The sequence below is a fragment of the Astatotilapia calliptera genome, chromosome 10 (assembly GCF_900246225.1).
Source record: "Astatotilapia calliptera chromosome 10, fAstCal1.2, whole genome shotgun sequence".
In the NCBI taxonomy this organism is placed as follows: domain Eukaryota; kingdom Metazoa; phylum Chordata; class Actinopteri; order Cichliformes; family Cichlidae; genus Astatotilapia; species Astatotilapia calliptera.
In genome coordinates this window covers 10,679,805-10,738,536 of record NC_039311.1, presented here as the reverse complement: position 1 = coordinate 10,738,536, position 58,732 = coordinate 10,679,805, and the positions used below count along the sequence as shown (strand labels likewise).

General features: G+C 43.3%; 2 protein-coding genes across 4 annotated transcripts; both read left to right on the top strand.

The window, feature by feature from the left end:
* The first annotated feature begins 358 nt into the window (after positions 1–358).
* On the top strand, positions 359–27,915 carry slc8a4a (solute carrier family 8 member 4a). Of its 2 annotated transcripts, none has more exons than XM_026182188.1 (9): positions 359–756; positions 1,128–1,198; positions 3,714–5,129; positions 5,276–5,793; positions 14,504–14,610; positions 16,373–16,491; positions 20,891–20,990; positions 22,380–22,652; positions 26,105–27,915. In XM_026182188.1, exons 3-9 carry the CDS (start codon positions 3,789–3,791, stop codon positions 26,482–26,484), a joined length of 2,838 nt encoding a protein of 945 aa, XP_026037973.1. In that variant the 5' UTR covers positions 359–756; positions 1,128–1,198; positions 3,714–3,788; the 3' UTR covers positions 26,485–27,915. The 2 variants fall into 2 exon arrangements, with proteins under 2 accessions (XP_026037973.1, XP_026037972.1); XM_026182187.1 differs by having other exon boundaries at positions 1,123–1,198.
* Positions 27,916–37,872: 9,957 nt separating this feature from the next.
* Positions 37,873–49,101, top strand: LOC113030103 (uncharacterized). Of its 2 annotated transcripts, XM_026181226.1 has the most exons (3): positions 37,873–37,927; positions 38,490–46,981; positions 49,034–49,092. In XM_026181226.1, the coding sequence occupies exons 2-3, from the start codon at positions 38,498–38,500 to the stop codon at positions 49,052–49,054; spliced, it is 8,505 nt and encodes a 2,834-aa protein (XP_026037011.1). In that variant the 5' UTR covers positions 37,873–37,927; positions 38,490–38,497; the 3' UTR covers positions 49,055–49,092. The 2 variants fall into 2 exon arrangements, with proteins under 2 accessions (XP_026037011.1, XP_026037010.1); XM_026181225.1 differs by having other exon boundaries at positions 38,490–49,101.
* Positions 49,102–58,732: the final 9,631 nt, after the last annotated feature.

Here is a 58,732-nt window from a genome sequence, read left to right as displayed (position 1 = left end):
TCCCCTGTTTCTGCAGTGTTACTGTTTTCCCTTTCTCGCTCGTCGTTTCTTGTGCCAGTGCTGCCCACCGCGAGAGTAAGACAAGACTTCCATTCCACACCACACTCACACTCCTCTTTCTTGTGTGCCACCATCCCTCTGCTTGATATCCATCTTGTCCTGATCCGCGTACTGTGTGGTTTGCGTCCTCTCAATCCTTCACCATTCATTCACGCCCACTCTCATGTGCAGCCCTGTTTGGTTCCTTGCGTTATCCAGCTCAGGCAGAAGAGCGAGGGAATTTTTTGCACTCAGTTTATTTTTCGGAAATAGAAAATACAATTAAATTCTCTCTTTTTTAAATTAATACTTTCTAAGATTTTGTTGTTGTTGTTTTTTGGACTGGTGTAATTTAATTTATTATTTTACGCATCAACACGCAGTCAGGAAAGGATAAAGCTGAAAGCGCCTTGTGGTTTTTGAATAATTTACTTAGCTTTGCGGAGGGTGTCGCGGTGGTGGAACAATGGGAATTTAATGAGGGGAACTATTCCGGCTGTGTTAAGTTTGCTGAGGTAGGGTACTTGTCAAAGAAAAAGGAGAGAGAAAGAAAACAAGCACCGGGGAAAACTACGCGTCATTTCCAAGACACCAGCAACAAGCCAACACCATTACACCAGCCTGCCGTGTGAATGGCACACGGGGTGTCTTCCTCTGTTGAACTGGTGCAGGGTAGCCACGCTGTGACCAGGATCCAACTGAGATTCTGGGCTTTCCGTGAGTATCAGTGGGGCAGCTGTGCGCACCAAATGGACCGGTCTGTTTGTCCCTCATGCTCAGCGTACTAATCATTTAATAGGCTCTATCTTTTTTTCTTTTTCCCTTTTTATTCTACCTCTGTAATATCACTTACCTAGCCGTCTCAGAATCTGTTTCTAACTTAGCGTTTTGAATTGTTTCGAATCTGCAACAGCGGTGTTTTGTGTTTTTGTGCTGCTACTGGCTCACATTTATGGCTTTTTTTTTTCTTTTTTTTTTTAAAGCTTCTCAAAATTCTCCGATGTGGAACACTCGTTACTTTCATGATGGTTTTAAAAACGGACTTTGTGGTATGCTCGTTTAAGATAAGCTGTATTTCCACAGAGCAGCATGAAAGATAAGTTCATCTCCTGAGGCTAGAACTTCCACTCTGGGTTGACTCACTGACAGCTGCATCCAGGTGAGTAATATAGTTTCTCACAATGTTTAAAATAGGAACTATAACTATAAGCTAAACAAAAAAAAAAAAGAAAGAAAGAAAAGAAAGAAAGAAAAGAAACTAAGCAAGCCCCTGCATGAGAATTTTTCTTGCCCCCCATTATACTAGACTCTTAGACTAACAGCTGCATGTAAATCCAGTAACACTTGTCTTAGTGCTTAGACTGATGAGTGTGCTTTGAGCTCAAAACAACATCTCGAGAAACTCCGGTTTCTTTTCATTTTCTTCCATGTTTCTGTTCTGTTTTCCTTTTGTTTATGAATTCTAATGACTTTTCCTTCCCTAAATAGCAGAGATGACATTCATGAGGCGTCTCAATACAAACTGAGTGTGCCACCATTTGAAAAGTGCACACGCTTACACACAAAACAAGTGCAGGCATCAAAGTGTGAGTCATTATGTGTTTACTTGCCAACCCTGGACCTTTGCTTAGCAAACAAGAACATGTTTGAGGATTAATTTAATTTGGGTCTGCTTTTTTTTTAAAGGCTTGGATAATTATGGAATTATTGAAGGTTAGTAACTCTGTTAGATGGAAAGTGGCATCATGCTGGGTTTGCCAGTAGTTGGTAAAGTCTTCATGTTGCACTCGGGCTTTTAATTGCAAACATGTTAGAAATCAGCAGATCAGAGAACTGTAGTTTTGCACTGGATACTTGCACACTTTGAATAGATGTAATGTGACGAAGGTGAGGAGATTTCAGAGTGTGTGCTTGTGTTGACTAAAAAATTAAAACATCTGTATTCTTAAGGGGAAATGAATAATGTGCTTCAGTATCTCATTTACTTGTTGCTGCCTGGCGACTTTAGTGAGGAAAACATATCACTAAATACTGCACAGAACAGAAAGAGACATTTTTTCTCCATAGTTTTTCTGCATTTCCACCAGTCGGAGGTCTTGCTTTTGCCATAGAAACATCACCCACTCAAAATTTGTGCAGGATTGTGTGCCAGATGAAAGCAACGTATTAATTAAATCTGCTTTCGAAAGTGAAGGAATCAGTGATGATATCAATATGTGATTTCACATAACAGTAATGAGGGATATTTCATTCAGTCCGAAAAAAAGACTGTTTCATTGTCCCTGATTGGAGCTGCCTGTTGCAGGAGTCGCTGTCCATGGTGCTGATCTCACTCGCTCAATCTGATCAGCAGACAGGTGTCGGGCTGTTGCTGTTGTTGTTGCACAAATACAATCTGTTAGTCACTTATTTATGAGCTAACAGCAGAAAGAAAGAAAAAAAAACTGACGGCTTAATTCCTGCATCTGTGCTGCACCACTTCACCCTGAAATGTAGCCTTGATCGAAACCGTGCTCTACTGTTATGCAGGTCAGATTGGAGAATGCTGCCTTTCACTGCTGCATGTCAATGAGAGCAGGTGCCAAACATGCAGCTTTGCCAGACTGCTTCTGCTGTAGGTGTGCAACCTATTTCTGAGACAAGGATGGTCTTTAAATTTTCATTAGAAAACACCAGACACATTACTAGACATCTTTCCCTCTCCTCTTTTTTCACAGATGTTAATCCTTTGAAGAGTTTAGCACAGTACTCCCTGAAATGTCTATTCAGGCCATTAAGATACTGCTGGTGGGGGGGGGCACTGGGGAATTGTTTTTACTTGTCCTCTGATGCCGTTTCCATTGCTTATGTAAAATTTTAAACTAAATTAAACTAAGCTAAACGGCAGATTGGCTGATCTCAGTGGTAGCCCGCATCTGTGGATTTCTCAGCTGATACCCATCTAAGCGTCAGTCTGGTTAATTTCATATAACACATGGTATTAAAGCTGCTTCAGCCAGCCCACGAGTTGCTGTGCATATGCATGCTGCTTTGCAACCCCACTCCACCCTGTCATGCTCTGTCTGACTTAATCAGAGAAACTATGTTGGCAAATATAAATTACTGCATGTGGAATGGATTCTTTTAGGTAAGGTGGTGATGATTGAATTGCACTCAGGCATCCAGCTTTATATTTCATACTAGACCTGAGAAGTGTGTTGGACTCTCTAGACACTAGAGCTGTTCCTCCTTTAAATCATCCTATAATATATGTACCAGTAGGGCTACCTAAGAACAACTGCTCCTTTCTTGTTATTCTCGTTGCCAGTGGATATTATTTTTGGACTCCCATCTAACTCGACAGTACCGGGTGGACTGAGTCAGTTTTTCCCTCGATACTACAGGTGCAAAGGGTAACATTTTCACTGCGGTTTAGCACAGAATGACCACATTATATGTGTGGGAGTCGTACAGGGTAGTTCAATACCAGTGACTCAACGATTAGTAGGTGCCAATATTTCTGGCTCTCTAAACTCGGACCAACGAAACTGATGGATCCCACATCATTTGCATACAAAAGAGCACTTTTGTGGTGCCATATTGGGGTTATTTTGAGAATATAACTGAATAATGAACATCTGACATGTGGCTTTCTCATCCACCAGGCAAATTTCTTTTTTTTTCCTGTCTTTCAGAGGTTCATGCGAACCTTCACATGTCACGTGCACTGATCTCTAGCATTAGAAGACTCAAAGCATCACCACACCATCATGTTTCTACACAAGCGTATCTTGAACTGCTCTCCACCTGCCACCCCATGCATGTTCATCTCTCTTCTGCTGGTTCTCCTCCCGGGAGTCACCCGGTTCTCCTACGGCAGCAGGGATGATGACATCGGCAGCAGCCCAGGCAACTGCTCCAGTGATGACAACTGCTCCGAGGGCGTGGTGCTGCCCATGTGGAATCCCCAGAACCCCGCAGTGGGTGACAAGGTGGCACGTGCCATTGTTTACTTTGCCGCTCTCATATACATGTTCCTGGGCATGTCCATCATCGCCGACCGGTTCATGTCTTCTATCGAGGTCATCACCTCTCAAGAAAAGGAGATCACCATCAAGAAGCCTAATGGTGAGACAACAACAACCACTGTGCGCATCTGGAATGAAACGGTCTCCAACCTGACCCTGATGGCCCTGGGCTCCTCGGCACCAGAGATCCTGCTGTCTGTCATCGAAGTGGTCGGCCATAACTTTGAAGCGGGAGCTCTGGGTCCCAGCACCATCGTGGGCAGTGCTGCTTTCAACATGTTCATCATCATTGCTCTCTGTGTCTATGTGGTGCCAGAAAATGAAACCCGCAAGATAAAACACCTGCGGGTGTTTTTTGTCACCGCAGCCTGGAGCATATTCGCCTACATCTGGCTGTATCTTATCCTGTCAGTGTTTTCCCCCGGAGAAGTGCAAGTCTGGGAAGCAGTCCTGACCTTCCTCTTCTTCCCCCTGTGCGTTCTGCAAGCCTGGATCGCAGACCGCCGCCTGCTCTTCTACAAGTACGTCCACAAGCGCTACCGAGCCGACAAGACCCGCGGCATTATCATCGAGTCAGAGGGAGATGCCATGTTCACTAAAATGGACTTGGAGATGGATGGACAGGGTGTGAACTCTCACACTCACCCCAAAGAGGCTCTGGATGGGATGCTGGAGGGCGTGGAGGATAGTGGTGGGATGAGCGCGGAACAAGATCAAGAAGAAGAGGCCCGCAGGGAGATGGCTCGTACTCTAAAAGAGCTAAAACAGAGGCACCCAGATAAGGACATGGAGCAGCTCATCGAGATGGCCAACTATCAAGTGCTGGTCCAGCAGCAGAAGAGCAGGGCCTTTTATCGCATTCAAGCTACGCGCATGATGATCGGAGCGGGGAACATCCTGAAAAAGCATGCAGCTGACCAGGCCAGGAAGGTGGTGAGCTGTCACGAGGCCAGCGGGCAAGAGGAAGATCCTAACACTATCTACCTGCAGTTTGAAGACTCTCATTATCAGTGCTTTGAGAACTGCGGCTCACTAAAGCTGACCGTGAGTCGGCACGGAGGAGAAAGTGGCTGCACTGTCAAGGTGAGGGGGGAAAGCACAGAGATTGCAAATGCTCAAGGTCAATTTTAAATCACCTTTAACTGCCTGAGGCATAAAGTATTAATATTAATATTTTTATTACAACTCCAGCCACTACATATTTGATGAAATTTTTTTTCCCTGCACAGGTGGAATACCGGACGGAGGACGGGACTGCCAATGCAGGTTCAGACTACGAGTTTGCTGAGGGCACGTTGGTCTTCAAGCCTGGCGAGACAACCAAAGAGTTCACTGTTGGCGTGATCGACGATGACATTTTTGAAGAGGACGAGCACTTCTACGTACGCCTCAGCAACCCGCGCATCGTGCACAGAGCCGAGGTCTCAGTCCTGGAGCCGAGCTCCATCACCTCCAGCAACAGCATGGTGGGCCTTCCCTCCCATGTTCCTCCAAAGGCGGCACTGGGCAATCCTCACATCGCCACCGTCACCATCTATGACGACGACCACGCTGGCATCTTTACGTTTGAGAGCAACTCCACAAGGGTCAGCGAGAGCGTTGGCAACATGCAGGTGAAGGTTCACAGGACATCCGGGGCACGGGGAAAAGTGGCTGTGCCCTACCACACTGTCGAGGGGACCGCCAAAGCAGGGGAGGACTACGAAGAGGTGTCCGGCAAGCTGGAGTTTCAGAACGATGAGACCATGTGAGTGCCAGTTCCTCTTGTTCATCACTTGATTAAACATCACCGCCCACACATTGGTACATTAAACTGTCCTGCTAGATTACTGTAAGTTATCTATTCTGGTAACGAATGAAAGGCCTATTTTTATGACTCACAGATACGTTTGCTCGGCGAAGTTTAGCTCTTTTCGCAGGGACGATGTGGGAGGATAAGAGGATATAATTGTGCGGCAGATAATGAAAGATCGTGGAGATTTAAAAGAACAAGAAAAAGGAGGAGAAGAGGAAGATGAAACCCAGAAACAGTTTCCTGTGAATGAATTAAATGCAGCCTGTTGGGATTTCTGTGGAAGTTCTGTTGAAGCTCATTGTAATGCACAACACTAAAGACTTCCCTGTGGAAAACAAAGGAAGCCCACACGAGCAACAGAGTAGAAGAGGGGGGAAAAATCAGACAGGTGACTTGCACGGCAGCTACTAAAACAGGTGCATGCACTGGAGCCCGTGTGGTTATTTTAGTTAAAGCATTCGTGGATGCACCAGCAGAGATGAGGAGAGAAAAAGATGAGGGAGGCAGAGTGCAGAGAGCGAGGGAGTGAGAGAGCGCTGGAAGAGTGATGTTTTTCCAGCTTTTCTTTCTTTCTTTTTTTTTTCACTTGAACGCTGTTTGAAAGGGCTGGCTGAATGATGAGTACACTTGTAGTGTTTGCTTTATGACGAGATGAGCAAAAGACCTGGCAGTTACACAGAACGGTTATGTTTTTTTTTTTTTAATTTCTTACTTTAAAAAAAGAAAGAAAATGCCCTCAACCGTACCGAGCTCATTACAAAATGATTTACTGCACGGCAAAGGACGAAACAAAGGAATCAAATGTGTCAGATGCATCCGTCTGCGCGAGGCTCGTGCGTAGGTGTATTGTGTAGGTTGGCCGAGTGGGAGGAAAGGCAGGTGAATACATGGTGTCAAAGAAAACGCAGATCTCCCTATTTGTCTTTCTTCTTTTTTTTGCCTCGCAGCGCAGGTGAAATTTGAATATACTGCTCTGTTTTTAGCAGTTTCCTCGTGCACAATCTATGCTTTTTCTCCTTTTTATGCATTAGTCTATGTGTATAATTAAGGCCGTATTAGAGTGCTGAATCTGCTTTAAACCCACATCAAGCAACATGTCGCTCCAAAGGGGAACTAAAAAGAGCTTCTTGAGCATCCAAAGCAATTAAAGAGAGTGAAGAGGGGTTAAAGGGGTCCCAAAAGTTCCCCTCATAGCGCAGTCAGCTACAGAGGCTGCAGTTAATGAGTCAATAGTGTATAACAATGTGAAATGAGAGGCAGGCAGCTGGCATCTGCATTCAAATAGAGACCGAGCAGTAGATACAGTCCTCACCTACTGAGCTAAGACTGTGCTCATTCGACTGTAGAAAGCTGACAGTGAAAGTACACTTCATAATATCTGGAGTCATGCTTCCCTTAACAGTCGATGTGCAGCAGTGGAGAGGACTGGGGGTGTGACTGTGGAGAGTGGGATCCAGTGGGGCAGGACAGTTTGTTATCAGAAAACAGATGAAAAGAAAACCCAGACCCAGCAGAAAAAAAATGCCAAAGCAGTGTTCAGCTACTCCTGTCCTCCTCGGAATAGCAAGCGAGGACTTAAAGGGGAATGCGGGAGTACTTTGATCATAGGTGGGAAAGGTTTGACTCAGATCTTGAATCGAAATTGCCAGGTCGAGCAGCTGACTTATCTTTTAAGCTGAATCTAAATGAGTTTTCTAATATTGCTGCTGGAAATGCGCTCATCTCTGCGTGCCACCCGAAGGTGTTAATGTTTGACTCTGATGCCGAGCCAAAAGTTCACCACTTTTGGAGAGCTTAAGTCGAAGACTGCCAGGCCAGATTGTGCTCCTCTTTACGCAGCGTGTGAATTCTTTATGCCAGTCAGTCCTGTTAAAAGATGTAGGTGAAATGGCATCATCTTGAAGCGTCGCCGTCGTTGTATGCGTCTATTTGTTTCTCCGAGACTATAAACTCACACCCTCTCTGTGTTAAATGCACGTCTGCGCTCATTACTGCTCAGCAGGCTGCCAAAGTTCATCGTTCAAAACCGAGCTGGCTTTTCATACCCGAGTGTTTCCCCGCTTGTTCGCGACAAAGAGATGACACTCGGCGACGGTCCTCTGGGCACCTCTGTGTTTGCGTGTTTGTTACAGGGTCTCAAGCTTTGTGTGTCTTTGTGCTCACGTACATCTGTCTTCCCCCGTCAATATTTGAGCATGCAGAGGAGCAAAAGAGGAAGCCAAGTTTTTAAGCTTTTGATGCGGAGCCAGGAGGAGCAGTTTAAAATCTAGGCATGAATATAAATAATAATTTACCATTGAAATTCTGCTCTGCAGTAAATAAATTATGATGTACAGACACAAACCTGAGCCAAAATAAACAAGCTGACATCAAGCGCCATTTTACATTCTGTGTTTATGGATTAGAGGAAGATCTGCAATAGACCCTTTGATGCTCGTATGTAGCATAATCTCATATCTGTTCTCGTTAGTGCCTCAAATATGCGCCTCTATGCACTAGTTGAGTCTGAAGTGGATAATGGGGGCAGTTACATAAGCTAAGATAAAACAGATAGAAGGGGATCACTTTTGAAAAGAAAATCAATACACTGATATTCTTTATCGCTCACGCCTGAGGTGCTCGAGCTCGATGACATACAGAACTTCCTGAAAGACAAACAGATTCAGGGCTTGGTAACATTAACACAAAACATTTGCAGACCAATGTTTACATATTATAGCTGTTTAATGTAACTTGGAGGTAGTCTCAAAAATATGTGGAAAAACCAGCAATGTAGGCTACTCTTGTTTATGTTTGGGCTGTTAGCCTTTAGCTTAGCAACTGCTGCAAAGAAGACAGAAGCTATAACTAAATAACTTTTTTATGGCATTTTTCCTTTATTGATAAGAAAGTGTAGACAGCATACAGGAAAACAGGAATTGCTTTGGGCAGACTCAGACCCCTGGCATAACCTCTGGCATGCAGCTTCTTTATAAATCCTCATTAAAAAGAATGAAAACATCCAACTGCAGTTATTGCGTATCCTGTCCCTTCAAATCAACTTTTCAAGTAGCCACAGAGCTAATCACATATTAGCCTTCCTGCTTCCATGTCACAAAGGACGGCACTGTTTGTCAATCAGTGCACCACCATAATTCACTGTGAAATTTCTTGACTTTTAATGGATAATAGACATTTGTGATCCCCAGTGGATGAAACATCTCAATGTGTTTTGTACTGGGGTCAAATATTGTACAGACAAACAGTCATGGTTCTCGGAGGATGGATCCTAATGTCTTTGATGGCCTAACGTTTTCTCTTGTGCTGATATGAGGTTAACATTTGTATCTCTGAGCGTAATATCTCTGCAATTAGTGCTACGAAATTAGGTCCACCAGTTAATGCTCACCTCTAGAGGAACAGTAATGAAGTGATAGCATCCCTCTGGTCAAAATCCTTCCCAAAGCCAACCGTGCTTTACATTTATTGCAAATTAGCAAGTGAACATACTAAATTGAGATAGTGAACATGTTACACAGTACACCTGAGGAGAATCAGCGTGTTGTCCTGCTGACATTAAAATTTACCACTGAGCTTAAATTCAGGGGAGCAGCTAACACGGCTGCAGGGTAGAAATGAATTTCAAATTCTCCTCGTCCCACTTGTCTCTCCCTGTGCTTATTAGTTCAGACCATTCTCCATTATGTTGCCACACATTTTTGCAAGTACAAGTTATCAGTGGTGGAATAATTTGTTATTATCAATGTCAAAACGGGTTTCTTTCTGTAGAAATTTTCTCTACATAATAACCCAACAACACAGTGGAGACACAGTAATGTAATGTAATGCAGCTGCTTTCTGTTTATAATAAGCTACACTGCAGCCTCTCTGGAGCTGGCTGAGATTCAATATCTTGCTCAAGGACACTTCAGCACTGTAGGCAGATGCTGACATGCCACTTTGATTCATGGCTCTTTAAATGAACGGAGGTGCTAGGTCCAGCTGTGGATTTTGACACACTGTCATGCATTCACTCGGTCTCCCTGCCGGCTTAATTTTTGTCAGGGTCTCGGGAGGGCAGAAGCTTTCTTTTTTTTTTCTTTGCAGCAGGCAGAGGGTAGAAATTAGAGACACTCTCTCTGGCTACAGAGTGAACACAGTCATACCTGTGGGCAGTTTGGAGTCTCCGGGCCTCATGCCTTACTGTATATGCCTCTGGATTGTGGGAGGAAACTGGAGCATCCTTAAGGAACCGACAAAAAATGTGGAGGAGAGGGAACCTCCAAATAAAAACAGAACTACTTTAAGAGTCACAGACGATATGTATGACGCTTTCTTTCTGTAGGTGACAATTATGACCAACCTCCTTTTTCTCATTTCTCTGGTTAAGTCAAACTAATCCTGATAATTAATTTACAAACAAGGCATACTTTTTTTAGCATTCAACATACTCTCAGTAAATGTAAGACAACTGCAAAAAGAGCCAGGCAGATGGAGAACAGATTACGGTTGTTGCAGATAGAGCAGAGATCAATCTTTAGAATGCATGCAATATTGTCTGTGTGACAGATGCAATTGGAGGTTTATACCACTGCGGCTACTCAGAAACTTTCCCAGGAATTGAGCCAACCGGGCAGCAGAGATGGCTGATGGCTCCGCAGTGTAATGTGATATGGAGCAAGCCAAGGATTTACAGTGTTGATAAAATCCAATTGTGTCTGTAATAATCAGAGTTTACATTGACTTGCAGCGACAGGGCTCATAAAGCAGGACTGTGTGCTGTTTAGAAAATGTATTTTTAAACTGAACATTTTAAACCCAAGCGTACGAAGGAAATTATAAAGGACCACAAATTTTAAAAGATAACTTTACATTTTGGGAAATGTGCTAAAATAAAAAAGAACAACTATGATTTTGCAGGGAGTTCTATTCGTTGTAAATAACTGGCTCAGCATGAATATTGTACAGCTGTGGTCAAAGGTTTACATACTTACCATGACAAAAATGAGGACTATGATTAAAAGCCCAGACAAACATCAGACAGAATTATGTCAGAATTAGGCCAGAAGCTTGTTAATGGTTACCAAAAAAAATCTTGTTGATGTGCAACTTGCTAAGGGACATTTAACCAAATGTTAACGGGGGATATGATGCTTTTGACACTGTGTGGTTTAAAAAATATCTAATACTAATATAAATTCAAACTTGTGGACCCAATTCTTTTTTCTTTTGTTTTTTCAAACTCATTATAGATGTGTGCTGTATAATCATTTCACTATGAACAAAGAACAGTTTAAAAAAATCATCAAAAGCCCAAAAGTATAATGAAGTTCATATAAAATGATGAGTATCTGTAACTTTAAGATGAAATCCACAAACTTACATTTTTACATCATCTAAACTGACCTGCGAGAGCTGTGTTGTTAGCTGTAGACTGGGCTCAGCTAGGCTAGCTGTTTCCCTCCATCCAGACTACATGCTAAGCTAAGTCGACTGCTTGCTATTCTACTTTAATAATTTGAGTGCAGACATTAAACTGTCATCAATTTTCATTTTCAGCAAGAACACAAAATTGCGTATTTTTTTAAAATGTGAGACTATTCCTTTAACGTATTTAGCTAGTTAGCAGGTGTCTGACTTAGTTTACTTTAGCTAACTTTTTTAGCTAAATCAGCTAAATTGTGATTATTTTTACTTACAGTGAAGATGAAGGCAGAACTTCATTGATTTCATATTTTGATTAGTTTACATGCTTTCATTGGTAGTCATTTACGTGCTGGAAACATTTAAAATTAAAAATGCATCACTTCATCATCTGAACTGCTTTTGGGTGGTGATGAGAGACAAAACCACTCACACTCTCAACCATAGACAGTTTAGAACCAGTCAGTCTAACAAGCGTGTCTTTGGATTGAGGGAGAAAACTGCATCACCAGGACTTAAAACTCAGTAGGCACAGGGGGGAAAAACGCAAATTCTACGCAGAAATGTGGCAGCATACATTCTTGCTGCAGGTCAGAGTCTCTAACGACAGAACCACTGTGCGCATGAAAATTAAAAATGTGAAATATGTTCTTAAGCTTTGGGCTTTTAAGGCGTTTGAAAAGAATCTGCAACTTTCAAACTCTGGTGGTACGATTTTCTTTGAAGAATTGAAGCATAAATTCAGCTTGAATAGATTTTATTTTGTGTGTGAGTATTGCAAGCTGCCCTGTTGTCATCCGTTCTCGTAAAGTATAACCAAACTTTTGAGCGTTTGAGCCGCTTACGTGCCGTGTTTCCTGCCAGGTAAATGACGCTCCGCAACGTGGTGACGTCATTCGGGGCGACTGGAATCGATAAGAGAATCGTTTGCAAAAATGGCAAAGGATTCCAAGGAATTGAAACAGTGGGAACCGGTTCTCAACAAGAACCGGTTTTCGATACCCATCCCTAGTTAAGAATGACAAGAGTGACATCCTGTTCATCAGAGGCTTCACATTATAAGCAAGCTGCATAGAAAAAAAGATCTGGAAAGTGAAATCTCAGCAGAGAATGTTAAGTGACGGCTGTGTGCAGACAGGAATAGGACCCAAGGTGCAGACTCCAGAGACAAACTTAAACCGAAACAGCTTTAATGCTGAACTCAAACATAACATAACTGGAAAAAATCAAAATAAACTAACACCGGTGGACTGACAAAACACACAGCAAAATAAACGGTAGATTGCAACACGGACACAGAGAAACACAGGGCTTAAATACACAGAGGGAGCAATCAGGGAAAGGGCAACAGGAGTGAGACACAGCTGGGGCAAATCAGGCCTAACGAGACAAAGGAAGCAAAACTAGACACATTAACATGAGACATGGACTTTCAAAGTAAAACAGGAAACATAACAGAGACTGAACAAAAGACACAGACTCACATGCAGTCACTACAACAGAGGTAGCTTTTATATCAGAACATTCTCCTCATCTCTGCCTCCAGTGGCTTTTGAGATTGCTGTGTGTTAGGCCTCAGTTACACCAACCTAATACAGACTGTGAAGCAGCACTTTGCCACCAGTTTCTCCTAGCGACAGCAAACAACCTACCACACGCACCAACCAGCCAGGGGAATACACATTTTTCTCTGGTGACCAGTGGTTTCCAGATGGTTGCAGACTAGTGTGCAGGACTGGAGTGTAGCAATAATTAAATCATCCGTTCTTCCATTCGTAACTGTCTTTTCTTTAGCAAGCACTGCTTGTCTTTAGCCACTCAGTTTTGCTTGGTTTATTTGCGCTGCTAATGCTTTTGAAATACTAACAAAGGTATTACTGATTCAAGTAAAATATATTTTTTTAAAAAGAGGGATGGAACTACTTTACGTGAAGGACCAACTCACCGAAACTAAGAAAGCAGGAGAACTAATCTCACCACAGCTGTTTTTTAGTCTGTTTTGAAAAGTCACTTTTGATTTTCTCGCGTTTTGCATTATCACCCACCTCTTTTTGTCTGAAATCAGTGCAAATGAGCTTCAAACTGTGGCAGCAGTTTAGAGTTAGACTGCCAGCTAATCAGCCCGATGCATTAAATGAACCCAGGCCCCTGCTGCTTCTCGACAGCCTTTAATTTCTCGTTTGGATTTTAGTGGAAAATGTAAATGTTCGTCTGTATATTCTGCTTATCTAGGTACGCTACGGCAAGACAAACAGTGTCTGCCTAAAATGTGATGTAATGTCAAAATGGCTGCTACATTAGCACAATCCACAGCAGCAGAGCCTTCACATTTTATTTCAAGGCCCCGGCACGGCGATTCAAAGCAAATATACCATGCACACAAACTCTTTTGTTCCTGTTGCGAGGTCTCCAGGCTGCGCTTCACGTTGCTCCCACTGGCATGACTTAGCCTGACATTAGACAGCCAGTGACGTATCGTTGCTGTTTAAAATAAACTTCTTCTTCCTCAGCAAGCAAAAGCTCTTCATGCGTGTTGTCAAACCCTGAGTGTATATGTGTAGACAGAAATAGACAGCCACCCACATATCATTAGGGAGATGGAGGGAGAGGGAGAGAGAGAGACTGGCTGTGACAGTGTGGGCGAACGAAGAGGGCTGAAGAAAATATGTCGGTCACAGTTTGACAAAGCAGCCTCACGTTTTTGAGCTCTCGGATTTAAGAGCACAAACTATATATATATGTCTTATCATGAGTCCCTGTGTAGATAGGTGACATAATTTCCACAGAGACAAAGGTAATAATTCAATTCCTCATGACTTCTAACTTGAGTGTGTGGGAGGGGTGTGGGCTATTTCGCTTTAGTTGTGCTCTAATGGAATTAATGGTGCAGAAGGAGTCCGCCCTCTTGTGGGGTGTTAGGAAAATTTATATTTTAGTCTTTTTTTTCTTCGTAGTGTTCGGCAGCGCATGATATTTGTCAATTTGGGGGAAATGTTGAGCTTCCACCTTCTTATCTAACAGATCTGTTTCATGATTCACTGTGTAGGCAGTCTACCTCTTAGCTACTCTGGTTTTATTTGAATGTGTACGAAAGCATAGTCTCAGCATTGGAAGCTGCTCTTACCTGCCTGGGATCTATTTTGAGCGTGTTTAGATAACAGAGGGTTACTGCAGGTTGACTCATACGGGCAGCTACTTTTATTTCCCCTAAACAAAGCTAATCCGCTTCTCCTTGTTCCCCTGACCCCTCGACCTTTAGGAAATTGCTGAATGTGAAGATCATTGATGATGAGGAGTACGAGAAAAACAAGACATTCACAATTGTGTTGGAGGAGCCCATACTGCTGGAGGTGGGACAGAGACACGGTGAGTGGATGACATCACTGTGTGCTACATGTGCAGAGTGATATGTCACTCTATTTGGTGGCTTGAGATAAATGTGTGCACTAAATGCTTGGATTAATGCAGATTAAACCTTACAGCACAACTAATCTCAAACTTCCTCATCAGGCCTTATTCATGAAGACTGAAAGTCTAATTGATGTACTTAAAATTGCTCAGGGTTAGAGTAAAAATGTCATTGTATTTCATCAATGTTATTTTTGAGAGCTTTTACAGTCAACCGTGGCTCAGGGGGTTGGGAAGCGTATCTGTAACCGGAAGGTCGCCGGTTCGATCCCTGGGTTCTCTGTCCTGGTCGTTGTGTCCTTGGGCAAGACACTTTACCCTACTGCCTACTGGTGTTGGCCAGAGGGGCCGATGGCGCGAAATGGCATCCTCGCTTCTGTCAGTCTGCCCCAGGGCAGCTGTGGCTACAACCGTAGCTTGCCTCCACCAGTGTATGAATGCGAGAGTGAATGAATAGTGGCATTGTAAAGCGCTTTGGGTGCCTTGAAAAGCGCTATATAAATCCAATCCATTATTATTATTAATCATTCAATTCAGTTCAATTTTATTTATATAGTGCAACAACGGCTGCTTCAAGGAGCTTTATACTGTAATAATACAGAAAAAAACAATCAGATGACCCCTATAAGCAAGCACTTGGCGACAGTAATGGTAAATGGCCTGCATTTGTATAGCGCTTTTCTAGCCCCTAAGGACCCCAAAGCGCTTCACACTACATTCAGTCATTCACCCATTCACACACACATTCACGCACTGGCGATGGCAAGCTACATTGTAGCCACAGCTGCCCTGGGGCACTGACAGAGGCGAGGCTGCCGGACACTGGCGCCACCAGGCCCTCTGACCACCACCAGTAGGCAAACATGGGGTTAGTATCTTGCCCAAGGATATTTGGCATGCAGCCAGGGTGCAGCCTGGGATCGAACCACCGACCTTCTGATTAGTGGCTGACCTGCTCTGCCACCTGAGCTACAGCCACCCCAGGAAAAGCTCCCTTTTAACAGGAAGGAGAAAAGACACACTGTGGAAGAGAGCTGTAATTACTGTGCAATAGCTGCTTTTGCAATTGCATGTTAAATTAAACTAACATCAAAAAAGTACTTGTAATACAACTGTGCTCATATCAATACTCACTCAGACTCTTTGCTAAATGTGATCATATTTTAATGACTGATGATTTGCAACCTAAAAGTACTGTGGATATATTAAAAATGTGACGTGTAGTCAGAAAATGTTTGGGAAAGTCCTGTTTATGAGACCTATTTATATTAATAACATACGATTCTGCTTATTATTTATTAAACATAATGACAATAAACACATACAAGAAATGATAAGCCAGTAATGAATGCAGAAAGAATATATCCCTGAAGTAAATTACTAAGTAGAGAATTCAAAACATAAATAACAGAATACATATTCACATAATCCACTATTATAAATAAAACCACTGACATAAATAAACCTAAATCCTCTATTCCAAGTACTTTTTATGCTCTTGATTAAATTTTGAGTATCAATATGCAGACTGCCGTGTTTTATTTATTTCAATACGTGTCTCCCCAACATCTCTCGCGTTGGGTTTACCAATTATGATTGGCTGATCTGTCACTCAGAGTCACTGTAATGGACCGTAGCACACACAGAGGACTGACTTTCATTATCATCCAAGCACCATGTAGGAAATCCTGGATGATAGTTTATTCTTGTGCTGCCCTAGGTGACACTAATGACAACAAGACAGCAGTGGGTCCGGAGGACGTGTCAAAGATGGGCTGCCCATGTCTGGGAGAGCACACCAGGCTGGAGGTGGTCATTGAGGAGTCTTATGAATTCAAGGTAACACAAAATCAGCAGCTTCGTAACTCAGAGCCGACATGGACTGACTTTACAACATTAACCTGGAAAAATGCAGCAATTTCACTAATGTCACAGTATTTTGGGTTAATATATATTTTACTTTTGATGTGTGATAAATTATGCAACTCATTAATCTTCCAGTAGATGTGTTCACGCATCATTCAGCTTGAATAGTCAGAGTTAAAGAATTTGTATCATTTGCCATAATGCAGAATTTATAGCAGTACTCCATCTGTTTTGTATTGATAAGTTGGGTGTTTTACAAGAGACAATAAATGGTAAATGAACCGGTACTTAAATAGCACCTTTCTACTCGGTTTGAGCACTCAGAGCACTTTTTATTACAAGTTTTATTCACCCAGTTCCACACATATTCATACAACACTTTCATCTAAGCACTTTATCTAACGTCCACAGACACACTCACATGCCGATGGATGTGTTGAGAGCAACTCAGGGTTTAGTATCTTGCTGAAGGATACTTTGACATTTGGACTGGATGAGCAGTGGATCGATCTCAACTCGGGAAAAAGTACAAATTTTTAAAAAAGAAAGAAACTTCAGTTACCTTAACACAACATGATATTAGGCCCAAGTGGCAACCTCAGAAGCTGGACAAGGAAGCAAGCCAAAAACGTAGTGGAAAAAAAATGCTGCTAATTCTGAAAACAAGCTCATTTCCAGAAACTCTCTTTAGAACAGAATTAAACAAATTTGCAGCCCGGTAAGAAAAGGCACTGGGATTGCTACTGCTAATTTTGGTATTCATGAAAAATGTGCTGAGGATGACTATTTATTTAATTCACTTTAAGTTATATCCAGACTTTAAGTTATGTTTTATTAGAGGCACGGTGTCTTCTGTGACGGGTAGGTGCTGACACATAGGAAAAGTCACTGAACTCTGCCTGTGAGCTAAATTTGTGGTGCCAGTGCCATTTGGAGCTGAAAATCTGATTGATGAGAGAGTGGTGTGCTAACGTACTAGCTAACGCTAGCAACCTTGGTTAGCAAGTAGCATCCATAGATTATATGGCAGCAACAAAATGACCTGCTGATTATTTGTCCTGCTAATAAAATACTAATACGTCACTCACCAAATCTGGAGTTCTTGGATGAGCTGTAATAAACAACAGACCATATTCTTTATCACATAGTTGTACACAAACATCAATATCGGCACAACTGTCAATCAACAAATGTTTGTGCTCCGCTGTAAGCCCTGCAGGTAGAATAATGCTCTTTTTACCTTGAAGGTCGAAGCTAGGCATGGCTAGCCGAATGCATTTCAGTAGTAGTCAAAAAAGCAGGTGCTTCCTAACACAGAGAGAAGATTCATCCATCAATAGACTCTGTTCATGAATAGAGCCTAATCAGTGCTTATCTAGTGAGTCATAAATGCACAACAGTAGTGGTATAGATTACATGTTCCATCATTTACTACTATTTAGTAAGTAAGTACTGCCTATTTACAAGATGCCATGTTGGTGTTTTGAAACCACAAGTGGTGAGGAAGGGGCATATCTGACTAGGGTTGCCAACTCCCTGAAAAATAAATAAGGGACACCTCGTGGCCAGTTCACCCTTCCCAGTGTGGTGAATTTTGTAGCTCTTTTTTTTTTGTGTGAAATTATTTTTTAACCATTTGACTTGAATTTGATTTAAGCAGATGCATATTCTTTGTGATATGACCATATGGGAAACAAATGATCATTTAGGCATTTGTTTTTAGCTCAAAATGACAACATTAACACAGTAAAACAGGTCTCTTTCTTAAACAGAAGCCTGTCATGCTTAACTTTTGAGAATGTAAGTAAATCTTTCTTTAAAAGAACTCTGTCCTGCTTAACTTAAAATTATATAAATTAATAGAAAACAATAGAACGAAAAATATTCTTGTAACAGTGCACATATAGTGCATTTAGTACAATTGGCTTCAGCTGAGGTATTATTTCAGCTTTTCTAATGCTAATCAGCTGCTCCTGTTTGTAAACCGGCTTGTTCCCATGATTACGCATCTTAACTCATCATCATTATTAATCTATGTATTACTTTTATGTATTAGTCATCTATTTGTTGTAATCATCTATCCTTGCAGTTGTTTATTACACAAAATAAATTATATTATCACACTTCTGGCCACATAGCGCTGATATTCACTGCACATGCCCATATTAACCTTAACCAGAGGGTTTAAAAAAAACAAACCAGTGTTTACATACCATATCTGCTTCTGCCGTGGCCTGGTGGACAAAAAATTGGTTAAGGGTTCCCCGAGCTTTCACGCCCCTCATGTTCTTCATGTGCCCACCACTAGAAGCATGCCTATGGAAAAAGTGCGCCGGCACACAGTGCAGTGCGCTTTAAAGGTGTTATCGTGCATTTTCCCAGCCAGGTGTTTTCCTTTTCCCATTCCTCCCTGTACTTTTGCAGCCTTTTTTTTCTTTCTCTGAGCAACAAACATTGCTGCTCTAATGCTGGGTTCACACTGTGCGATTTTTGGCCCATTTTGAGACGATTTTTGAGTCGTGCGACCGATTTGGTGATCGGCCCGATTTTGGCCTTCATCGTGCATCGTGTAGTATACGTGGGGTAACGAGAAGCGATTAACACCTCACGACCAGCTCCCGATCATCAATCGCTCGTGAGGGTGTCACCACAGCCGCTCACACTGCTCACGTGCAAACACGTAAACGTCGGTGAAAAAGATGGAGCAGCACGGCTGTGCAGCGTGTGATCTGGACACAAGCGATGGAGGCACAACTTGTAGAACTTTGGAAAGCTCATCCGAGCCTTTTCGATGTGGCATCACAAAATTATCACGACCACAACAACCGTGAAAATAGTTGGATTTACATTGCTGCTCAATCACAGCTGCCTGATCAATGTTTTTCATTAGCAGTTTAGCAAAGTTGATGGTGGTGGTGGTGTGTGTGTGTGTGTGTGTGAGTGAGTGAAAGACAGAGAGAGAGAGCGAGCGACAGATTTTCTGTTATAACCTTCATGTTATGGAGGCACAGTGTGAGCTCTCAGGTCGCATCAGAGCATCGGGCGGTATAGTGTGAGACCCTGCATCGTGACCTACCAACTTTTAACCCCTGCGAGTCAATCGTGCAGTTTGAGCAGGAGCTGAATAACGTGACTGAAAAAATCGCAGTGTCTGCCCAGCTTTAGGTGTACTGTCGTCCGAGACTTGCACCGCAGTGTCGGCGTTTGTTTCCTTGTTGGCCATGCTTGTTGTTGTGGATCTGTTGTCTTCCGGTAATCTGAATTGTCATACTCGAATTGTCATAAGTGTGCTGTCAGCTCATTGGTCACAAAGCAGGAGAGGGGCTGGGAATTATGTTTTCAAACAAAGCGTTAATTCCATAAACATTTATAGACTACTTTTGATTCTCACTGTATTACGGGACAAAGTGCGTCCCTTATTAGCTCAATACGGGACGTGTACTTTTGTTTCTAAATACGAGACCATTCCGTTTTTTAAAGGACGGTTGGCAAACCTATATCTGACTGCGCCTTCACATGCTCATTAGCTAACAGCTATGAGCTGTATACAAGTGGCTAATCACTTTTTTTCAGTCCTGGAAAAGAAGTCTGTGTTAGCATTTTGTTTTTGTTTTTTTCATTACGGGAAATAATATTATGGTTCTAGGAACCTGTGGCTGTGCAATACACCTGTACAGCTAATAAATGTGTCATGCTAACAAAGCTAGCTAGCATCGGGTCTCCACTTTAAGGTCACCTCTGGCAAATATAATTAAATAAATAAAGAATGTGACCTGTCCACTCAACTTAAGGCTTTAAAACAATAATCCAAAAAAACAATGACTGACATGTAGTGATGGCATTTTATTTTTGTGATCATGAAATAAATAACCCCCTGTTTGATGTGTAGTCTCCAGTCACAATCTGAGCTAACCCTTATCAGATAACTATGACATCATCGCCATTACTTGTGCTGGAGCTACACAGATGCCACAAATTCATACTGCAATCCTCTGCGCAAGTAAACTGATCCTTCAGCTTAAAATGGGTGGTGCAGCACTCTGAGACAATTTAGGAACATTTAAGCTGTAACATGATACTGCAGTGATATTAACAGCTGCAGTTTTATGAGTTGGCTTGTGTTTCTTCACTGCTTTAAAGCAGCTTTATGCTCGCACACTCCCTTGCACACTCCCTTTCTCCTGGGGGCTACTGGGATTTTGTGCTCGCATCTGTTTTGGTGACTCACCATTGCTTCACACCGGGAGGACAGAAGCTGGTAATTGTATCTTGATTCACCACATCAGTGTCCCCAGTGTCATACAGCACTAAGATTGTACTGAGTATGTTATTCAGTGTGTGTTAATGCACCTTTCTTCTGCTTTCCTTGCAGAGCACAGTGGACAAGCTGATCAAGAAAACGAACCTGGCTCTTGTTGTAGGGAGCAGCAGCTGGAGAGAGCAGTTTGTTAGTGCCGTCACTGTCAGTGCAGGTAAGTCGCGGCGTCCTGAAATGTCTCATCTGTTCATCCCTCTGAAGGCAGTCCTGAAGAAGATTGAGCCTGCAGGCTGGATCCGGTCCACCCGGTCCGCCTGTTGTGCAGCGCTCACTTAGATATGTCTTTAAAATAAAATTTAAAATGCTCCGTTTAAGATTGCATAAAGAAAAAAACATCCCCAGTTTAACGGAAAGGGTTGAAAGAGCGTACAAAAACAAATGCTATTTTAATTCATTTTTGATCATTCTGAGCTTATTTGCTTCATCCATTTAAATCCAGACAGTTTATTAAAAATGCATGATGAGGCTCATCATAAAAACTAAAAGGGCCGGCTCTTCCTCAACAATTAATGGTTCTGAAGAATTTATGACGATGTTTGTGGTATGGTGAATCTTTTTTGGGGGGTCTTTCCAAAGCTGTCTGTGAACCTTTTAGATCTGCACTAGTGCACAAATCATTGGGCTAAAAGCTCACTTAGACTCCCGTGATGTGTCATTTGGTTAACGTACTCTTTTCTTTATTTTCTCTCTCTTGCTGGATGGAGAAACTCAGATTTGCATTTGTAATGTGCATATTTAAGATAGAAAGTACACTTCCAGCATGTCTCTGATTTGAAAAGGATTGCTCAAAGATGCTGAAGGTTTTACTGATCTAAAATATGAAGATGAATATGATGACAAATTGGCACAAAATTTCTGAAAAGTCAGGATTTTTTAGTGCTCATTCACTTCCACAGTTTGGGTCTGAGCTGTATTATGAAAAATATGATGATATTATAAATTATAATGTAATCTCCTGCCCTCAGCGATGGCTGTCACTGGAATGGTAGCTCTACTAATTGCTGTGCTTTGGTCGCACGATGACACATTTGTTTTTAAATGGTGTGACACTAACTACGAGCCCCCCGCATGTGTGTAGTGCACTGAATTGTGACAACTGCGATGACTGCTGTATTGAAGCCACTGTATTCCTGTCCTCCTGTGGTGTATTTGTTGCACGTCTTTCTTATCTAAGCACAACTGGTCCAAATCCCATTTGGCTTTAACAATGATTTCTTGGCTGTAGATAACAGGAGCAGTATAGAGCAGTCACAGAATGACTATGATAACAACGTGAATGGCCACATACCACAAAAGCAGCCATTGTCCAAACAATATCCACATTCACAGTTTCATCCAACAGCAGTGCATATTAAATCTTCTCTCCATTTTACAGTATCTGTAGAACATTTCCCAAAACTGCCAGTGTCTGAACAAACACAGTAACTGAAACTAAAATTATATCAATTTCATGGTGGCTTTACGGTGCTCTGTAAAGCCAAACAGTGGTCTAAATGAAGGTTGTGTTTCGCAGGCTTTCATGCATCTTTTCTGTCTTTGGTAGGTGACGACGATGAGGAGGAGAGCGGGGAGGAACGCTTGCCGTCCTGCTTTGATTACATTATGCACTTCCTGACAGTTTTCTGGAAGGTCCTCTTTGCTTTCGTCCCACCGACTGAATACTGGAACGGCTGGGCCTGCTTCTTTGTCTCTATTTCCCTCATTGGCGTTCTGACAGCTGTGACCGGGGACCTGGCCTCACATTTCGGCTGCACAGTCGGTCTCAAAGACTCGGTCACCGCAGTGGTGTTTGTGGCCCTCGGCACTTCTGTTCCAGGTGGGCATCTGTGCTTGTCGTTCAGTCCTACCAGCGGCCTTGTCCTGTGTCTCCTCTGGGCTTTTCCCCTGTGGCAGAAGCAGCTGCTTGCGTAACCTTTTCCCCCACCTGTGCTGTCAGAGGGATTCTCTCCAAAGCTCATGTCTTGGATATTAACAAGTTGTAAACAGAAAAAAAAAACCTTGTTTCGCTTGTTAGTTTCGCCCTAATTATAGTCCCATTTTGCTATTTCCTAAACACTAACACTGAACACAAAAAATGACTATGAAAATTAGGTTTTGGTTTAATAAACAAGGGTTGCCAACTCTCACGCTTTGAGACTCCTTCTTATCCTCTCATGCTTCCCTAAAAAATCCCGTGCCAAATAAGAGAAAGCCATGAAGCCCCCCTTTTTGAAAAAGTCACCATTAATGAATGTAAACTAGGTCTTAATATAAGAGTCAAATTCTCGTGTTTTCAGTTGTTCAATGATCCCTGAACTTGACTTCAGTAATTAGCCAGCTTAAAAATAATTATTCTTGACAGTCAGAAAACAACATTGTGCTTTTTTACACTGCAGACAAGTGATCTGTCACATACAGAGTCACAGTTTATTAGCTACACATATATTATTTGATACATAACGGCATTTCTCTTGAGTCCTGAACTCCTTGACAGCTGGGGGCCCATTTTTATTTTACTGTGAGTAAAAGTCAGATCTGTTTACGAGCCAAACAATGTTTCATCAATGAGAGAAAGTTTTCTATTTTGCAGTTTCACAGTAGGCTATTGGCTGTATTCCCATAACCACATATAGGATGTGGTCCTTCTAATCATTAATGCAGGGCCACAAGACTACAACAGCCTAATAACAATTAACGTACACACAGAGCACCATGGGTGGCTATTGTTTTATGAGAACAATATTACACAAAAACTGTGTTATTTTCAGCTTTAAATAACTGAGTTTCACAAAAATCTGGGTTGATTCTGTTCATCTGGACGCAGCATTTTCAGTGGGAGAAACGTTTCGTCACTCATCCAAGTGACTTCTTCAGTCTCAGCTGACTGCAGGTTTCCCCAGCTTTATAAACAGTACATCGCACAATGACTGAAATTAGCCCACTGGACAAGGGGCTGTGAGGTTGCTAATCATTAATATGCAAATTGTCATGACCACTGATCAACAAACAGTGTTGGGAAGGTTACTTTTAAAATATTTTCCACTACAGATTACAGGATACATGGCCCAAAATGTAGTTTGTAATGAATTCCATTAAGTTATTCAATGTGAGTAACGTATTCTGAATACTTTGGATTACCTAATATATTGTCTTGCTTTTTACAACTACATGAATGTAATATTGCTGTGTGATTTATTACTGAAGGCTACTCGCCACCGAGCTAACATTGTTAGCTAGCATTAGCTGAGGTTAGACTTGATGGATAGCATTAACAACCTGCTGGCTGCAAATAATCATGTGCAGTTCTGAAAGCAATACCAACTAGATTTTAAAATCTTAATATAAAATGAGTAACAGTAGGGTGGACATTAGGTAAGGCTGCAGTTTTTGCAGTGATCTCGTGTAGAAAACTATTTCTGTATCAGTAATATGTTTTCTTTCTGTCTGCTTTCAAAACTGCACGTGATTATTTGCAGCTAGCAGGTTGTAATGCAGCCTTCATTAATAGTAATAAATCACACAGCAATAGTACATCAAAGATACTGAAGTGGCACATAGCCCAGGTAGCTACCACAACTAATTTCGACGAATTTCCAAGTAAGAAATGAATTCTTGCCCGTGCACCGCTGGCTCTGTTGTGCTGGCTTTCGGTCCATTGTGTAACTGACGCCCCACCAACATTAACAGGACGCTTAGATAAAGCCTCTTATTGCGTGTGCTGTTTGGGTTTTCGGCAATGTGTGGAATTATGAACATTAGACCAAAATTAAACCATTGATCAAAGCCCACTGATCAATGGCCAGGAGTACCATTCACAGAGAGTTGGGGAATGGCTGCAATCACGGCATTTTAAGATGGTGAAAGATGTACCCTTAGCCCCCCCCCCCCCCCCTTCAATTCAGAGATGGTCTTTCCTTTTTTCACGTAAATGGCCTCCTTGACTCCGCGCTCAAACTAGCGTTCCTCCCTGTCCAGGATATGTACATCCTCATCATTAAAAGAGTGTCCACTGGCCTCTAGGTGTAAATAGACTGCGGAGTCCTGGCTTGACGAGGTTGTGCCATCCACTTCCCCAGAGGTTGTTTGCCATGTATAAATCATGGCAATCCTCCAGGTACTTAACAGAGTACACTACACTACTCTGCTTGTGTCAGGGGACCCAATCCTTGAGGTGGACCAGTTTTTGGCGCAACATGTTTAAAAGCCAAGGAGATGTGGTGTTTAGAAAAAATGTGTCTCAACCCTTTGGGATTTACTTACCTGGATGATTGAGCATGCATCAAGACAATAACTGTTTACGACAATTTTGAAACACAACTAACATCACTTTAAATGTAAGTGTTGTTTTTAATACTTGAATGAAAACCCTTTTTAGTCAACGACTGGAAACATGGACATCACCTAATCCTGTGTTTCTTCCTTTGCATTATTCTGGCAGGCCTTTACTCCAGCCATCTCCAGCTGCTGCTTGTTTTTGAGTCTCTCTTTTTGAGGGAGTTTGTATCAGTAGTGATTCAAATGACTATCTTAATACAATGTTAATTTTATTATCTATTTATATATTTATATCTGAGTATGATTTTTGTTTTCTTTGACAACCCTTTTTTCCAGGAAAGCCTAATCAGACTTTCATGTTTTTAAGTGTAACCAGAGGTTTGCACCTTGTTATTCTTGTCTTTGTATTTCCATTCCAAAAAGCATGTCTTGATTGTAGATTCATAAAATAATCCAGTTTTATACCTCCTATTGAGTGTTCTTGACAGAATCGATGAAACCAACCAAGAAATAACTTCTGCAATCATACACTTTAGTCTTCTGTAGTCTTTTGGGATGTGTGGTATTGCTGAGCTGAACAGTCCATTTATTCGTTGTAACCATGATCTAGTTTGTTGATTTGGCCACTCTTACAGCTTAGGCTGTGTTCCTAAGTTTTTCCTTTGAACTTTCAGCCTAATCATGGCCTCGTTGCACTTGCACGGACACTTTGGACTTACATGCTAAGAGTTCCAGTCACAACTACTAAATCAACTCCAGATCTTTAATGGCTTAATTTGGTAAATATGCCTCATCTGGCCATGAAATTACTTGTAAGTCAATTATTTTTGAGCCTTTGAAATTGGGAAACTATATACAGTATAATAATGGCGGTACTTCCTAAATTAAGGCTTGAATTTCCTTAAATACATGTAGTGCTTATTGTACAGTCCCTGGTGTTTGTGGCACCTGTACTCAGTCTGTGCACATTACTGATTACTTATATATATTTGCCTATTTCTCTCTCTTTTACAGACACTTTTGCAAGTAAGGTGGCTGCCATCCAGGATCAATATGCTGACGCCTCTATTGGAAATGTGACGGGCAGCAATGCGGTCAACGTGTTCTTAGGCATCGGAGTGGCGTGGACCATTGCAGCAGTTTACTGGTACACCAAAGGCAAGGTGTTCAAAGTGAACCCGGGGTCCCTGGCCTTCTCTGTCACCCTCTTCACCATCATGGCGCTGGTGTGCGTGCTGGTGCTGCTCTACCGCCGACGTCCCACCGTGTCTGGAGGAGAGCTCGGTGGCCCACGGACAGCCAAGCTTCTCACCTTCTTCCTCTTCCTCTCTCTCTGGTTCATCTACATCCTGTTGTCCTCCTTGGAGGCGTACTGCCACGTGCCTGGCTTCTGAGACAGAGGGAAAGGCACAGACACAAGCCCTTTCCTTGTTTTTACAATTTACTGAACGTGTTTTCTCTCCGTTTTTGTCTATTTTCACAAAGGTTTATAACTATTTGTATCATTAGTTATTATTAATACGGCACAGTATCTGACTGACTCTGATTCTTTGGACTTTGGTACTTTGCTCCCACCTATGCTGTGAAGGATAGCTTTAGCCACTGAAAATGAAGCTCTCTTGACTTTATTCCTTTTTTGAAATATTATATCACATGACACATTTATCTAATCATTTCTATCACCATAAATTATATTCTGCCACTTGATGCATACAGACAGCTTTTGGCATTGGATCCTTTCTCTCTCTGTTTGTAGATGTTAAGAAAGCACAAGATTGAAGAAAACGTCTAGAAGAATTCTCCTTTTTGGCCTTTGTTATATAGCGGAAACTTAAAGATGGTGCATGGGACGGCATTACATAGTACTTGGCATTTACATTAAGTGGAAGACAGAAGTGACCAGTAAAACATATTTGTGAGATGATATTTATTACTTAGTCTGTACAATTATTCATTGTATATCATGTAAAAGATGAACATTGTGCGTGAGAGTGTTGTGAAAGGTGTGCTTAGTTTTGCACGTTATCAGATAACAACAGTTTCTTAGTAATATATTTTAAAGTACCGTATGTAATATTTTGACATGGGTGTTGATGTGTTGATGTGTTTGTGTACATGTGAATCACAGCTGTATCATACTCTATTCACTGCCTGGTGCACTGTCATGTTTGACATAGCCAAGATTTTTTTGGAAAAATAGCCTTTTTTTTAAGCCAACCTGGAGCAGAGTGCCTGCTTTTAATTGTACAAATACTTTAAGCACATTTATGATTTTTGTGTATGCGTGTGTGTAGGTGGTGAGTGTGTGCTCCTTTGCACTCCAGCACAAATTGTCAAAAAGCATGGCACTGTCTCCATTTTGACTCCACAAAATGGTACGGGGTGGTTTGTTGGTAACAGAAGAGAAACAGAATTTGAATATGGATATTAAAAGGACTGCAGTTTTCTTATCTGTCATGCTGACACTGTGAACATTATTCAACAATATCTCTTTTAGGAAAAGCACAGCAGAGAGCAAACGGGCTCTTTTAAATGAGAGTGGAGTACACTGTATCATATCGCAATCACCAAACAAGTCCATCATTTGACATGGAAAATGTGCTAAAAGAGAAGACATGTACAGTGTGTCCCGAGAGTGTCTCCTTGTGTTGCACCGCAGTTGATACTGAAATCTGTTTTTTATTTAACCTAGAATCTGTAGAGCCATATTTATTGTAACACTATAATAGTAGAGGTATTTATATGATCGATTTTAGTTTTATTGATATGCACGTTTAATGTATAAAAAAAGTGGAAATAAATGTTGCTCATTTATTATGCCGTTAGACGCCTTGTCATCTTAATTTAACTTTTTGAACGATGGTTTAGATTATACAAACCAGGTCGTCAATGACTCTCACAAACTACTCTTAATAAAGTTAAAAGTACAGTCAGCTAGAGACTAGCCAAAGAGTTAGCATGCTAAAGTAAAGGCATTCATGTGCTGTGGAGAGAAATTTTAATTCATGTCTGTACAGTCAGGCTCCAATTATGAGGGATGACACCTGTGTTTTATCATCGGAGAAGTGGAGTCTATCACCATTTAAAGCAAAAATGCAAATAAGAAAGACAAGACAGCTAGCATCTGGAAAAAATAATCATTCCTGACTTCTAGCTTCATCTCCTGAACTAAAGTGAGGGCTTTAAAACATGAAACCATGCACAAACATGCTTATTTATTCCTGATATTGTCAACAGATTAAACATATAACCATCCTTTCTCTGGACAGCTGACAACAAGAACAAACCAAACAACAACAAATGGTTATAAGCTAACATGATGCCAGCTAATGTTAGGTTCCTAAAAATCACGCTTTGAATCTGATAAACAGTATAATTATATTCTTACATTGTATGACAGTTTATTCACTAAGTGTCCAAGTCCAACAATGTTTGGTGTTTTACTGTGTTTTACAATGTTTTACTGATGCCAACTAACAGCAGCTAACAGCGGCATAAACAACAGTGTTTACCAACAGAAAAGCACAGAATATCTTCAACTCACCTTAGTGTGGTTGTTATTGGTCAGTTTCATTGACTCATCAACTCATATTGAAACTTTTTTTTCCAGATTTTTGCAGCTTCCTCCAGAGTAAATACATGTGGACACCCAGCATATTGAGAAGCTACACTCACTACAGAGGAATTGTTTGTCCTACAGAGGCCGCCAACAGAACTCAGTTGACAGCAATCTACAATTGACTAAAATATGGTGGTGAGATTTTACACACTATAACTTTAAGACATTACCTTTAGACAATGAGCGTAGATGTATTCAGAACTTTCCAGTTAGCATCAATTTTAAAAAGGCCCCTGCATGTTTTTCATATGTGCTAAACTACATGTCGGGACACAGTCTGCAAGTACATGACTGGCCTGTTTGGCATTGTTGACGTCCTACTGTGCATGTCTAACTACTTTTTCACTGCAATTCCTGAATTTATCAATGAGAGAATAACTATTATAGCCTCAGTATAACAGTAAAAATCAAAGCATCAATATAAAGACTCACAAATGTCGGCAGATTCCTGGAAGGTGGCAAATAAATATGACAGAATGTAGTGTCTGACAGGTTAGGCGCATTTTAAAAGTGATTTAGGTTTCATCATGTTGATAATTGCCTGATAAATAGCAGCAGCAAAAACAGAAAATCATTTCAAAGAGAGGAAAAATGGAGAATAATTTCATCATTTTCCCTCGCTGCAGCATATGCTGTGTCTTAATAACTGTTTTTTTATTGCAGGCAGAAGAATGTACTAATTGCAAACACATTAACTGGGAAACGAGCCCCTGCTGAGGTAAAAGGAGAATATTATCATTTCTTGTAGGCGCATACATTCCACTTTTCACACTTTTGTGACTGTAAAATGTGAGTGCTAGTGCTCTGCTTTATAACTTAAGGAATGAATTTTTCATTTTCTGTAAAAATTCATTCCTTTGAATTATAGAAAAGGAGTCCCACGCACTGTCAACTCTCTGGCACGTTCTGCATTGAAGGTCCAATATGCCGTATCTGTTGAAGGGCTGCGGTCTGAAACAGTTTTGAATGGGAATGCTTGGGAGCTGATGAGACATGCAGAACATCACGTTCTTTTGATCCAGGTTGTTCACCAGGATCAGCCCTGCAACAGCGCTGAGAACAATTTTGAAAGAAGACCTTAAACAGGAATGTCAGATGGGAAACATTGCAGAATGTCATTCATTTTATTTATATTGGATGTCTCCACAATTATTGAAGAGAAAATTAGTAACCGACTTAATATGCATGCATACATACATGTGCATGCATGCATCATACGCTTGATGCTAAAAGCATGCTGGATATGTGCTAGCTAAATAATCAGGTACAAGAAAAGGTTTTTAAAAAGTGTGCAGTACTAGCAGCAGCACAACATTACAGACGGAAATATATGAACATCACAAAGCATTCAACAGCTAAAGAGACAGATGGTTCCCTCAGGAGTTTGAGGAGCCTAAACCCAGGAGTAACACAGGGGCGGATCTAGAACGGTGGCAATGGGTGACAAGTGCCACCCTAAAATGATGTCTTGCCACCCTAGTTTTGCTTATGACAGAATTGTTTAATAAAATAAGATACTTTGAGGGTAGTTACTGTTAGCAGTGAATATAAATTCTAAAACTGAATATATTGCATAGTGTTACCTGCCTCCACCATTAACAAATGGTTCAGCCCATAGCACAGACTGTTCAGTAGCAACAATGCCTAGGATTGTGCCAGAGCACATTTTGAACAACACCATAGGGGGAATTTCAGGTTTCACGTAGGTGGCTGGTTGTTACATGCTGGAAATGGAATGAAGGTGAGTGTTAGTAACCCTCTGGGGTCCACGGAAACGCTGCACCTCCGAATCACATGAGTGATTTAAGCTGACATAGCAACAAGTCTCTATTTCAGCCCTTGTTGAAAGTTCGGACTTCAAAGTATACACCGGTTTTTAAATTTTAATTACAGCCCAGTAAATCCAGAGTTATGATAAAAAAATATATATATATATTAGGGGTGCAACGATATTCGTATCGATATTGAACCGTTCGATACAGTGCTTTCGGTTCGGTACGCATATGTATCGAACAATACAACATTTGTAATTTATTTTATCAACTTTCCTTCTGACGATGCTGTCTGTGTTGAGCGCTCAGTGAATCTGCGTTCGACTGCTCCGCCTAGGGTCGACAGTGCAGCCTAGGCGGAGTAGTCGAACGCAGATTCACTGAGCGCTCAACACAGACAGCATCGTCAGAAGGAAGAGTGCAGGGCAAGCTAGCAAGACAGAAGTTAAGCTCTCCTTACAACATGGACCTCCCCCACTCTCATTCAGATCTGGCGTTTGGAATTATTTTGGTTTTCATGTGACGTATGACCCTGAAGGTAAGCGAGTCATGGACTAAAGTAAAACAGTATTGTAACATTCACAAGAACCAGACGGTTGGGTCTCAGTTTGTCCGTTTATTCGGCACATAAGCAAGCGGGTTGCTAACTCCGGGGAGAGCGCCCTCGTACAACTCCTCTCTCCAGCCTGGCACACACACACAAAAACAACCAGGTCCCCCCTCCCCTTCCTGTACCACAACCAAACATGAATCTTAAAGGAACAACAACAGTGTGCAGAGATCACCAACATGTCACTGTACAATAACACTTAACCATCGTTACAGTATGTTGGATGTGCCATGCAATGCTCAATTACATGGGTGGGAACTAGTGTGTTAGCGCAGTTAGCTCGTTAACGTGTTGGCCGTCTAGCCCCGTGCACGGGGCAATCGGCGGTAGCTCGTTAACGGAGATTTGCCGTGTTGTGGCGTTAAGGTCATTTCAACGAGATTAACCTGAAAGCACTAGTGGGAACACAACGAATATGACTGCACATTTACGCCGACATCATCCTAGTGCAAAGACAAGTGGAAGCAGAAAAAAAACAAACAAGCAAGCATGCTACTAACTTTAGCCGAGTCATTTAGACAGCTGTTTAATATGCTGCTGAGAATATAGCCCAGAAGAAGCGGATAGAATAGCTTTTATTTTGGAAAGAGACATTTCTCTGTAATAAACTCTCTTTTCCAAAGATGAGTGATTCCTCGATACAGGGCTTGCAATATCGCTAGCCCGACGTCCCGGGGCTCGCGATTTTTTCAGTCGGGCTACCAAAATCTATCTCTACCCTGCCCGTCGGGCTTTTGTAGGAAGGAAAAATATATGTCAATGCTTTTGCATTCTTTCGGAAATGTAGCTGGGTAATTATGTCATTGGCATCGGTGAGCCACTGTCAATATGTGACATATTGAAATCGCGTTTGAATTTGCGCTTGTTTTTTTGCTTTCACTTTGCAATCGCGCGAACTGTGTATAGAGAGCGACAGCACTGATCTGTGAGTGATGATAATTTGTGCACCAATTCCTCTGACATCGTCTTATTAATTGTTAGCTTACTATGCAAAAATGACAAGTGAAATCTCCCGCAGCTTAAACATGTGAGAGGTTGATCGCGCAGAGAATCGCTGAGCTTATGTGAGTGCCTGTGTAAAAGCAGCAGGATATATATTTGACTACAATGACCTGGATGACTGAGAACCTTCACAGACAGATATATATTTTAGTTCTGCTGAGCCAAATAAGACAGGTCAGGGTGAAGAAGTGACAGCCAAAGAAAAGCTTACCACAAAACGGAGAAGTTATGACAAATCAGACTATAAGGCAAAAAGAAAGTGCAGCTTTATGGTTTCATGGACAAAAGAATTTCTGTGGCTGCAATATGACGAGCTAAATAACCAGGGCTGCACATAAGTGGTCCGCAGGTGCGTATTCGCTGTCAAAATAAAAAAAACATGCACAAGGGTTAGGGTTAAATTTAAAAACTGTACTTTTGAGTTAAAATATATATTTATAATTTTAATAAATGACAAATTAAAAAGGCATGAACATTTTTTTTGTATCGAAAAAATATCGAACCGTGACACCAAAGTATCGAACCGAACCAAACCGAACCGTGAATTTTGTGTATCGTTGCACCCCTAATATATATATATATATATATGTATAAGCCATGATTTTTTTTTTTTTTATTTATTTTTTTTTTTTTGCCTGTCCCGTTTGGCTCTTTTACCATCAGAATTGTTGTCTAAAGGCAAAGAAAGATGCCCAACGGATTTACTTTACCAAATTGACCATCCCAGCCTTGCCGTAATGGTCCATTTGATTCACCTTTTATTGTTTATTTTATTTTCACTTACTGAATACGGGACAGACTTGACTGGGGGAAAGAAGGGGAGAAAGAAAGAGGGAAAGAGAAACAGCTGAGAAGAGGGGCGGGGGAGAAGGGCAAAAAACAAAAACCAACAGAATGAGCAGAAAAAAAAAAGAAATAAAAAATGCATATATCGATCACCTGGATCACCTGCTGAGAAAGAAAAAAGAAAACAAGCAGAAGAGAACAAGAGTAATAGAATAAACAGCATCACAATGATATATGGGAATATGACAGTAAATACTAAATATTAAACATTATTGTGCAGCACATAAGATCAACAGAACACAGTGCGCTTTGAGGTAGGAGCCAAAAAGGGTGTAGTTTGTGGGTGTGATCACCCGTGTGTACACCTGTGAGCATGGACACGCTTGTTTTTTTGTTTTTTTTAAAAGGTTCCTTCATATAATAATCTGCTAGAGGGTGTGGGGGGGGCCACAGCCCCGTCCTCCAGGGCATGAAGCAGGTATGGAGGAGATCAAAACTCCAGACATCCAGAGGCCCCCAGAACAGGGTTTTTTTCTAAATACTATCGTCACTTTTTTTTTTGTTGGTTTGTCTTTTGAAAGCATTTTCTAAGGACAGTGCAAATACAATTATTATTATTTTTTACTTACAAGAAAGTCTCATTTCTGCTGTTCAGTACTGAACAAATGTAAACTCTTTAAAATTATGCAAAATTGCAAAACACTTGCAAGACACTAGCTGTGTCTCTAATAAAACCTCTGTAACTTTGTTCTGCTTCACTTCCGCAGCATCAGGCAATGTTTATATGTTGATTCATGGTTTTCTTCAATTTTTGTTCTACTGCAGAATATTTTTAAGGCTATCTGCTATTAAAAGCCAACCCAGGAAAATCTCCTTCATGTTTTTCTGTTTTATCCTCAGTTACTTTGACACAAAGGCATCTGCTGTGATGCTCACACCATTGATAAAGTCTTGCGAGCATCAGCTTTCTTTTTATAGATATAAAAATATGGATATGTGCTGATAAGTGATCAGAATTATAATATTTCTGACTGTCTGTGGTGGGCTCCTTTGTCTTGTGGTGGAAAACCAATTTTTTAAAACTGGCACAAATATTTTGTGGGGCATCCTTTTGTGATACCTGGTTGTTCTCTCATTTTAGTTATAGTAATATTTTTAAGTTGTTGTACAAAATTAAAAAACAAAAAAACGGCAGGTGTATTGGCTACATTTTTAGATAACTAGTTATATATGTTTACAAAATGTGTGCATAAGTTTTCCAAATGTAAAATTTATATTTGCATTTCAAGTTATAAAAATTATTTACTCAATATTTCTGTGGTTTTTTACAGTAAAAAAAAATCCTACTAGGATTTTTATGTTTTTTGTGTGATTTCAGATTAGTTGTGTTAGTACAGTAAGTCAATGAAAAAACAACTAAATTTAGACACATGAGGTTGAGCTAAAAAAGAATGATACCAAGCAAGGCAAGGGGAAAAAATAAAATGAAAGATGTCCTAAAAACTCCCTGAAAAGCCTTCAATTAATCCATAATGCTACAGCAAGAGTACTGACAGGGAGTAGAAAGACAGGGCATATTTCTCCTATATTGGCTTTCCTTCATTGGCTCCCTGTTAAATCCAGAATTGAATTCAAAATCCTCATATACAAGGTGTGGCCTGAGTGTGGTCTCTAGCCGGCTGCAGAGGCTCAGCAATCTCCAGGGGCGGCGCAGAGGCGGGGTGAACAGGTGTGCTGGGATGCAGATTTGATTGTGACTCTTTATGTTCACAGTGACAGTCGGAGAGAGGAGGGAGAGCGAGGTGACAGTGGAGCGGGAGTGTCTGTGTCCTATAAACCACGGTGAAAGATTATTTCAATAAAAGTACTGTCACCACGTCAGTGTCTTAGTGTGTCAGGGTCCGACTTCACACAAGATCTTAAATAATCAGGCCCCATCTTATCTTAATGACCTTGTAGTACCATATCACCCTATTAGAGCACTTTGCTTCCGCACGTCTGGCTTACTTGTTGTTCTTAGAGTATTTAAAAGTAGAATGGGAGGCAGAGGCTTCAGTTTTCAGGCCCCTCTTCTGTGGAACCAGCTTCTAGTTTGGATTCAGGATTGAGCAAAAGCTTTCCTTTTTGCTAAAGCATGTAGTTGGGGCTGGATCAGGTGACTCTGAATCCTTCCTTATGTAGCAGGATGAACATTATATTTACTGGTTGTTGATCCCACTATTAGTAAGGCACATAAGGGGGCGTTGCTATAAATAGTAGCGGCTATCTGAGCGCCCCGAATTGCGTACCTGTTGTCATCCCCATCCAGCTTTTTGGTCACCTGACCTCCCCCAGTGTTGCAGCCAAGCCTGACTTGGTGATACGTGTGTTGATTAGTGTTACTCATGTTACTAATATCACCTGTGGATACCTTCTTGAAGCCTCCATTACAGCTGGTAGGTGTTCATTTGGTGCCATGTGTACACCATAGTGTACACATGCTAAACCACCGAGCGTTTACCAACCACCGAGCGGAATAGTGTAGCTGCCGGAGCCTCTTACAAGCCACCTCGTTAGTAAATTTGAATCACCTCAGCCCTGCTGTGACGCAGCTTGTTGGGTCTGTGCAGCAGCACGCCCGCTGGTTCAGAAACTTATTCCTGTGAACAAATCAAGGCAAACAGCGATCGATCGGTTTTAACTTGCGCAAGGGAAGCCCCGGTCGGTGTCTCAGAAAAGCACTCTGAACCCAACCTCAGACGACTCCGGCCTCCGCTTGCCGCCTTTTATTGAAAACAGTTACAGTACACACAAGCACCACCCATTGTAAAAAAAACCCTATGGCTATAAAAGATAAGGCACTGTTTGTGTGTGTGTGTGTGTGTGTGTGTGTGTGTGTGTGTGTGTGTGTGTGTGTGTGTGTGTGTGTGTGTGTGTGTGTGTGTTTGCCCTCTGCACTGTGGTTGCTGGGTGACGACCAGGGATGGCATATATGTTAATGGACATAATAATTTAATTAGAGTAGTTGGGCGGACGACAATTTGGAGTGACACGGTGACCGTGTCTGCACCAGATTCAAGGTTTAATTTAGTTTGTTGTATGCCTGGCTCTCTATTGTCTTGATTTGTAATTTTGTTTTTTGGTACACCACTGGAAGGAGGCCCTTTTTCTAGCTGCAGATCACAAGTGTTTTTCTGAAGCTGGGTCAACCCCAGCATGTGCATATTAGTTTTTCTTTTAACACATCCTAACTTTCTTTGTTTCTTTTACTCAGATGCAGAGGGCCTAAAGTGGAGGTGACTGGAGTGCCTCGGTGGTGGGATACTTTGTGTATTGCACAACTGCGTTTTTAGCTGTGTTAGAGTGTGAGTGTGTGATAGTGTGCTGCACTTATGTATTGGTGAGTTTGTCTTTTTTTTTTTCTTTTTTTTTTTTTTGAGTTGTTTCTGGATGTGGCATCCCTGTCCCCCCACTGGTAGGCTTCGGCTCTTAATCTTTTAGAATACCTGTATATTAATATCCCTGTTTGTGCTTTTATATGCTGTTTTAAATAGTTGCTAATAAATTGTCAATTTGCCTCATCATTGAACCACGTCTCTGTATTGAGTATAATGGAACTGAGTGTCTTCCTGGTAATTAGCATTACTTTGATCCCAGGGTAAAATTCCCAGGGCTGTCTTTTATTACAATGGTGAAGAGTGTTCATTCTGTCTTTTTTCAGGCTGCCATGGTGTGCCATCACACTCAGCTGCTGTGGCTTTGTTATCTCTACATCACGTTCTCATGCTACATGTTCATAAACACATTCCAAGTACATATTTCATTTGAATCAGGGCTCTCAGAGCTGCATTACAGCCAAACTCCCAAAAATAGAAACCCACAAGGCCCCATCTGAGCCCAAGCTGATTTAGTTTACGGTGCTACATTTATTATTGGTGGGGGATAAAAGTGGGCACTGATCACTAATTACAGTCCTGGAACTAAACTTTACAAGCCAAAAAAATATAAAAATGAGATGCTCAGTGTGTCTAAGCAGATATATCACTCAATGACCTGCAGTCATTCCCTACAATCTTCAATCTGACTTTACCTTGTTGGAATTTTCTAGTCTCAACTGGGTGTTGACAACATGCTTAACCTAACCTAGTTCAACTCGTCTTTCATGATGTTGCTCAAGGAAACAAAATAAAGAGATGTCATATTACCTAAGGGACTTACAAAGTGGAGAAGCATTACATTGAAGGTGTTAGAACTGTTCAGTTCAAGCCACAAAGATAACAATATGTCTGTGAGGCCTGAATAACTTTAGCATACTCTAAGATGAAACTAAATCATTGTGTTCAGCAATGTAATGTAGTACTCCTCATACAGATTTATCTTAGCTCAAGTCTCCATTCCAGTCTGTGTACATGCTTCATGAGACTAAAGAGAAACATACCAGTCATGCTTTTACTTTATAATAACTTTCACACCCATATTTTCACTGATAAGAACTAGATTCAAATAAACCAAGTTAGAATAAGCTACTTAATTACACAGTTACACAGTAACAGATCCCTTTAAGATAACTTTATCATAACTTAACTAATAAGATAACTAATCATAACTTTATCATGAAACTTTACTTACTGTAACACAACAACCAATCGCTGATCAAACAAACAACTGTGTCATCCAATCAGAAGCTCAGGGAAGATTCTTGCTGTGCTGGTTCGAGCAAGTTCCTGAGTGCACACGTCAGTCTTGGCATCATGAAAAAGCGTAGTGCATAGATGATATCATTCCGCGGGGGAGGATTTTTGAGTACATTGTTGCAAACATAATAGCTTTGACTTTGAAATAATTATATTTATTATATTTATTATATTATAATAATTCATTATTGAAGAACTAAGTAACAAAAATTGAAGCAGTGGCTTTTGGAAGGGTCAGAACTACTTATGTATGCGGATGGACATTTACAGATGACCTATAAATAACTGCCAGCCAGAAAGACTCCCACAGTCCTGCTTGAAACTACAAAGGACAAGCTACGGAGCAGATTTGACATCAATTATCAATTATCAATCGTAAGGGTTTTTCTATTTTTTATTTCTTATTTACTTTTTATTTTGTTGGATGAACTATTGATTGTTTTTACAAATGTGTTGCTGTATCACTGTATTGCTGTATCAATGATGTTGTATCACTGTGTTGAACGTTATTAGGGTTTCGCTAACAAGTGCTAACAAAGGTCTACAAAATACAGTAGTTTTTCAGAATTATATTTTTCTCTTGTATAAAGTTTTTAACTATTTAATTGTCATTTCATCATCGATTTTCCTTTATTTACCACCGTTTTGTTACACAGCATTGTTTAGGTAACGTTCGCTTACAGTAACCTCCATTACCGGCTGCTGAACAAAAGGAATGTCACTCACTCAAAATGATGCTTGGGCTGAGATGGCTCCTGCAGTTCTCATTCTTAGGCGGGTCAGAGTAATATTATTTTATAGATTTTTAAAGCTTTTTAGTCCCTAGCTTGGACATTTATATTGTTTTTTGGTAAAGAGAATTTTAATCAGTAGTTTATTAATATCTGGGGCTTTTTGTATTAATTCTTAATAAGAATATACCTCAAATTTTATACAGGCGCAAACATGCAGATCTTTGTCAAGACCCTCACTGGCAAGACCATCACCCTGGAGGTTGAGCCCAGTGACACCATCGAGAACGTCAAGGCCAAAATCCAGGACAAGGAAGGCATTCCCCCCGACCTGCAGAGGCTGATCTTTGCTGGCAAGCAGTTGGAAGATGGCCACACCCTCTCTGACTACAACATCCAGAAGGACTCCACCCTCCACCTTCTCCTGCGTTTCAGGGATGGCATGCAGATCTTTGTTAAGACACTCACTGGCAAGACCATCACTCTGGAGGTTGAGCCCAGTGACACCATTGAGAACTTGAAGGCCAAGATCCACGATAAGGAAGGCATCCCTCCCAACCTGCAGAGGCTGATCTTTGCTGGCAAGCAGCTGGAAGATGACCACACCCTCTCTGACTACAACATCCGGAAGAGGTCCACCCTCCACCTTGTCCTGTGTCTCAGGGATGGCATGCAGATCTTTGTTAAGACCCTCACTGGCAAGACCATCACTCTGGAGGTTGAGCCCAGTGACACCATTGAGAACTTGAAGGCCAAGATCCAGGATAAGGAAGGCATCCCCCCCAACCTGCAGAGGCTGATCTTTGCTGGCAAGCAGCTGGAAGATGGCCACACCCTCTCTGACTGCAACATCCGGAAGAGGTCCACCCTCCACCTTGTCCTGTGTCTCAGGGATGGCATGCAGATCTTTGTTAAGACACTCATTGGCAAGACCATCACTCTGGAGGTTGAGCCCAGTGACACCATTGAGAACTTGAAGGCCAAGATCCAGGATAAGGAAGGCATCTCCCCCGACCTGCAGAGGCTGATCTTTGCTGGCAAGCAGCTGGAAGATGGCCACACCCTCTCTGACTGCAACATCCGGAAGAGGTCCACCCTCCACCTTGTCCTGTGTCTCAGGGATGGCATGCAGATCTTTGTTAAGACCCTCACTGGCAAGACCATCACTCTGGAGGTTGAGCCCAGTGACACCATTGAGAACTTGAAGGCCAAGATCCAGGATAAGGAAGGCATCCCTCCCAACCTGCAGAGGCTGATCTTCGCTGGCAAGCAGCTGGAAGATGGCCACACCCTCTCTGACTACAACATCCGGAAGAGGTCCACCCTCCACCTTGTCCTGTGTCTCAGGGATGGCATGCAGATCTTTGTTAAGACCCTCACTGGCAAGACCATCACTCTGGAGGTTGAGCCCAGTGACACCATTGAGAACTTGAAGGCCAAGATCCAGGATAAGGAAGGCATCCCTCCCAACCTGCAGAGGCTGATCTTTGCTGGCAAGCAGCTGGAAGATGACCACACCCTCTCTGACTACAACATCCGGAAGAGGTCCACCCTCCACCTTGTCCTGTGTCTCAGGGATGGCATGCAGATCTTTGTTAAGACACTCACTGGCAAGACCATCACTCTGGAGGTTGAGCCCAGTGACACCATTGAGAACTTGAAGGCCAAGATCCACGATAAGGAAGGCATTCCCCCCGACCTGCAGAGGCTGATCTTTGCTGGCAAGCAGCTGGAAGATGGCCACACCCTCTCTGACTATAACATCTGGAAGAGGTCCACCCTCCACCTTGTCCTGCGTCTCAGGGGTGGCATGCAGATCTCTGTTAAGACACTCACTGGCAAGACCATCACCCTGGAGGTTGAGCCCAGTGACACCATTGAGAACTTGAAGGCCAAGATCCAGGATAAGGAAGGCATCCCCCCCGACCTGCAGAGGCTGATCTTTGCTGGCAAGCAGCTGGAAGATGGCCACACCCTCTCTGACTACAACATCCGGAAGAGGTCCACCCTCTACCTTGTCCTGCGTTTCAGAGATGGCATGCAGATCTCTGTCAAGACCCTCACTGGCAAGACCATCACCCTAGAGGTTGAGCCCAGTGACACCATTGAGAACTTGAAGGCCAAGATCCAGGATAAGGAAGGCATCCCCCCCGACCTGCAGAGGCTGATCTTTGCTGGCAAGCAGCTGGAAGATGGCCACACCCTCTCTGACTACAACATCCAGAAGAGGTCCACCCTCCACCTTGTCCTGCGTCTCAGGGATGGCATGCAGATCTTTGTTAAGACACTCACTGGCAAGACCATCACTCTGGAGGTTGAGCCCAGTGACACCATTGAGAACTTGAAGGCCAAGATCCAGGATAAGGAAGGCATCCCCCCCAACCTGCAGAGGCTGATCTTTGCTGGCAAGCAGCTGGAAGATGACCACACCCTCTCTGACTACAACATCCGGAAGAGGTCCACCCTCCACCTTGTCCTGTGTCTCAGGGATGGCATGCAGATCTTTGTTAAGACCCTCATTGGCAAGACCATCACTCTGGAGGTTGAGCCCAGTGACACCATTGAGAACTTGAAGGCCAAGATCCAGGATAAGGAAGGCATCTCCCCCGACCAGCAGAGGCTGATCTTTGCTGGCAAGCAGCTGGAAGATGGCCACACCCTCTCTGACTATAACATCTGGAAGAGGTCCACCCTCCACCTTGTCCTGCGTCTCAGGGGTGGCATGCAGATCTCTGTTAAGACACTCACTGGCAAGACCATCACCCTGGAGGTTGAGCCCAGTGACACCATTGAGAACTTGAAGGCCAAGATCCAGGATAAGGAAGGCATCCCCCCCGACCTGCAGAGGCTGATCTTTGCTGGCAAGCAGCTGGAAGATGGCCACACCCTCTCTGACTACAACATCCGGAAGAGGTCCACCCTCTACCTTGTCCTGCGTTTCAGAGATGGCATGCAGATCTCTGTCAAGACCCTCACTGGCAAGACCATCACCCTAGAGGTTGAGCCCAGTGACACCATTGAGAACTTGAAGGCCAAGATCCAGGATAAGGAAGGCATCCCCCCCAACCTGCAGAGGCTGATCTTTGCTGGCAAGCAGCTGGAAGATGGCCACACCCTCTCTGACTGCAACATCCGGAAGAGGTCCACCCTCCACCTTGTCCTGTGTCTCAGGGATGGCATGCAGATCTTTGTTAAGACACTCATTGGCAAGACCATCACTCTGGAGGTTGAGCCCAGTGACACCATTGAGAACTTGAAGGCCAAGATCCAGGATAAGGAAGGCATCTCCCCCGACCTGCAGAGGCTGATCTTTGCTGGCAAGCAGCTGGAAGATGGCCACACCCTCTCTGACTGCAACATCCGGAAGAGGTCCACCCTCCACCTTGTCCTGTGTCTCAGGGATGGCATGCAGATCTTTGTTAAGACCCTCACTGGCAAGACCATCACTCTGGAGGTTGAGCCCAGTGACACCATTGAGAACTTGAAGGCCAAGATCCAGGATAAGGAAGGCATCCCTCCCAACCTGCAGAGGCTGATCTTCGCTGGCAAGCAGCTGGAAGATGGCCACACCCTCTCTGACTACAACATCCGGAAGAGGTCCACCCTCCACCTTGTCCTGTGTCTCAGGGATGGCATGCAGATCTTTGTTAAGACCCTCACTGGCAAGACCATCACTCTGGAGGTTGAGCCCAGTGACACCATTGAGAACTTGAAGGCCAAGATCCAGGATAAGGAAGGCATCCCTCCCAACCTGCAGAGGCTGATCTTTGCTGGCAAGCAGCTGGAAGATGACCACACCCTCTCTGACTACAACATCCGGAAGAGGTCCACCCTCCACCTTGTCCTGTGTCTCAGGGATGGCATGCAGATCTTTGTTAAGACACTCACTGGCAAGACCATCACTCTGGAGGTTGAGCCCAGTGACACCATTGAGAACTTGAAGGCCAAGATCCACGATAAGGAAGGCATTCCCCCCGACCTGCAGAGGCTGATCTTTGCTGGCAAGCAGCTGGAAGATGGCCACACCCTCTCTGACTATAACATCTGGAAGAGGTCCACCCTCCACCTTGTCCTGCGTCTCAGGGGTGGCATGCAGATCTCTGTTAAGACACTCACTGGCAAGACCATCACCCTGGAGGTTGAGCCCAGTGACACCATTGAGAACTTGAAGGCCAAGATCCAGGATAAGGAAGGCATCCCCCCCGACCTGCAGAGGCTGATCTTTGCTGGCAAGCAGCTGGAAGATGGCCACACCCTCTCTGACTACAACATCCGGAAGAGGTCCACCCTCTACCTTGTCCTGCGTTTCAGAGATGGCATGCAGATCTCTGTCAAGACCCTCACTGGCAAGACCATCACCCTAGAGGTTGAGCCCAGTGACACCATTGAGAACTTGAAGGCCAAGATCCAGGATAAGGAAGGCATCCCCCCCGACCTGCAGAGGCTGATCTTTGCTGGCAAGCAGCTGGAAGATGGCCACACCCTCTCTGACTACAACATCCAGAAGAGGTCCACCCTCCACCTTGTCCTGCGTCTCAGGGATGGCATGCAGATCTTTGTTAAGACACTCACTGGCAAGACCATCACTCTGGAGGTTGAGCCCAGTGACACCATTGAGAACTTGAAGGCCAAGATCCAGGATAAGGAAGGCATCCCCCCCAACCTGCAGAGGCTGATCTTTGCTGGCAAGCAGCTGGAAGATGACCACACCCTCTCTGACTACAACATCCGGAAGAGGTCCACCCTCCACCTTGTCCTGTGTCTCAGGGATGGCATGCAGATCTTTGTTAAGACCCTCATTGGCAAGACCATCACTCTGGAGGTTGAGCCCAGTGACACCATTGAGAACTTGAAGGCCAAGATCCAGGATAAGGAAGGCATCTCCCCCGACCAGCAGAGGCTGATCTTTGCTGGCAAGCAGCTGGAAGATGGCCACACCCTCTCTGACTATAACATCTGGAAGAGGTCCACCCTCCACCTTGTCCTGCGTCTCAGGGGTGGCATGCAGATCTCTGTTAAGACACTCACTGGCAAGACCATCACCCTGGAGGTTGAGCCCAGTGACACCATTGAGAACTTGAAGGCCAAGATCCAGGATAAGGAAGGCATCCCCCCCGACCTGCAGAGGCTGATCTTTGCTGGCAAGCAGCTGGAAGATGGCCACACCCTCTCTGACTACAACATCCGGAAGAGGTCCACCCTCTACCTTGTCCTGCGTTTCAGAGATGGCATGCAGATCTCTGTCAAGACCCTCACTGGCAAGACCATCACCCTAGAGGTTGAGCCCAGTGACACCATTGAGAACTTGAAGGCCAAGATCCAGGATAAGGAAGGCATCCCCCCCGACCTGCAGAGGCTGATCTTTGCTGGCAAGCAGCTGGAAGATGGCCACACCCTCTCTGACTACAACATCCAGAAGAGGTCCACCCTCCACCTTGTCCTGTGTCTCAGGGATGGCATGCAGATCTTTGTTAAGACACTCACTGGCAAGACCATCACTCTGGAGGTTGAGCCCAGTGACACCATTGAGAACTTGAAGGCCAAGATCCAGGATAAGGAAGGCATCCCCCCCGACCTGCAGAGGCTGATCTTTGCTGGCAAGCAGCTGGAAGATGGCCACACCCTCTCTGACTGCAACATCCGGAAGAGGTCCACCCTCCACCTTGTCCTGTGTCTCAGGGATGGCATGCAGATCTTTGTTAAGACCCTCACTGGCAAGACCATCACTCTGGAGGTTGAGCCCAGTGACACCATTGAGAACTTGAAGGCCAAGATCCAGGATAAGGAAGGCATCCCTCCCAACCTGCAGAGGCTGATCTTCGCTGGCAAGCAGCTGGAAGATGGCCACACCCTCTCTGACTACAACATCCGGAAGAGGTCCACCCTCCACCTTGTCCTGTGTCTCAGGGATGGCATGCAGATCTTTGTTAAGACCCTCACTGGCAAGACCATCACTCTGGAGGTTGAGCCCAGTGACACCATTGAGAACTTGAAGGCCAAGATCCAGGATAAGGAAGGCATCCCCCCCAACCTGCAGAGGCTGATCTTTGCTGGCAAGCAGCTGGAAGATGACCACACCCTCTCTGACTACAACATCCGGAAGAGGTCCACCCTCCACCTTGTCCTGTGTCTCAGGGATGGCATGCAGATCTTTGTTAAGACCCTCATTGGCAAGACCATCACTCTGGAGGTTGAGCCCAGTGACACCATTGAGAACTTGAAGGCCAAGATCCAGGATAAGGAAGGCATCTCCCCCGACCAGCAGAGGCTGATCTTTGCTGGCAAGCAGCTGGAAGATGGCCACACCCTCTCTGACTATAACATCTGGAAGAGGTCCACCCTCCACCTTGTCCTGCGTCTCAGGGGTGGCATGCAGATCTCTGTTAAGACACTCACTGGCAAGACCATCACCCTGGAGGTTGAGCCCAGTGACACCATTGAGAACTTGAAGGCCAAGATCCAGGATAAGGAAGGCATCCCCCCCGACCTGCAGAGGCTGATCTTTGCTGGCAAGCAGCTGGAAGATGGCCACACCCTCTCTGACTACAACATCCGGAAGAGGTCCACCCTCTACCTTGTCCTGCGTTTCAGAGATGGCATGCAGATCTCTGTCAAGACCCTCACTGGCAAGACCATCACCCTAGAGGTTGAGCCCAGTGACACCATTGAGAACTTGAAGGCCAAGATCCAGGATAAGGAAGGCATCCCCCCCGACCTGCAGAGGCTGATCTTTGCTGGCAAGCAGCTGGAAGATGGCCACACCCTCTCTGACTACAACATCCAGAAGAGGTCCACCCTCCACCTTGTCCTGTGTCTCAGGGATGGCATGCAGATCTTTGTTAAGACACTCACTGGCAAGACCATCACTCTGGAGGTTGAGCCCAGTGACACCATTGAGAACTTGAAGGCCAAGATCCAGGATAAGGAAGGCATCTCCCCCAACCTGCAGAGGCTGATCTTTGCTGGCAAGCAGCTGGAAGATGGCCACACCCTCTCTGACTGCAACATCCGGAAGAGGTCCACCCTCCACCTTGTCCTGTGTCTCAGGGATGGCATGCAGATCTTTGTTAAGACCCTCACTGGCAAGACCATCACTCTGGAGGTTGAGCCCAGTGACACCATTGAGAACTTGAAGGCCAAGATCCAGGATAAGGAAGGCATCCCTCCCAACCTGCAGAGGCTGATCTTTGCTGGCAAGCAGCTGGAAGATGGCCACACCCTCTCTGACTACAACATCCGGAAGAGGTCCACCCTCCACCTTGTCCTGTGTCTCAGGGATGGCATGCAGATCTTTGTTAAGACCCTCACTGGCAAGACCATCACTCTGGAGGTTGAGCCCAGTGACACCATTGAGAACTTGAAGGCCAAGATCCAGGATAAGGAAGGCATCCCCCCCAACCTGCAGAGGCTGATCTTTGCTTGCAAGCAGCTGGAAGATGACCACACCCTCTCTGACTACAACATCCGGAAGAGGTCCACCCTCCACCTTGTCCTGTGTCTCAGGGATGGCATGCAGATCTTTGTTAAGACCCTCATTGGCAAGACCATCACTCTGGAGGTTGAGCCCAGTGACACCATTGAGAACTTGAAGGCCAAGATCCAGGATAAGGAAGGCATCTCCCCCGACCAGCAGAGGCTGATCTTTGCTGGCAAGCAGCTGGAAGATGGCCACACCCTCTCTGACTATAACATCTGGAAGAGGTCCACCCTCCACCTTGTCCTGCGTCTCAGGGGTGGCATGCAGATCTCTGTTAAGACACTCACTGGCAAGACCATCACCCTGGAGGTTGAGCCCAGTGACACCATTGAGAACTTGAAGGCCAAGATCCAGGATAAGGAAGGCATCCCCCCCGACCTGCAGAGGCTGATCTTTGCTGGCAAGCAGCTGGAAGATGACCACACCCTCTCTGACTACAACATCCGGAAGAGGTCCACCCTCCACCTTGTCCTGTGTCTCAGGGATGGCATGCAGATCTTTGTTAAGACCCTCATTGGCAAGACCATCACTCTGGAGGTTGAGCCCAGTGACACCATTGAGAACTTGAAGGCCAAGATCCAGGATAAGGAAGGCATCTCCCCCGACCAGCAGAGGCTGATCTTTGCTGGCAAGCAGCTGGAAGATGGCCACACCCTCTCTGACTATAACATCTGGAAGAGGTCCACCCTCCACCTTGTCCTGCGTCTCAGGGGTGGCATGCAGATCTCTGTTAAGACACTCACTGGCAAGACCATCACCCTAGAGGTTGAGCCCAGTGACACCATTGAGAACTTGAAGGCCAAGATCCAGGATAAGGAAGGCATCCCCCCCAACCTGCAGAGGCTGATCTTTGCTGGCAAGCAGCTGGAAGATGACCACACCCTCTCTGACTACAACATCCGGAAGAGGTCCACCCTCCACCTTGTCCTGTGTCTCAGGGATGGCATGCAGATCTTTCTTAAGACCCTCATTGGCAAGACCATCACTCTGGAGGTTGAGCCCAGTGACACCATTGAGAACTTGAAGGCCAAGATCCAGGATAAGGAAGGCATCTCCCCCGACCAGCAGAGGCTGATCTTTGCTGGCAAGCAGCTGGAAGATGGCCACACCCTCTCTGACTATAACATCTGGAAGAGGTCCACCCTCCACCTTGTCCTGCGTCTCAGGGGTGGCATGCAGATCTCTGTTAAGACACTCACTGGCAAGACCATCACCCTGGAGGTTGAGCCCAGTGACACCATTGAGAACTTGAAGGCCAAGATCCAGGATAAGGAAGGCATCCCCCCCGACCTGCAGAGGCTGATCTTTGCTGGCAAGCAGCTGGAAGATGGCCACACCCTCTCTGACTACAACATCCGGAAGAGGTCCACCCTCTACCTTGTCCTGCGTTTCAGAGATGGCATGCAGATCTCTGTCAAGACCCTCACTGGCAAGACCATCACCCTAGAGGTTGAGCCCAGTGACACCATTGAGAACTTGAAGGCCAAGATCCAGGATAAGGAAGGCATCCCCCCCGACCTGCAGAGGCTGATCTTTGCTGGCAAGCAGCTGGAAGATGGCCACACCCTCTCTGACTACAACATCTGGAAGAGGTCCACCCTCCACCTTGTCCTGTGTCTCAGGGATGGCATGCAGATCTTTGTTAAGACACTCACTGGCAAGACCATCACTCTGGAGGTTGAGCCCAGTGACACCATTGAGAACTTGAAGGCCAAGATCCAGGATAAGGAAGGCATCTCCCCCGACCTGCAGAGGCTGATCTTTGCTGGCAAGCAGCTGGAAGATGGCCACACCCTCTCTGACTGCAACATCCGGAAGAGGTCCACCCTCCACCTTGTCCTGTGTCTCAGGGATGGCATGCAGATCTTTGTTAAGACCCTCACTGGCAAGACCATCACTCTGGAGGTTGAGCCCAGTGACACCATTGAGAACTTGAAGGCCAAGATCCAGGATAAGGAAGGCATCCCCCCCAACCTGCAGAGGCTGATCTTTGCTGGCAAGCAGCTGGAAGATGGCCACACCCTCTCTGACTACAACATCCGGAAGAGGTCCACCCTCCACCTTGTCCTGTGTCTCAGGGATGGCATGCAGATCTTTGTTAAGACACTCACTGGCAAGACCATCACTCTGGAGGTTGAGCCCAGTGACACCATTGAGAACTTGAAGGCCAAGATCCACGATAAGGAAGGCATTCCCCCCGACCTGCAGAGGCTGATCTTTGCTGGCAAGCAGCTGGAAGATGGCCACACCCTCTCTGACTACAACATCCGGAAGAGGTCCACCCTCTACCTTGTCCTGCGTTTCAGAGATGGCATGCAGATCTCTGTCAAGACCCTCACTGGCAAGACCATCACCCTAGAGGTTGAGCCCAGTGACACCATTGAGAACTTGAAGGCCAAGATCCAGGATAAGGAAGGCATCCCCCCCGACCTGCAGAGGCTGATCTTTGCTGGCAAGCAGGTGGAAGATGGCCACACCCTCTCTGACTACAACATCCAGAAGAGGTCCACCCTCCACCTTGTCCTGTGTCTCAGGGATGGCATGCAGATCTTTGTTAAGACACTCACTGGCAAGACCATCACTCTGGAGGTTGAGCCCAGTGACACCATTGAGAATGTGAATGCCAAGATCCAGGATAAGGAAGGCATTCCCCCAAGCCTGCAGAGGCTGATCTTTGCTGGCAAGCAGCTGGAAGATGGCCACACCCTCTCTGACTGCAACATCCGGAAGAGGTCCACCCTCCACCTTGTCCTGTGTCTCAGGGATGGCATGCAGATCTTTGTTAAGACCCTCACTGGCAAGACCATCACCCTAGAGGTTGAGCCCAGTGACACCATTGAGAACTTGAAGGCCAAGATCCAGGATAAGGAAGGCATCCCCCCCAACCTGCAGAGGCTGATCTTTGCTGGCAAGCAGCTGGAAGATGGCCACACCCTCTCTGACTGCAACATCCGGAAGAGGTCCACCCTCCACCTTGTCCTGTGTCTCAGGGATGGCATGCAGATCTTTGTTAAGACACTCACTGGCAAGACCATCACTCTGGAGGTTGAGCCCAGTGACACCATTGAGAACTTGAAGGCCAAGATCCACGATAAGGAAGGCATTCCCCCCGACCTGCAGAGGCTGATCTTTGCTGGCAAGCAGCTGGAAGATGGCCACACCCTCTCTGACTGCAACATCCGGAAGAGGTCCACCCTCCACCTTGTCCTGCGTCTCAGGGGTGGCATGCAGATCTCTGTTAAGACACTCACTGGCAAGACCATCACCCTGGAGGTTGAGCCACACCCTCTCTGACTACAACACTCCAACTCCACCCTCCACCTTGTCTTACGTCTCAGAGGTGGCATTAAATCAATTATTGAACACAGTTCCATTAATATTGCTTTCTTAAAATAAACAGATGATGGTATTAATGCCTTGTAACAAAAAAATTTTTTTTGTACATTTTTGATATCAATAAAGGATTGAACTCCACTTAAGTGTTGCAGCTTTTTCTATAACAACTTTCACATGACAGACAACAAGAGGGTAAAATAGACTTAATTTTTAGGGATGCCTTTTGCTGGAAAAGAATAGGCCTGTAAACTTTTCTCCTGAATAAAATATAAAACTAAACATGAATCATGGTTCAAGGCAGACATGATAAAACCATAAAATAAATTCTAACCAGTGCATTAAAAAACAAACAAAAAACAGGCCATAGTTTAAAATTATGATTTCCCAAAGCAATGACTTCTGCTGGTTCCATCCGATGTCTATGTATAAACAGCTAGATGTGACATATGCAAGAGAAATATAATGCCATCATTTCATATATGAAAGTGAAGATATGTTAGGAATAAGTAGATGTGCTGGAAATTAATTAAATACTGCCTTGAATTCTTAACATCTTGATATGGTGTATGTTGTAGTATACTACTGGCTAAAATGAAGCTTCATGATAGGAGTCCTTAATTAAAGGATGCTATATTACTATACCAAGGCTGGACTCAATGCTGAGTCATTGCAGTCAATGCTTTCTACAATTAATAAGTCGTAGATTGAATTTTATTTTTCAGCAAATGTGGTTGGACTGGCTCACAAAACATCTCTTAGCGTGTGAACATTTAAATATTGGAATCCTCTTTGTGTAAGACATAGCTCTTGAGAAATGCTTAATAAGTGGTAGATCGATGAATGTTTTTTTCCATACAGTTGTTGGGCTGAAGTAGGGCTGGGCTATATGGCCTAAAATCCACATTGCGGTATAATTTGAAGCATGTGCGGTAACGATATATATATTGCATTATATTCTTTTCTTCAGTATACCATATTTTCCGTACTGTAAGGCGCACTTAAAATCCTTTAATTTTCTCAAAAAACGACAGTGCGCCTTATAATCCGGTGATCCTTATGTATGAATTCTGGTTGTGCTTACTGACCTCGAACATTTTATGTGGTACAGGGCACTCAAAAATCTGTCAAAAAATGTTTTAGTACGACTTTGGTAAGCTACAAAGCCACACCGCTTGATGGATTGTCGGAGCATTACAGCTACCATAATCAGGAGCCTCGCAGAGTAATCTGGGTCCAAAACTCTGTTCGCTTCAGGTCCCAAAGTCAAACAAACACTGTGGCATCACTGAGAGTTAAAAACCGTCTAAATTCTTTCATCTTTAATAAAATGGTCAGTGTTGCTGCTTTACCAGGTGTAACAATTAAGTTTAACAACCAGGCATCCATGAAAACAGAACTTGTTAAATTTTATGGAGTTAGAAGTTAGCAGGAAGTTAGCTCGCTAGTTTCAACCTAAACATGATATACCATGTTCTGACTAAGAGATGGGAACAACAACATGGGAATAGAGCAGCTGCGAGAGAATTCAACATTAATGACTCAATGGTACGGAAGTGGAGGAAATGCAGTTTTTGGATGGCCAGTTGAAAGTCTAACCCAGGGATCGGCAACCTTTCTGATGATGAGTGCCATCTAAAATTTCCTCAGAAGTCAATGTGCCATATGACTGCATTAGCAATAAATCTAATAATGCTGTATATTAACAGTTACACACTATATAGAACAACTTTATAGAATTATATTTGTTCGCAGATGTTTGCAGCTATCAGCAAATAGTTATCAGCTATTTAGAAAAAAAAAAGACACTTTTTATCCATAACAAGAATTCCAGAACAGCAAAAGAACTGTACAACAGAAAATGCAAATGCTATTTATGGTCTCCTCACAAGAATGATAAGAAAAATAAACTGAGCCAATATGGCATGTTTGTTAATACACATGTTAATGTGATCTCTGGTCTCCCACTCAGAGACACAGGACGGCTACCTGAGGACACTCTTCATGTGAGAGAAAATCTGCTCACACAGATATGTAGAGCCAAATACTGTCAATAATGCCTCTGCAAAGTTCTGAAGACAGTTAACCATGTCAGGTAGTGATGTCCAGCTGGTGAAAATGCAAGCTCCATTAACACGCACAGCTGTGGATTCCAGCTGCGTTCGTAGTTCTGCAAACTTTGACCCCCACAGAGTCGAGGTTTTCTGTTCAATCAGCTGCATTTCGATGTCGCATTAACTGGTATTAACTCAGCCAGTTAATGCAAGACAAATCCAGCTGTTCATTAAAGCTTTCTGGTTTGGTCTGTCTTGAGTCTTTGGGTGTATCCGTGGATTTCCGCGGTGCTTATGCTGCACTGAGCAGAAAGCTCCTGAAGTGTCGGAATGTGGAAATTTCAACATTGCTTGAAAAAACTGCCAGCTAGCAACGTCTCTCTCATTGGTAGGCTAAGTTATGTTTAGCCAATTACAAGGTGAATCTGGTAGTTGGGGTTGTAAGCTAAGATACCCTCATTAAGAAGCGGCACAACTAATGTGTCTATGCGAGCTAATTTGCGATGTGCACCGCTGGCCCAGCCATTTATTTTTTAATGCACCTTCTCAGATTAATTCCAAATGCCCGGTGGGCCGATGGCCAGTCCAGCCATCAGTTAATCCAGCTGTGGCATGCATGCCCGGGGTTGCCGACCCCTGGGCTATACACTACATAAAATCAAAATTCACATGTTTTATGTAACTAAGTGTTTAATTACATGGGCTACAGAAAATAAGTTATATTCAATTTAGTTCAATTTTATTTATACAGTGCCAAATCACAACAACAGTGCCTCAAGGCGCTTTTTAATGTAAGGTAGACCCTGCAATAATACATACAGAGGAAAAACCCAATAATCAAATGACCCCCTATGAGCAAGCACTTTGGGGACAGTGGGAAGGAAAAACTCCCTTTTAATAGGAAGAAACCTCTGGCAGAACCAGGCTCAGGCTCAAGGAAAGTTTTAAGCCTAATCTTAAAAGTAGAGATAGTGTCTGTCTCCCAAATCCAAACTGGAAGCTGGTTCCATTGAAGAGGGGCCCATTCTACTTTTAAATACTCTAGGAACAACAAGTAAGCCTGCAGTGTGAGAGCGAAGTGCTCTAATAGGGTGATATGGTGCTACAAGGTCATTAAGATAAGATGGGCCCTGATTATTTAAGACCTTGTATGTAAGGAGCAGGATTTTGAATTCAATTCTGGATTTAACATGATCCAATGAAGGGAAGCCAATACAGGAGAAATATGTTCTCAGAGAGACTATATTTACAGACTATATTGATATGTAAAACGTGTATACTTACTGCATTTGAATCATTATAACCATATGTAACCACCTCCATATGTATTTAAAAAAATGCTTTGATTTTGCCACCCCATTTGACTTCTTTGCCACCCTCATGCCACCCCAAGAACATTTCTCTAGATCTGCCCCAGGAGTAACAGGACACCAGGTGGCAAATAACATGCAAGTAATGATGCTAATAATTTTCTGTCCTCTGGTTGTGTGAGTAGGAAGCTGTTTGCTAACAAGTTTATCCTAAATAAAAAATCAGTGGGAGACAGTGTTTGTGTTACAACTACCCTGTGGCCAAAAAATACATTCTGCTTATTCAATTCTGGTCCCAACTGTCATAGAGCAAGAGGCAGGGTACACCATGGACAGGCTGTCTTGTTGCAGGGCTAACACAGAGAAACAGACAGTCATTCACACCTACAAAGAATTTAAAATGGCCAGTGAACCTAACCAGACTAACTGCATGTCTTTGGACTGTGGGAAGAACATGGAAACTCCACACAGAAACGCTCCGGTTTGATGGTGGATTCAGACCCAGGACTTTCTTCCTGTGAGGCAACAGAATCACTCTCCTCAAATGTTCTCAATAGTTAAAAAAAAATATTCCTCATATCACCCCCTCTCTTTTATTCCTGCACTTTCCATACCTTAAGGCTGTCCCGTTGTCAACAAATGAAGTGAACGATGACTCTCAGACCCTTTTATCCCTTTAAAGCCTGAACCCTGAATTAATTGCCAGAAAATTCAAATCTTTTGAAAATGGAATGTTTATTGAATCTTCTGACATTTTTTTCAAAAAGACAACGAAATATAAATTGGCAGATATGAGTTTAATTTGTATCATATTTGCTACATCTCGCTTTTTTGGGCAATTTATTGCTTAAAAATGCTATGCAATTTATTTCGATTTTACAGGAGGGAAACACTCTGATGATATAAGCCTCAAAAACTCACACAAAGTGTGTCAAATACATACATGGCCCATTAGGGGCTTATTTTAACCCTTTCATATAAATTTTAGCTACTTCAATTATATTTTGCAGCAAGCAACGGGAAGCAGTGTGTGCTTTATTACTCTGCAGTTTGGGTTTTTTTGATGATCCTTTTTTATTACATTTCTGTGTTTTGACAAAATTGAGAAAATTTCCTGTCTTTAAAGGAAAGAACGTGGGAGAAGATCAGACTCTTGGTCCCTCAAGTTCCTTTGGCTGTGCAGAAAGTAAAAAATGCAAAATAAATAGTCCCGAACTGACGACAGCTAGACGCATTTTTTAATGCTGTCAAGGTAGCATCACAAAGCACTGTCCCGTTTCTATTCACACCATTTTGAACCTGTATAAACCCAAATTCTTAAACACTGCTGCTAAAAACACAAATTTTATAGCAGTCTTTGGAGGGTTTGGTGCGTAAGCCTTTCGGTGGACTGGGCCGAGACACACCTTATTAAAAGAACAGTTTGCCATTTTTGCTTTCTGGCCAAGACTTTAACAAGAACAGGTAGGAAGATTTTGTTTCCTCTGGATGGAGCGAAACCCACATATTTCCAGTGTCTGTGCTAAACTAAGCCAACGAGCTGCCGGCAGGAACTAATTATGCCATCAATCTTCACATCAGACTCTCAGCAAGAGCGTATAAACATGATCAACTTGTTCCTTCAAGGTTAAGACAAGATCCTGATGGTTTCATCATCAACAAATTCACAAAGAAACTCCGCACAGCCAGATACATTTCCTCCTAACAGGTACTGCAGGTGGAACTGAAACCTCCTGCGCTATTTTATTGTTATACCTTACGGGGCTTCCTGCAGCGTTTAGTTGACACATTAGAAATAGACACATTATCTAATTTACATTGCACCTGCAAAACTTGATAATTCACATTATAAGATTTACTCATCATTATATAACCACATGCAGCAAGGGGGGAAAAAAGATCACCCTCACTCATCCAGTAGGATGTAAACTATTGTGTGGCCCATGCTGTTACAGTGATAGCCGTGAATGGGCCTGAATTAAGTCAGCTATGTGAAGCGACTCTAGTGCTGGCAGGGTGAGATCAATCTCTCAGCAATTAGTATCATTTTGGAGAAGCACAGACCGATTGTGTTTTGGGAATCACTGCAGAAATGCACAGCACGAGTGAAGATAACATCAGACAGACAGTGTAATGCTTTTGTATTGCTCCAGTGATAATTCTGCTGCAGAAGTGTCAATACAGAGATTAGGTTGAGGTGGGCCAATCAACCCTCAGGGTTTTTATTTTTTACTCCAAGGCTTCAAAGAAGCACAGGAAGACAAGTGTGCGTTGATTAGGATACAGTTTGTGGCAAATACATGTTTGGCAAAACTAATAGCTGAAAATTATAGTAAATGTGATGCTATGTGTAAACAAACAACATAGGTCAAGTGTGTCATAGCTACAGGCTGTTCTACTCCCAGATATGTTAAAAACAAGAGTAATAGGAGCCGGTGGACCCAGATCCCAGCCAAAGTGAGAAACACGTAAAAGTCAGTTCATTTTAAAGAGTGAGTGCCGCTTCCGCAACATCTAAATGTCTCCATTTTCAGTGTGTCTCAGCAGCCTAAACTGCTTAAAATGTTAAAATTAGCTTGTGGCTACATTCTACTTCATGATTTCACACAAAGAGAAGATCATTTCCTAATCAGCACGACACGCATGTCAATCATCTCCCTTCCTCCCGAAGAAAGAAATCTGGCTTCCCTCTGTTCAAGCTGAGATCAAAAATATCATACTGACATAGCTAATGGTGTGTGAGCGGGAGTGCAGATTTAAATTTTTATTTTTACGATACTTCAAATCAAACCTACAGAGAAAAACAACCAATCATGCATATTTGACAGACTTTATAAGTTTTTAATGAAATGCATAATGGGTGATAATGTAATTTGTCAGTTAGCTATTGGACTGGATTAATGTATTCTTTTTATTTATTCGTTTGTTGCTGATCAGATCAAATGTAACTATCAAATCTAATTTATTTATATTACATACTCAGCATGAGGCTGAGGCATGAGAAAAGAAAGTGAGCCTCTATTGGTTGATACAAAAAGGTACAAAATTAACAAAGGTGATGAAAAAAGCAAGACTGTAACAATATTGTAATTTGATTGGGGATGACAAACGGGGGAGTGAGGAGACATGGGTATGAGCAATCAGTAAATCAGGAAAAGGCAGATGGGGAAGTAAAACTAATTCAGGACCAGGGGCGTCACTAGGTTTTAAGGACAGGGGGGGCTTGGCCCCCAAGAGATGCACACGACATGAACGAACGTAGTGAATGAGCACAAAATTTCACAAACAGAAAACAAAGACTGAGAAATTGTTTTCCTACTTTTTTGGACAGATTAAACATCCTAGGCCACCAATAGATCTATTGTTTTATTTCAGTCTGCTTTATAATACAGTACAACAAAAAAACAGAGGAAATGTGTTTGCCGCATCAATAACAAGAAAAAAACTGAAAATAAAAAAGTACATTTTTCTGGCTGCAATCACCAGTTACTTGGTGGGTGGAAGCATCAAAGAATGACGTCTGTTTTTAAGAGTGGCAAATCGGTCAATCACTCTGTTGTGACTCAGATGCTGAAGCGTGTCTTTTTCAATAGACATGACTGCAAGACTGTGAAGTCTTTTCTGACCCATTGTTTGACGCAGCCAGGAGTGCAGCCGACGCAGTGCACTAAAGGACCGTTCGCACGAGCAGCTGCTGACAGGCACTGTTAGGGCAACTTGGATGGTTGCCTTCAGAGAGGGAAACATGTCTGAATCAAGGAGGTTGTACACAGACAACATATTTTTGGGTGGACATCCAGCCTCTGTTTTCTGGGTAAGAAAGTTTCTGGCCACCAGAACCTCCTCTTTTTTCAGGTCAAGTCTGTAGTGCTTTGCAAGTTCATTCAAGTGTGGTTCACTCAAGAAGTTCTCAGATTTAGGACTGCATGCCTGGACGCCTTTTAGCAGCCCTGCATCTACACTGCAAAATCTTTGATCAAGCTCGCCAACCATCCGATCCACACAAGGGAAAAGTAACTCTCTTTTCAATGTGTCTGAGTTGTTCAATTCAGTGCGTGAACCCACAGTTGCCTCCAGGACAAAATCCTCCATTTTCCTCTGTTTGTGCCTTGTCTTGGCACCTGGTTCAGGGATACTGTGGGTGTTACACAGGGCCTTGGTTTTCTCATACAGCTCTGTAGCAAATGCATCTGAGTGTTTGCCCTTAAGTGTGTCACACACAGCTTGTTTGCAGATAAAAGCTTCTGCCAGGTCTAAAGTCTCTTTCTGCAGGAATTTGTGGAGTCCTTCGGTTACAGACAGAATCGACTGAAACATCAGTAGTGCATAGACTGCTGAGAACTTGTAGAGCTTTGCTCTGAGACCAACAGCTATGGGGGATCCAATTGCAGATAGGCACTCCAAAATGGCAGGCAATGTCTCAAGAACTGCACTGATTGATCGCAACTGACATGCCCAGCGAGTGTTTGAAAGTTGCACAAGCTCAGTTTTTGTCAATCCAAGCTTTGCCTGAGTCTCCATGAACTTATGATGATTGATTAGGGAGGTGCTGAAGAAAGAATACACACACTCCAACAAGCTGAAAAGCTCCACAGCCTCTGGGACAGCCTTGCAAGTATTGCACAAAACCAGGTTGAGTTGATGAGCATAACAATGCACATAGATAGCCTCAGGATGGAGCCTTCTAAAATGTGCTTGTACACCTCCAGTGGAGCCACTCATAACGGCTGCACCATCATATGTTTGTGCTACACACTTAAGCTCTGCAAGACCATAGTTTTGGATCTGCTGCTGAATCTCATTTGCAATGGACTGGGCATCAAATGATTTTATCTCTGCAAGTGCAAGGAAACGCTCCTTCACTGCCCCCTCTGACACGTACCTGACACAAACAGCTAACTGCTCTGCCTTTTTATCCCTTGCCTCATCCACCATGATGGAATAGACTTTAGACTTTGTCATTTCAGATACAATGACACTAGTAACTTCCTGGGCACAACAGTCAATCATGTCATTCTGGGATGTTGGTGAGATATACTGTGCATTTGATGGGGGATTATGTTTTTGAAGAAAAGGATCAAACTCCTTCAAAAGCTCCATGCATGCAAGAAAATTCCCTCTGTTTGGGCTGTCTTCACCTTCATCATGGCCACGAAAAGGGAGTCCCTGTCTCCCTAACATAGAGGTGACTGCAACAATTCGTCTGAGATACTCTCTTCTTTCGACTATCTCACTCACATTTGCAGTTGCTATCATCTGTGCAACGTTTCCCTGTTTGCTAGTTCCCTGGTAGCTTTTCCATGTAACAACACTGTCCTTATGTGTTTGTGCCATCTCATGCTTGCCAAAGATGACTAAAGCTTTCTTCCAGTTCTTGCAACCGTTACTGACCAAACTATCATGTTTGATGTTTTTGCCAAACACTCTACATGGGAAGCAGAAAGCTGCACTCTGGTTGACTGAATATTCTAACCAGTTGTGCTTTTCAAACCAGCTGTGGTTAAATGCTCGCTTCTGTGTACCAAACGTATCATGTGGATAGCTCTTCAGCTTCACCTGTCTGGGCCCTGTGTCTTTGTCACCTAAATCAAACCCTGTAGTAGAATGAGTTGCTGCAGCTGCTTCATCATTTTCCCTCTCTTGGCCTGTTTGCTCTCCTCTCTCTGTAATAACTTGATCTTCCTCTGCCTCTCGATCCATTTGCTGCAGCTCCTCTGTCTCTCCTTGCTCTCTCTGACTTGAACTTGCCTGTTGACCTTTTTCTCCCTCAGCCACTCCTTCTGCCTCACCCTTCAAGATACATTAAAACATACTGAATTGTAGTGTAAATTGCTAATATCATGACTTCTGCTCCCGCTCCACAGTAATTTGTTGCTCCCAAATATTTTGAAGTTACAAACATTATATTTTGAGCACGCATGTGACTAAAATGGTTGCAATTTAAAGCCCTGAAAAATATTACTAAATTACTTGAATTGAAGTAATATTAAAATAGAACCCTCAAAAATATGTGAGTCAGGCTAATTTGACTTATATATATATATATATCTCTTTGCTCTCTCCACTTTCTAACCTTGACTCTCCTAAATAAAAGCTCAAGTTAAACAGGTCTTATATGTTGTACCGTGACTGAAATGTTTCATATTTCATATCCATATTGAGTCCCATAAAATTCTAATCAGACTGTCTGCATCACAAATGACTCCGTCCTTTGGCTCACCTCTCCAGCAGACGTCTCTCCCCTCTGCCTCTCTGTGCTCCTCTGCCCTGACTCC

Bases quoted from the DNA above. Each gene is read 5' to 3' on its own strand.
- LOC113030103 (XM_026181225.1), top strand. From the start codon at position 38,498: ATGCAGATCTTTGTCAAGACCCTCACTGGCAAGACCATCACCCTGGAG.
- slc8a4a (XM_026182188.1), top strand. From the start codon at position 3,789: ATGTTTCTACACAAGCGTATCTTGAACTGCTCTCCACCTGCCACCCCA. The intron at 14,611-16,372 runs GTGAGTGGATGA...GTGCTGCCCTAG, and splicing joins GGAGGTGGGACAGAGACACG to GTGACACTAATGACAACAAG. The intron at 22,653-26,104 runs GTGGGCATCTGT...TCTCTTTTACAG, and splicing joins CCTCGGCACTTCTGTTCCAG to ACACTTTTGCAAGTAAGGTG.